At 36.9% G+C, this 72,089-nt stretch overlaps 1 protein-coding gene and 1 long non-coding RNA gene across 4 annotated transcripts in view; both read left to right on the forward strand.

The window, feature by feature from the left end:
• Positions 1 to 9,532: 9,532 nt before the first annotated feature.
• Positions 9,533 to 34,660, forward strand: LOC124248826 (uncharacterized). 2 transcript variants are annotated; one of them, XR_006891151.1, is made up of 3 exons: positions 9,533 to 12,236; positions 20,650 to 20,772; positions 30,384 to 34,660. It is a non-coding gene; the product is annotated as an uncharacterized LOC124248826 (long non-coding RNA). The 2 variants fall into 2 exon arrangements; XR_006891150.1 differs by lacking the exon at positions 30,384 to 34,660 and adding an exon at positions 22,120 to 22,892.
• A 17,427-nt stretch (positions 34,661 to 52,087) lies between these two features.
• Positions 52,088 to 72,089, forward strand: part of EPC1 (enhancer of polycomb homolog 1) — a 91,542-nt gene continuing 71,540 nt past the window's right edge. Inside the window, exon 1 of one of the 2 annotated variants that reach the window (XM_046679117.1) lies at positions 52,088 to 52,356. In XM_046679117.1, coding sequence (XP_046535073.1) covers positions 52,354 to 52,356 — 3 coding nt within the window. In that variant the 5' untranslated portion in view covers positions 52,088 to 52,353. The remainder of the gene's footprint in view (positions 52,357 to 72,089) is intronic. The other variant, XM_046679118.1, reaches the window with a different exon arrangement.

A 72,089-nucleotide genomic window follows, 5' to 3' on the forward strand; every position in this document is an offset into this window, starting at 1 on the left:
ATTGGTGTAAGTGGAGTGTTAAAGTCCCCTACTATTATTGTGTTACTGACTATTTCTCCTTTTGTGTCTGTTAATAATTGCTTTGTGTATTTATGTGCTCCTATGTTGAGTGCATAGATATTTACATGTTGTATCTTCTTGTTGGGTTGTTCCCTTTATCATTATGTAGTGCCCTTCTTTGTCTCTTGTTATAGTTGTTGTTTTAAAGTCTCTTTTGTCTGATAGAAGTATTGCTACTCCCACTTTCTTTTCTTTGCCATTTGCCTGGGATATCTTTTTCCATCCTTTAACCTTCAGTTTGTAAGTGTGTTTAGATCTGAGGTGTGTCTCTTGTATCCGGCACATTATATGGGTCTTGTTTTTTTATCCAAGTGTCCACCCTGTTGCATTTGATTGGAGCATTTAGTCCATTGACATACAAAGTAGCTATTGATAATTTTTTTATCTCTATTTATGGTCATCACTTTCCCACTTAAATAAGTCCCTTCAGCATTTCTTGTAGAACTGGTTTCTTGCTGATAAACTCCTTTCATTTTTGCTTCTCTGGGAAGCTCTTTATCTCTCCTTCCATTCTGAATGACAACCTTGGTAGATAGAGTATTCTTGGCTGTAGTTTTTTTCCTTTTAGCACTTTAAATACGTCATGCCATTCTCTTTTCGCCTGTAGGGTTTCGGCTGAGAAGTCCACTGATAGCCTTATGGGCTTTCCTTTGTATGTCACTTGCTGTCTTTCTCTTGCTGCTTTTAGGATTCTCTCTTTATCTTTAATTTTGGACATTTTAATTATAATGTGTCTTGGTGTGGGCCTCTAAGGGCTTATCTTGTTTGGAGCTCTCTGTGCTCCCTGTACTTGAATGTCTGTTTCCTCCCTCAGATTAGGAAAATTTTCAGCTATTATTTCTTCAAATAAATTTTCTGCCCCTTTGTCTCTCTCTTCTCATTCTGGGACACTTATCATATGAATGTTAGTGCACTTGATATTGTCCCAGAGTTCCCTTAGACTGTTCTCATTCTGTCTAATTCTTTTTTCTTTTTTATGTTCTGCCTGGATGATTTCCTCTAGTCTTTCATCTAGCTCACTAATCCATTCTCCTGTATCCTCTACTCTGCTACCAAATCCTTCTAGTGAATTTTTCATTTCCTGTATTGTATTCTTCATTTCTGATTGCTTCTTTTTTATAGTTTCCAGTTCTTTGTTGATGAGCTCACTGTGTTCCTCCAATCTTCTCTTGATATCTGTGAGCAGCCTTATGAGATTTCGTTTGAACTCCCTTGGGTAGGTCACTTACTTCTGCTTCATTTAGTCCTTTTTCTAGCGTTTTGTCCTGTTCCCTTGCTTGGAATGTATTCCTCATTAACCCTCTTTCTCTATGCTTATTTCTATGTGCTAGGTGAGCTGGCTATGTCTCCTGACCTTGAAGAAGTGGCCTTATGTAAGAATGCCTTTTGAGGCCCAGCAGTGTGCTTTCTTCTCATCACCAGTCCAAAAGGTCTAGGACTGACCCCTTTGTGGGCTACTTGTGTCCTTCTGCTGTGGCAGGGTTGCTCTTAATGCAGGTACCCAAGGAGTCTCATCTTTCCTTTCCTGGCCAGCTGTTTGTAAATTCGGTTTGGGGAGCATCAGCACACTAACAGCACACTCCTTTTGCAGTTTTCCTTTTAATTAGGTGCCCAGTGTAGCTGGTTGCTAGGCTCAGGGGCTTACAGTTGCTGTAGGCCTCAGAGCTACAAGGCTGTTGTCAGTTCTCTTAGGAGTGTACTGAGTGGGGTTGGCCCTAGGCATGGGAACACTCAATTGTTTCAGGCTTTGGAAGGTGGGGCTGATCCTTTTTATGGCTATTTGTGAAGCACAGGTCTTCTGCTGCTAATAAGCCTCACCCCCCCACAGGACCACACACACATCAACACAGTTTCCCAACAACCTAGAGCATACCCCGACACCCCACTGCAGAGGCCCCACCTCTCCACTAATGCCCCCACAGGTCACCTGGCCCTCACACAGGCCCTGCCCCACAGAGGCAGACAGCTTTGCCTGCCTGTAGAGGATCAAGGCACCCAGTCAGTGCAGGCCAACAAGTAGCCTGAGGGCTTGCTGTTGGGTGGGGCAGGTCCCTAGGGCAGGCTGCATGCCCTGGCTGAACTGGATTAAGTCTGTGCTCTAGTGGGTGTGACAGACCCCTGGGCTAACAGGCCATGGGAAGAACTTGAATGGCGTCTACCAGGGTCTGTGTCAGCATGCCCAGACCAGGTCAGAACAGTGGCCCCCACCAATGTCTCAGTCTCTGGAGAACTCCCTCCTCTCACTGAGATGCCCCCAAAGCCCTCCAGGTGAGTCTCTTTTCACCAAAGGACTGTCAGCCTTCTCTCTGGTGATTTTAGGTTGCTGAGACTGGTGAGTTTGTGCATGGGCCCTTTAATACCAGGTCGTTTCAGCTTTCATCCAGTAACTTTTCTGGGGGTATCCCTGCTGCAGTTAATAGCCAGCAAAGCCAGATAGTAAGACCCTCATCTCAGTTGTGCTGAGTCTGAAGGATGCTTATAGTAGTTTCAGCCCCTGCCCCAGACCTCACTCTTCCAGGGAGGGCTGTGTACCTTAGGGTGGCTCCTCCCTTGCTGGCTGAGAAACTCTGCTGCTCCTGAAGGTGACTTTTTTCTCTCCAGGAGGAATTTCTGCCTTAAGCCAAAGCCTAATCCACAGAAAGGCCATAACTCTCTTCAATTCTGTGGAGGCTGAGAGAAGTGAAGAAGCTACATAAGAAAAGTTTGGAGTCAGCAGAGGTTGTTTCATGAGATTTAAGGAAAGAAGCCATCTTTATAACATAGAAGTGCAAAGTAAAGCAGCAGTTGCTGATGTAGACGCTGCAGTAAGTTACCCAGATCTAGCCAAGATAATTAATGAAGGTGGCTACACTAAACAACATATTTTCAATGTAAATAAAATAGCTTTATATTGGAAGAAGATGCCATCTAAGACTTTCATAGCTAGAGAGTAAAAGCCAATGTCTGGCTTCAAAGCTTCAAAGGACAGGATGACCCTCTCATTAGGGGCTAATGCAGCTGGTGACTTTAGGTTGAATCCAATGCTCATTTACCATTCCAAAAATTCTAGGGCCCTTAAGAATTATGCTAAATCTACTCTGCCTGTGCTCCATAAATGGAATAACAAAGCTTGGATGACAGCGCATCTGTTTACAACATGGCTTACTGATTACTTTAAGCCCACTGTTGAGATCTTGGTTCAGAAAAGAAAATCCTTTCCAAATATTGCTGCTCATTGACAATGCATCTGGTCACCCAACAGCTTTGATGGAGATGTACAGCAAGACTAATGTAATTTTCATGCCTGCAAACATTCTGCAGCCCATGGTCAAGAAGTAATTTTGACTTTCAAGTCTTATCATTTAAGAAATACACTTCATGAGACTATAGCTCTCACAGATAGTGATTGCTCTGATGGATTTGTGCAAAGTACACTGAAAACCTTCTGGAAAGAATTCACCATTTAAATGTCATTGAGAACATTCGTGATTCATTGGAAGATGTTAAAATGTCAACATTAACAGAAGTTTGCAAGAAGTTGACTCATGAATGACTCTGAGGGGCTCAAGACTTCCATGGAGAAAGTAACTGCAGATGTGGTGAAAATAGCAAGACAACTAAAACTGGAAGTGGAGACTGAAGATGTGACTGAATTGCTTCAATCTCACAATAAAACTGTAACACATGAGGAGTTGCTGCTTGTGGATGAGCAAAGAAAGTGATTTCTTAAGTTGGAATAGATTCTTAGTGAAGTTGCTGTGAAGATTGTTGAAATTACCACAAAGGATTTAAAATATTGCATAAATTTAGTTGATAAAGCAGTGACAGGGTTTGAGAGGATTAACTCCAATTTTGAAAGAAGTTCTACTGTGGCTAAAATGCTATCAAACAGCATCACGTGCTGCAAAGAAGTTTCTTGTGAAAAGAAGAGTCAATTGATGTGGCAAACTTTCTTGTCTTGTTTTAAGAAATTGCCACAGCCACCCCAACCTTCAGCAACTATCACCCTGATTAGTTAGCAGCCATTAACATTGAGGTAAAACCCCCACCAGCAAAAAGATTATGACTTGCTGAAGGCTTCAATGATGATTAGCGTTTTTAGCAATAAGCTATTTTTTAATTAATGTACATACATTTTTTTGGACAAATGCTATTGCACACTTAATAGAGTAGAGCATCGTGTAAACATAACTTCTACATGCACTGGGAAAGCAAAAAACTGTGTGACTTGCTTTATTGAAATATTCACTTTATGATAGTATCTGGAACTGAACCTGCACTATCTCCAAGGTATGCCTGTATAGAAAATCCTAAAGACTGCATCAAAAGCTGTTAAAACTGATTTAAAAAATCAGTAAAGTTGCAGAATACAAAATCAAAATACAAAAATCAATTGTGTTTCTGTACACTAACGATGAAATATCTGAAAAAAAGGAAAGAATCTCATTTACAATAGCATCAAAGCCAATAAAGTACTTAAGAATAAATTTAACCAAAAAAATTAATGATCTGTACACTCAAAACTACAAGATTCTGATGAAAGAAATTTGAAAAGACACAAATGGAAAGATATCTGTGTTCATGGGTTGTAAGAATTAATATTGTTAAAATGTACATACTACCCAAAGCCATCTACAGATTCAATGTAATCCCTATCAAAATTCCAGTGGTATTTTTTACAGGAATGAAAAAACTATCCTAAATTTTCTATGGAACCACAAAAGACCCAGAATAGCCAAAGCAATCCTGAAAAAGAAAAACAAAGCTGGAAGCATCACACTTCCTGATTTCAAACTATGCTACAAAGCTATAGCAATTAAAACAGTATTGTACGGATGTAAAAACACACACACATACACCAAGGGAACAGAATTGAGAGCCCAGAAATAAACCCACACAAATGCAGTCAACTAATATTTGACAAAAAAGCCGAGTTTACTCAATGAGAAGGACAGACTCTTTGATAAATGTTATTGGGGAAACTGGATAATCACAACAAAAATATGAAATTGGGCCCATATCTTAAACCACTCACAAAAATTAACTTGAAATGGATTAAAGACTTAAATGTAAGACCTGAAGCCATAAAATTCCAAGGGAAAACATTGGAAAGAAGCTTTTGACATCAGTCATGGCAACAATTTTTAGATATGACACCAAAAGCACAAACAACAAAGGCAAAAATAAACAAGTGGGACTACATCAAACTAAAAAGCTTCTGCAGAGCAAAAGAAATAAGCAACAAAATGAAAAAGCAACCTACAGAATGGGAGAAAATATTTGCAAACCACACATCTGACAAGGGGTTAGTATCCAAAATATATATAAGAACTCCTACAAATCCATAGCAAAAAACTAAATAATCTGATTTAAAATGGGCAAAGACCTAGACATTTTTCCAAGGAGACATACAAATGGCCAACAGGTACACGAAAAGATGCTCAACATCAGTAATCATCAGGGAAGTGCAAATGCAAACCCCAATAAGATATCATCTCACACCTTGTAGAATGGATATCATCAAAAACACAAGAGATGACAAGTGTTGGTGTCAGTAACACCAATTCCACCAACAACAAAGAGGTGGAGTAAAGGAACTCTTTTATGCTGTTGGTAAGAATGTAAATTGGCACAATCACTATGGAAAACAATATGAAGGTTTCTCAAAAAATTAAAAATAGAACTACCATATGATCCAACAACCCCGCTTCTGGTTACATACCCAAAAGAAATGAAATCACTATCTCAAAGAGATACATGCACCTGAGTGTTCATTGAAACATTGTTTACAATGGTCAAGACATGGAAACAACCTCAACATCCTTAAACAGATGAATGGATAAAGAAAATATGGTGTGTTTATACAGTGGAATATCATTCAACCATAAAAAAGGAGAAAAATCTTGCAATGTGCAACGACATGGATGAACTTGGAGGGCATTATATGAAGTGAAATAAATCAGGCAGAGAAAGACAAACAGTATGATCTCACTTACATGTGGAATTTTTAAAAACTGAACTCAATAAAACAGAGAGCAGGTTGGTGGTTGCAGGGATGGTGTGGGGGGCGGGGAAAATGGGTGAAAGTGTTCAAAGTCAAAGGGTATGAACTTCCAGTAGTAAGATGAATAAGTTTGGGGGATATAGTTTATAGCATGGTGATTATAGTTAACAATACTGTATTGTATATTTGATAAATGATAAAGGTGCTAAAAGAGTCCATCTTAAAAGTACTCACTACAAAAAAAATTTAAAAATTGTACTATGTGAGATGATGGATGTGTTAACTAACCTTATTGTGGCAATCATTTCACAGTGTATACATATATCAAAGGATCACGTTGTACATTTTAATCTTACACAATGTTATATGTCAATTTTATTTCAATAAAGCTAGAAAAACAAAAGAAATTTTCATGCATAGGGAACTGAAAGAATTAATCATCAACACACTTGCTCTGCCTGAAATGTTGAAAGAACTCCTTCAAGAAGAAGGAAAACAAGTCCAGATGGAAAGCTCAATCTATGCAAAAGAATGAAGAGCACGAGGAATAGTAATTATGTAAAAAAGTATAAAGACATTTTGCATATTATTTAAATCATTTTCAAAGGAGATCAACTATTTAAAGCAAAAATAACAATGTATGATGGGACTTGAAACATATATAGAAGCTAAATTCTTGACAATAATAGCACAGAGACTAAGAAAGAAAAAATAAAAATATACTGTGGTAAGGTTCTTTTACTATGCATGTAGTGGTATAATATCACATGACAGTAGACTTGTTACATTGAAGATGTATAATATAAATGCTAAAGCAACCACCAAAATAATACCACAAAGAGTTATAGCTTATAAGTCAACAGGAGAGATAAAATGGAATAATTTTTTTAAAACACTCAATTGTAAATGTCAGGAAAAGAAGAAGAGGGAACAAAGAAAAGATTGGGTAAGTAGAAAATGAATAACAAGATGGTAGATTATCACTGTAAATATAAATGGTCTAAACACTTCCAATAGAAAGTGAAAATTGACAGATTAGATACAAACACAATATCCAATTATATGCTGCCTAAAAGAAACTCACTTTAAACATAAAGGCACAAATAGATTAAAGGTAAAAGAATGGAAGAGTAGTGCTGTACTAACACTAAATCAAAAAAAGGTGCAGTGGCTATATTAATATTAAAAAAGAATGTAAACCAAAGAATATTACCATAGATAAAGAGGATTATTTTGTAATGATAAAGGTATCAATTTATCAAGAGAACATAATAATCATAAATGTTTATGTATCTAATACAGAGCTTTGAAGTATATGAAGCAAAAACTGATAGAACTGCAAATTATGGTCAGAGATTTCAACATCTCTCACAATAATTGCTAGAGGAAATAGATAGAAGATCAATAAGGATATAGAAGATTTGAACAACATTGTGAACCAACTTGATCTGCTTGACATTTGTTGAAGAAGAATTCACATCTCTGTCAAGTTTACATGGACCACTAAGCAGGACAGACCATATTCTGTGCACATTTATGAGGACTTAAGTCATAAACAATTGCTCTCAGTCCTCAATATAATAACACTGGAAATCAACACCAAATAGATTCAGAAGGTCCCCAAATATCTGGAAAAAAGTAATGCAGATCTAGAAAAGAAAATCAAAGGGAAAGTATAAAGTATTTTGAGTTGATAGAAAATGCACATATAAAAATTTCTGAGCTGCCAATGAAGCAGGAAAAAATAGCACTAATTGCAAATATTAGAAAAGAATATATGCCAAATCATTGTTCTCAGTTTCCACCTTAAAAAAAAAAATGAAAACAAAAATTAAAAATTAACAAAAGAAAGAAAGTAATAGCAAACAAATCAATAACTAACAAACCAACGTACAGGGAATATTAATAAAATGAAAAACTGGTTCTCTGAGAGACTAATCTGATAAATATTTAACCACACTGATCAGTAAGAAAAGAGAGGAGACACAAATTACTAATGTCAGGAATGAGAGAAAAGACACCACTACAAATTGTAGGGAGAAAAAAGGAATTGTAAGAGAATAGTATAATCACCTTTGTACCCATAAATTCAACAATTTGGATGAATAGATAAATTCCTTGAAAGCACAAACACACCAAAGTCATTCACATTTAAGGAAGAAATAGCACCAGTTCTTCACAAACTCATCTAGAAAATCTGGCAGAGAATATACCTTAACCCATTCTTTCAGCCAGCATTACTCTTTTACCAGAACTAGATAAAGATATTGTAATGAAAGAAACATACAGACCAGTATCCCTCGTGAATATATGTGCAAAAATTCTGAACAAAATTTTAGCAAAATTAAATTTAACAGTATAGTAAAAGGACAATTCATCATGAACAAGTAAGGTTTATTCCAGGAATGCAGGGTTGATTTAACATTAAAAAAATAATAATCAATGTAATTCACTATATTAAAAAAAGGAAAAGACAAGCCATATCATAATATCAATTAAAATAGAAAAAGAATTGCCAAATCCAACATCCATTCCTGATTTTTTTTAGAAAAAGGACTCTTGGCAAACCAGGAATAGAATGGAATGGGACTTTCTTAACCTGATAAAAGTTTCTGATGTGAAAACAATGCTTAATTTTAAGAATAACATTTGCAATAGCATCAAAAATATGAAATACTTAAGGGTAAATCTGGCAAAATGTGTGCAATACTTGCACATTGAAAACTATAAGCCACTGCTAACATAAATTAGAGAAGACTATCTTAGTCCATTTGGACTGCTATAACAAAATACCACAGATTGGGTTGCTTATAAACAACAGAAATTTATTTCTTCACAGTTATGGAGGCTGGGAAATTCAACATCAAGTTGCTGACAGATTCAGTGTCTGGTGAGTTCTCATTTCCTAGATGATTGGTTTGTTGCCATTACTTTACATGGTGGAAGAGGCAAGGGACCTCTCTCTGTGGTCTGTTTTATAAGGGAACTAATCCCATCCACGACGGCTCCACTCTCATGACCTAATTACCTCGAAAAGGCCCCACCTTCTAGTAGCATCACCTTGAGGGTGTGGGGGATTAGAATTTGCCACCCCAAAATGTGTCTCTTTGGCTTGATTATTTTTAACAAAAGACTCAAAAAGAAACTTTGACCTTTACCCCAACTGCCTAAAAGAATTTAAGATAGAAGACATGTTCAAGGAAGCAGCTAATATAAGACAACTATAGTATAATATAAACTGGGTGTGATAGACAGGGAGGAACCTAACAAGGGCCTTTTAATCAAAGGCCTCTCCATCTTTCATTGTCTTTGGAAGGCATGGTCAACATTTGTTTATCATACATTTGTTTTCCATCTTCTCCTCCCCTTTGAAGTCCCAAACTACTACCCCCAACATCCTCTTTTGTCCTTAGCTGAATATGGTATTTAAGGTAGTGACTTCTGCCATTTTGGTGAATTATTCAGATTTCCTGGGTTTCTCCCATGTACACATATTATTAAACTTTGTTTGATTTTCTCCTGTTATTCTGAGTCATGTCAGTTTAATTCTTAAATGAACCAGAAGAACCTAGAGGGTAGAGGAATAGTTCTTCCTCCCCTATAGGGGTAAGGTTTCAACACAATAATTTTAGGGGGACACAAACATTCAGACCATAACAAAGATTCAAATAAATGGAGAGATATACTATGTTCATGGATGGGAGGTTTAATATGATTAAGAATCCATCATCTGAAAATTAATGTATTGCTTCAATGCAATCCCAATCAAAATTCCAGCAGGATCTTTTGTAGGATTCAATGACCTGATGCTAAAATTCATATGGAAATACAATAACTTGGAATAGCCAGAAGAATTTAGAAGATGAACAAAGTTGAAGAACTTTCACTACCTGATTTAAAGACTGATTATAAAGCTATAATAATCATGACAGTGTGTTATTGGTACAAAAATAGACAACTCAATGAAACCGAATACAGAGTCTAAAAATGAACTGCTGTGGTTTGAATGTTTGTGCCTCCCCGAAATTGATATGTTGAAACCTAACCCCCAAGGTGATAGTATTAGGAAGTAGGGTCTCTGGGAGGTGACTAGGTCATGAAGCCAGAGCCATCCTGAATAGAATTAGTGCCCTTATAAAAGAGGCCTGAGAAAATTCTCTTGCCCTTTGCAACCATGTAAGGACCGAGTGAAAAGACAACCATCTGGCCCTCTCCAGGTGTCAAATATGCCAGTACCTTGATCTTGGACTTCCCAGCCTCCAGAACTGTGAGAAATAAGTGTTTGTCATTTATAAGCCTGCCAGTCTATTGCAATCTGTTACAGTAGCCTGAGTGGACTAAGACAGAAAGTGGGACTGCTGTACCAAAAACAGAAAGTGGAATGCTGCTGTAACAAATATCTAAAAATGTGGAAGATGCTTTGGAATTGGGCAATGGGTAGAGGCTTGAGAAGTTTGGAGGTGCATGCTAGAAAAAGCCTAGGTTGCCATGAATGGACTGTTAAGGGAGATTATGGTGAGAAGTCAGAAAGAGAGAAGGAGACTGTAGAGAAAGCCTCAATCTTCTTAGAGAATACCTAAATAATCCTGAACAGAATTTTGGTAGAAATATGGACGGTAAAGGCCGTTCTGATGAGGCTTGTCAAATGACAAAACTGAAACAATTTAGTGGCAAGTTTGATGTCCTTTATCCAACATAAAACAGTCCATGGATTGGGGAAGTCCAGTGTCTCACAAGCAGTGGGACACTGTTCCCAGGGATTTGAGGTAGATGGAGTTTTATAGAATGTTAGAAGAGGCAACTGAGAAATGGCATAATTGGCTAGTAGGTCAGGGATTTCCTTATAAAACTAGCAGGTCTTATTTTCTAGGGTCAGGTAAGCTAACTAAACATGATTTCGTGAATGATGGTTGGTGTATGTTAGGTTTCCTTGACTGGTGTTTCCTGTAAGTGCAGGCTGACTTAGTTTTAGATTTGTGATATGGGCAGGGTCACTGGGAAAGCCTCCATTTTGTGGGTCCTGATATATAAATTAAGTTTATCAGGTCGCAGATGAAAGTAAAGAATATGTTATTGGACAATGGAGAAAAGGTGATCCTTGTTATAAAGTGGCAAAGAACTTGGCTCAATTGTATTCATGTCCCAGTCTTTTGTGGAAGTGGGAATTTGTGAGTGATGAAACTGTCACTAAGGGAAATCCCTAAAACATTTTCCATGTCTAATTCTTTGTTTTTAAGTTTTGCTTGCTTATAGGAACCAAGGCAGAACATTGCCAGATGGCCAAACTACAGAACCGTTCCAAACCAGAAAGGTCCAAGATGGCAGTGTAATGCCATGCACAAAAGGAAATGTGTGCAAAAGGTGCCGTGTACAAGAAGGGAAGACCTTTACATGCCCCAGGTGACAATGCGGAGACTCCTCCCACTTCACATCCCATAAGAACCCTGCTTACCTTCCCTTTGGGGAGAAGGTGTCTTAGAGCAGGAGCTCTGCCTCCTCCTTTTATTGATCAATGAGTAACGTTTCTGCTCTGCTATTCTGAACCTAGCCTTGTTCTATTGGCTCAGGCGGCTCCAGGCAAAAGGACCCACTCGTAGGTCACCGGTCCCTCAAGGCTTGGTAACAAAACATGCAACTCCACCAGGACTGGAATCGTTGCTGGCTTCTCTCGTTGATCCCAGCCTCCCCACTCCCAAAAGTTGAAGCAATGGGCTGTGGAAGCATGTCAGGCTGACTCACCTATGTTTTTCGAGGCTTGTGAACCTAAGGGAAACCAGGACTGTCCTGCCTGGTGCTTGGTCACCAGACCCTCCCCACTGACGCTTGGAACCAGAAATAGCAGCTGCACTTAGACTTTTGTCTTCTGCTGCTTCATTGGAGTCAAGGGGGATCTCCTACAAGCCAACAAAGTCTACCTTCAGTTTAGCAGCAGAACAGAGTGTGTGTGCACACACGGGACTGAGGGAGAAGAGGGGCTTCTCCCCAGGAATGGACTGAGGGAGCCCCTCTCCCCAGGAATGGTCTTATCAGTCCTTTAAGAGAGTCCCTCTCCCAAGGACGGGTACCCAGTGCATGAGAGATGGACTGGGTGAGGGATCAGGGATACCTGATCTCTCCAGGTTACAATTGGGGGCGCCCAACCCTTGCAGCCAGAATGCCTCCGTGGGAGGTTTTGAGGTGGCAACAGAAGGAGGTAAGAACAGCTGTTCAGGGTTTTTGTTTTGCTTTTGTCTTTTCACTAATCTTCTTCTAGCAGGACCAGCCAGAAATGAAGGGCTTTGTATAAAATTATTACATCTCCTATGCCTGATTGTATATTGAATTATATTGTGGGGATAAATATTGTGTCTCACTGGGAAACATTTCCTTTGCCTGATATTGTGAGAGCATATAAATCCACCATTTAGGCATTGTTAATTAAGCATGGTAAAGGAGATCTCACTTTAAGATGGTCAAATTGACTTCAAAAACAGCTATAAAAAGGATCCTTACCACAAAAATAAAAGAATCTTTAGATCAAGATAACCCAGGATAATTTAATATTACAGTGGCCACTTTGGGACTCCTTTGAGCCTCCAAACTTGTACACTGGCAGTTAGAAGAAATGTTCCAACTAGGTGAGATCATTTAAGCAGTGCACTTATTGTCATGGCTTTTACAGACACCACCACAACCTACCTTCGAAGGAGGACCCAATATGAGCCCTTCCCAGGGCTAACAAGACTCTGAGAGATTTTCTGGGAGACTGCTACCCTTAAACAGTCAACAGGAAGCTAAAACTTAAAGAAAAAATTAATGGAGTTGTTTAGTGCTGTGAGGAATAATTACTGTTTGTCCCAGCTGAAACTTGACAAAATATTTGAAAGGATTTAGTAGCTTATGATCAGAAATTTGGCCAAATCAGAAGCTGATATTTAAAACCTGATAGGAATTTTTGGTTTTTTTTGGCCTTCCGTAAATTAAGATAAAACTACATACCCAGAGAGAAAGGATCAAATTAAAGACAATGTAATTGGATGGGTGTGTCAGTCCTTTGAAAAGTAATTAACCACCCCTGTTAATCTCAGAAACTAGCAATGTGTGTGGGAGCTATGATCTAGATCAACCCAGATTCCTAAGACTGAAGGAAAGAAAAAAAAAAAACAGGAAAAAAACCATTTGGAGATACGGATTGCTATGAAAGAAGCCTTGCCCAAAAATCTAAGGAAAAAATTTAAAGCAGAGGCTATAAAGTCTTTGTTGCATTTGTCTGTTGTTTATGTGTGTCTATATATATATGTTATAAATGTGAGATATTTTTCTACCTCCGGATGGTATGGTGAAAATTAAGAGCTCTGTTTAATTGGCTTAAAATAAGTGATTACATAAGTTATTTCTAAATGTAACAGAAACTAACCCAAATGTCTTTCAAGTTAACATGATATGAAATAATCTTTGGTAAATAAAAACATTTAACTTCGTTGGTTTGATTAAAATAGGCCTGTCTCCACAGTTATCAGCATTGGATATGATGCAGACATGCAGCCTGGGTTTACTGGTCAAATAAGCTCATGGTGTCCCTGTTACAAATTTGCCAGCAAGATAATAGCTTAGAATGATAACTGATTTTGTCTGATGTCTCAAAGTCTTTATAGGCAACCTAAATAATTATTGGAAATAAGTAAACTAAATAAATGTTAAAAAGGTAGAAGTTTTGGGGGAAACTTTTTAACAAAGATTATATGTTACAATGTATGTACTTAAAACAACTTTAGATGATGACTAACTGCTTTAGTATCACATAAAGTTCTTGGGAGTAATCTAAATATGATTGTTACAAACAAAAAGTCTAGATATAAGTAAGATAAGAGTTTATAGATAAACTTTTAGCAATAATTATAGTTTATGACATGAGTACCTAAAAGAGCTTCCAAAATCTCTTTTGTAACTTGAAACTTTGAAATTTTGCTAGGTTAAATTAAATGATAAAAACTCATTGAGTATCTAGATCATTTCCAAATAAGATAAAATATTAGACATTAATTCTTAAGTATAGGTTTATCTACTCTTGGCTTCTTATTACAGAGAAACTACAAGATGTTCGGGTCTATTAGTAAACATGTTCTGTATTTTATAAAAAAAAAAAAAAATTGTATGGGGGGCCAGCCCGGTGGCTTAGTGGTTAGGCTCACATTCTCCACTTCAGTGGCCTGGAGTTCACCAGTTTGGATCTCAGGCATGGACCTGTGCACCACTTATCAGGCCAAGCCATGGCAGGCATCCCACATATACAATAGAGAAAGATTGGCACAGATGTTAGCTCAAGGCCACTCTTCCTCCTCAAAAAGAGGAGGTTTGGTGGTGGATTTTAGTTCAGGGCTAATCTTCCTCAAAAAAAAGAAAATTCTACCATAAGGTGACAAGACATTTTCGCATATTGAGGTATATGGGCTAACTATTCAGGTTCAAAACTGATTCAGCTTGAACTAAAGAAGCCTAACTTATAGCCTATCAAACATACATTGTACATCTGCTTTAACCATTAAAGTAAGAATGCACTCTCTGAAGATAAAAATGCATACTTCCCCTCCTACGCCCTACTGTTAATGCCCTATTGGTAACACCCAGATTAGTCTCTTTCCTGACATCAGGGTCATGTTAACCTGCTAATTTGCAACTAAATACCTCTTTGAAACTTTAATGAAAATATATCCTGAGTGTGTTTAATGTATGTTCTCTGTTCTAAAAATATATAAGACTGTATTGAAAAGCATGCTTCTCTGGACTGCTATCTAAGGCCTTCCCCACTTATAATCCTCACTCTGGCTCAAGTAGAAGTCACCTTATTTCTCTTATCTGCAGAATGGTTATTGGTTATTTTACGTCAACAAAGGTAACGTGTTCTAGACATTATAAAAGGTATAGTTTGCCAAGTCACAGAATGCTCATGTAAAGGACAGTTCATGATTGCTTGCTTTTTAGTTTCCACTAAAAATTAAGGACTTTAAGGGGCTGGCCCCGTGGCCGAGTGGTTAAGTCCGCGCGCTCTGCCGCAGGCAGCCCAGTGTTTCGTTGGTTCGAATCCTGGGCGCGGACATGGCACTGCTCATCAGGCCACGCTGAGGTGGCGTCCCACATGCCACAACTAGAAGGACCCACAACGAAGAATATACAACTATGTACCAGGGGGCTTTGGGGAGAAAAAGGAAAAAAATAAAATCTTTAAAAAAGAAAAAATTGAGGACTTTAAGGTTTAGGAATTCTAATTATGTATGTAATTAAAACTACTAACAATTTAATATGGAAAACATCTTTGTATTCAAGGAAAGTAAGATACATTTTCAGTAAAGAAGGTATAAAGAATGGAAATAGTTTTGTTTTGTTAAGAAAGATAAATTTGTCCTAAAGTACTAGGAGGAGAAAAAAAAAGGCATGGGACAAATTCTGAGGGTAAAAAATAAGTTACAGAAGGTGGATGGGAGCAAAACCCTGAGGAGCTTTGTGCATCGTCGAGTTGGCTAAGATTGAGATGAGTTTAAGTAAATGAGTTTTAATATAGAAAGTATACTGGGGCAAAAATTAGAATTTGGCTTTCTCTCTTAGATAATTTTCTTGAACTTTTGGTCTACTCTTTAAAAGGGGTTATAAGATATTTTTCTTTATTTTTAAGTAAGTCTACCTAAAAGACAGAAAATCTATATTTTGCTAAAATAATTTCCTATGTTCAAAAGACTGAGGTCTTTCTATTAAGGTTTGTTTTGGTTTGTTTTTAACTGTTTCTGTTGTCACTTTGATTAAATGGATAACTAAGCAGTGTTTCCTATTTGATCAAGTGTTTTAAAAGTTTTTGGTATTTTTTGATGAACCTCCCCTGAAATTAAAGTCTTTCTTTTGACTTAAAAAAAAAAAAACCTTTGAGAATTTCCAATCAGCCCTGGGACTTCTCAAAGACTTTGTTCCCTCTTTCCATAAAGAGGAAGATGTTAAACGACTTATTCAGTGTGTTAAATTACAGGGGAACATTATGAAATAAATGATGATAGGCTTTCCCGGGTTATACTGTGTTGGTAAATGTTATTAATATAACTGTTTTAAAAAATTATATAACATTCCAAAAATTCTGATCTGTCCTGGTTGTCAATCATAATTCTAGTTATTATCTCAAAGTGTTGTATGTCACGGAAATAGCCAAGTGTCTTTGTCAGTTCCCATTTTTGAGTGTTTTGTATTTTGCAGACCGTTGTTTTACTCTGAAATTTTTGCAATATGTCTCATCTTCAGAGATTCATGAAAAGGACTCTGACATTTGCTCTAGAATACAAGTTTCTGATAAACTTTCAGATTGTAAGACTCAGTTGGGTAAGAAATTACAGAACTCTAATGGAGAAACTGATGACTTCATGAAACTGCTAACAAAAGGTCAAATCTCCAAACTTACTAGCCAGAGATATAATATAGTAGATATCAGGAGCCCCAGAGAACAAGCAGTTAATCAAACCTTTAAGCTGCAAGTTAGGTGGAAAACATTAACCTGTTCCTTTCTGTATGTGCCAGAAGGCCCTATTCCATTTCTGGGTGAGGACCTACTGCATAAATTAGGAGCTTCCATTTATGTAAAAGGAGACCAGTTGGAGGTAAACATCTGCTCAGCTGACGTCACCAGCTGATTATGCTCCTGACAAAAGGGCCTGAGTTAAAAGATTTAAAGAGAAACTTAGTAGAATTACCAGGGGTAAATCCCTGAGTTTGTGTCCAAGGAAAAGTGGGGTGTGCCTCAAAGTGAACCTCGTGATTTTCAAACTAAAACGTGGGCACAAGTGCCCACGTTAAACAATATCCTTTCAGACAGGATGCCCTCAACAGCATGGCCCCTGTCATAAAGAACTTGATTCATCAAGGCTTCAGCAGGCTATGCCAATCAGCATGCAGTACTCCAATACTTCAAGTGAAAAAGCCAACTGGGGAATACCAGAGGTACAGAACGAGAGTACGCCCTTCAGGTAGGGGAAACAGTGAAGGCACTGGCATATAGCAACCAGGCCCTGCCTAGCCCCGCAGCCCTAGCCCTCCGTCCCTTCCAGCCCAGTGATTGGGTATACCTGAAAACATAGAAAACCAGGAGCCCACAGGACCAGCTCACTCCTAAGTGGGATGGCCTTATCTGGTGATTCTAACCACTCACTCTGCCCTAAAATTACCGGGGTCACCCCTTGCGTACACCATACCTGAGTCAAGAGAGCTCCTGACCCAGAAGCCTTGGAAACTCCAGAGCCTTGGGGGCCCAACCCCCAGGCCAGTGTGCCAGAAAGTAGGACCTCTGCCCCAGTGGGCCTAGAAGGTAGTGCTTCTAGCTAAAGACTATTCTTGAGCCTTAAGGTTTTGGACTTGTTTGGGATCTGTTACCTTTTTCTTCTTTTCTGTTCCTTTTAGAATGGGAATATCTATCCTATGCCTGTCCCACCCTTGTATTTTGAAAGCACAGAACATGTTTGATTTCACAGGTTCACAGCTGAAGGGGAATTTGCCTCAAGGTGAATTTACCTTGAGTTTCACACCTACCTGATTTAGATGATATTTTGATGAGACTTTGGACTTAGATTTTTAAGTTGATGCTGGAACAAGTTAAGACCCTTGGGGCTATTAAGATGGACTTAGTGTATTTTGCATGTGAGAAAGACATGAACTGGTGTGGGGGCAGGGGGCTAAAGGAAGGATGGTATGGTCTGAACGGTTGTCTCCCCCTAAAATTCATATATTAAAACCTAACTCCCAAGGTGATGGTATTAGGAGGTACCATCCTCCTAATGTCTTTGGGAGAGGATTAGATCTAAAGAGTAGACCCTCATGATTGCAATTAGTGTCCTTATAAAAGAGACTTGAGAGAGCTCACTCACACTTTTCTGCCATGTAAGGACACAGTGAAAAGACAACCATCTATGAGGAAGTGGGTCCCCACCAGATACCAGATCTGCCAGTGCCTTCATTTTGGACTTCCCAGCCTACAGAACTATAAGAAATAAATGTTTGTTGTTTGTACGTCACCAAGTCTATGATATTCTGTTATAGTAGCTTGAATATGGACCTACATATATAAGGTCAACTGATTTTCAACAAAGTTTGTAAAGCAAGTCAATGAAGAAAGGGTAGTCTTTTCAACAAATTGTGCTATAAAATTGGATAGTCACATTTAAAAAAAAAAACAATAAAAAGAACTTTGGTCCAACCCCCATCATATAAAAACACTTAAAGGGGATCATAGAGATAAACGTAAAGCTTAAAAATATAAAACTTCTAGAACAAAATATGGAAGAAAAATCTATGTAACCTTGGGTTAGGCAAAGATTTCTAAGACACCACCCCCCAAAGTGATACTGGCTCAACACAAGGTTGACATAAGAGAAGCCATATTATAGAAAAGAAAACATATTGTAACTTTAAATGACCTCTGACTAACTAACCCAGACATGCTCTGTAGATTTTTTGGCCCCTCTCAGCTGCTTTAAGATGATAACTTTGTTCTTTTGAGTTCCTTAGGAATGTGATGACTCCTGGGCAGAGAACCTATGCTGATAGCCATCATCAATGACGACTGAAAGATCAGGGTATAGGGCATTGCTCCATTCTCTGATGCATATCCAGTAAAACAAAGGACTATTAGGAACTGGGACCAGATATCTGCCCACGGAGAGACCAGTCACCTCCCCCACCTGGAGAATAATCCCAAATATAACTGGCCTGTAGTCTTTGTTCTGTGAGATGGTTCTTTCAGACATGAGTCAGCCATCTTCCGTCTTGCTAGCAAGCTGTAGTAAAGTCCTTTCTCTCCTACCACCTTGCCTCCTGTCTATTGGCCTGACTTGTGGTGAGCAGACGACCCACCTTGGGCGGTAACAAAAGCATGGTCTATAAAACAAAAAATTGGTAAATCGGACTTCATCAAAATTTAGACCCTCTGCTCTCAGAAAAATACTATCCAAAAAACGAAAAGATAAGCTACAGACCAGGAAAAAATATTTGAAAATCACATCTCTGATAAAGAACTTGTATCCTGAATATATAAAACTCACAACTCACTAATAAGAAACAGGCATTCCACCAAAAAGTGAGCAAAAGGTTTGAACAGACACTTCACCTAAGAAGATAATATGGATGGCAAGTAAGCACTTGTCATGTGTCATTAAGAAAACACAAATTAAAACCATTACATTTAGAATATCTAAAACTAAAAAGACTGTCTATACCAAGTGTGGGTATGGATGCAGAATGACTGTAACATTCATATAATGCTTTTAGGAAAGTATATCCAGTTTTGGACTGTTTCTTAAAAAGTTAAACATATGTACCATACAGTCCAGCCGTTCCATTCCTAGGTATATACCCAAGAGAAATGGAAGTTTATACATAAATATTTGTAGTAACTTTATTTCTAAATGCTGTGTGAAACAAGGTAGTCTAAAAGTAGCAATAGTGTATGATTCCATTTATTCAAGATTCTAGAAAATGCAAAATCTGCAGTTCCAGAAAGCAGATAAGTAGTGGCCTTGGGTGGGGGAAGGGCAGGGAGGAGAGGAAGGAACTATTCCAAAGGGGCACAGAAAACTTTAAAGTCGTGGTTATATTCCTTACCTTAATTGTGGTGATAGTTTCCTGGATATATAACTGATATGTATGTATATCCATACCTGTGTGAAAATATCAAATTATGTGCTTTATGGCAGCTTATTGTCTATCAGTTATATGTCAATAAAGATGTTAAAAATACAAGTAAAAAATAAATCTCTAGTCCTCCATCATAATTAGAAATCCAAATAAAAAACAATTATTATCAAAAGATTTATAGAATTAGATATCGACTGTAGACTGAGCACTCTGCCAGTTGCTTTTGAGGAACACAAAAAAAGTAATAGGGTCCTTGTACTTAGTCACATATCACAACCAAAATATTTACAAGGCAGCACATATAAAGAGTATTGAACACAAGTACTACTAATTAATTTGCATTATAATTAATTTTAAGATATATATACAAATACATATCTATATTTAAGATATATACATATATCTACTTTCCTACACAACAAAGAAATTAAAAGGGTAATTATTCCCATTATAGAGTAATATATCAGAGTTCTTTTAGGTAGAGAGCTTGGCTGTGCATTAAAATATTATATCTATTAAGAAAGTAATTTGCAAGCATTTCTGGAATCAATCTCTTGCATAAATTATAATGCACCTCCTTGTGAATAGATTACTACAGAGAGCAGTGCCTGTTAATCAGGGAAAGATCCCTGAAGTAGGTGAGTTTTAGATGAATTTTAAAGAACGTGAAGGCTATGGAATGGCAGAGGGAGACTTGGGTAATTATTCAGATAAGGAAAATATCTTTTGTGGAAAGACTAAAAGACAAATGAATTAAAAGAAAATGGAAAGTGGGGATACGGTAGAGAGCCAGGTCATTAATAAAAAATACTCATTAATAAAAAATGTTTTTAAAAATAAATTAACTTTTAAAACTTGCAAACATTACTTGGTGAAGCTATGTGTTTTCTTAATGACACATGACAAGTGCTTACTTGCCATCCATATTATCTTCTTATCTATATTATATTCTATCTATATTCCCACAGGTAATGTTGACTCCATTTGTAGGATTCTCCACAGCTGGATCATGCTTTCTCCAAAACTCAAAATGGGTAAAAGACTTAAATATAAGACCTGAAACCATAAAACTCCTAGAAGAAAACATGAGGGTAAGTTGCTTGACATCAGTCTTGCCAATGATCTGACACCAAAAGCACAGGCAACAAAAGCATAAGTCAACAATTGGGACTACATCAAACTAAAAAGATTCTGCACAGCAGAGGAAACTATCAACAAAATGATAAGGCAATCTACAGAATGGGAGAAAACATTTGCAAGTCATAGATCTGATAAGGGGTTAATATCCAAAATATATATGAGGAACTCATACAACTCCATAGCAAAAAAAAAACAAGCAATCTGATTAAAAACTCCATAGACATTCCTCCAAAGAGAACATACAAATGGCCAACAGGTACATGAAAAGTGCTCAACCTCACTAATCATCAGGGAAATGCAAATCAAAACCACAATGAGATATCACTTCACATCTGTCAGAATGGCTATCATCAAAAAGATAATAGATAACAAGCATCAGTGAGGATGTGGAGAAAATGGAACCCTTGCCCACTGTCGGTGGGAATGTAAATTGGTGTAGCAACTATCAAAAACAGTACAAAAGTTCCTCAAAAAATCAAAACTAGAACTACCATATGATCCAGCAAGTCCACTTCTAGGTATACATCTGAAAGAAACGAAATCACTGTCTCAAAGAGATATATGCACTCCCATGTTCATTGCAGCATAATTCACAATAGCCAAGACATGGTATATATACCATAAGTCATGGTATAGATACAAGTATATATATGTATGTATATATAGATAGATACAATGACTATACAATGTGTATATATATACACAGTGAAATATTATTCATCCCTAAAAAAGAAGGAAATCCTGCCATTCGTGACAACATAAATGGATCTTGAGGGCATTATGCTAAGTAAAATAAGTCAGACAGAAAGACAAATACTGTATGATCTCACTTATATGTGGAAACTAAAGAAAAAGAACTCAGAGAAACAGAGAACAGATTGGTGGTTAGAGGTATGGGTGGAGGCGGGGGAGAGGGAGAAGTGAGTGGGTGAAGGTGGTCAAAAGATACAAACTTACATCTATAAAATAAATAAGTCCTGGGGGGTGTAATGCGCAGCATGGTAACTATAGTTAACACTTCTGTTGCATATTTTAAAGTTACTAAGAGAGTAGATCTTAAAAGTTCTCATTCCAAGTGAAAAAAATTTATAAGTATATGAGATGAGGAATGTTAACTAAATTAATTGCGGTAATCATTTCACAATATATACATATTTCAAATCATGACATTGAAAATCTTGAACTAATACAATGTTATGTCAATTATATCTCAATAAAACTGGGTGGGGCGAGGAAATGTTGACCCCATTTGGGGAATTCTCTACAACACAAACCTCCTTCACTTCCTCATGAAACAGGGAGAAAAGAAATAGTTCCAACAGCTACAAAGGGTGAATCGGAGCTGCACTAGGTTGAAACTGAGAGAGGATTTCTGCTAACCACCAAGACTGCCTTCTGCCTGTTTCTGAGGGGCCAGCGCTGGGGAAGTTAGCAGTGCATCTGCACTCAGTGAAGGTTCTGGAGGAGACCCAAGTCACCACATTCGAAAGCGTTCCAGGAACTCTGGGATGCTGTACGTTCCAGAGAGAAGGAACACAGAAAGCAAGGCTTGAAGTGGAGCCCAGAAAGGAATCTAGTAACAGGAGGCGTGAGTGTGGAAAATGAGCATTTTAAAGTTGCTCAGGAATTCTCAGAATCAATAGATAGTCTACATGCTTAATGTTTGAAATATGCTTTTTTGTAGCATTTCTTTTTGTTCATTAAACCTGTTAGCACAGTTCTGAACAAGCATGCTGATGGAGAATCGCCTATGGAGGACAAGACTGGCTGATCCGGGGTGATAACTATTCCCATGTGCGCATACACCAAAAAAGTGGGATGTTCGTAAGCAGTATGTTAGTGACTAGAGGATGCTTTCAAAGAACATATTCCATTTTTTACAGTTTCACAATAAAGATATGCAGTGTTAAGGGCATCATTATCTTTCAACACATGGAGAAATGTAATATTAAACAAAATCCAGGAATTTGGGCAAGCACATTTTAGAAAATTCATTTTTAAAAATAAGTCCATCAAAAGAAATTTTGACACATGCTACAATATGGATGAGCCTTGAGGACCTTATGCTAAGTGAAACAAGCCAGTGACAAAAGACAAAGACTCTATGATTCCACTTATATAAGGTATCTAGAATAGTCAAATTTCTAGAAACAGAAAGAAGAATGGTGGTTGCTGGGAGCTGGGGAAGAGGGCTATGGGAAATTGTTGTTTAATGGGTATAGAGTTTCAGTCTTGCAAGATGAAAAAGTTCTGGAGATTGATTACCCAAAACTGTGAATATACTTTACAATACTGAACCATACACTTAAAAATGTTTAAAATGGTAAATTTTATGTCATGAGTATTTTACCACTATTTAAACATTTTTTAAAGTAAGAAAAATAAGTAAGTCCACTAAGTACCCAGGCTTTCTGAAAAGCAGTTGCAGAAGGACTAAATAAACCTTAAAAGTACATGAAACATAGTATTTTTAAGTATGCAGTAGGAAAAAAGAAGAAAGTAAGTGGGCGCTTACTGAGTCCCAATACAGCTCGTCACCATTAGATCCTTTTACATATGTTGTGTTAAGTTCTCACAGTAAACCTGAAAGTAGATATTCTAGTCCTGGTTTTGAGATGCAAGTCCTGAAATAAACTGGGTATAGAAAGGATAAATACGTCGCCTACTGTCTCACAGCTGATAAGCAGCCTAGGGGCTGAGGATTGCTATTAATGGAAAATGAGTCATTACAATGAAAATTTACAGAATTAAGGGAAAAACTCTTCTTTTCTTTTCCCATTCTATTTTCACTTTTCTTTCTCATTTACTGAATCCAGAGAAGAAATTTAAAAACCAAGTTAGTCTAGCATTTATGGAGGAACTCGCCAGGAAAAGCTTTGAGAGTTTCTTAACTTAATTCACATACAATTTTGGTGCTGAAAGTAATATCAAGTGACCTGACAGAAAACAGTGCCCTGAAAAAGGTCTCAGGAGCCTGAACATGTACAACATGAGCCTCTAGGGGGAGAAAAAATAAGGCTGGGAGCCAGGCACACTTTTCATATGTCTATGTGTAAGTTTTCTTTTGGTATAAAAGTGTATCGATCAGAATACCAGATTATAAATTGAACTTCTGCCACTTAATAAATACTTTTCATAAAATTTAACCAAAGAATGTGTATCAGTCAAGGTCACAGCAGGAAACAGATGGCACACTCAAACTGGGCAATTTGAAGAAAGTTTAATAAGGGGCCATTTATGAAGGTGTGGGCAGGGTGTAAGGAAACCCCGAGGGATAGTGCAGTACTTTGGAGCTAGTGACCTCAGGACCTAACCACTCCAAAACTCGCATGGACAAAGAGAGTGAGCCATTACTGAGACGCAGAGAGAGAGGGCTGCCTGGCTGAGGCCTTGTCCTTTGGCCACAGATGCAGCCGGCTCACAGGGACCCGTCAGGGAGAAAGTCCAGAAATTAAATATTTCAAGTCCCACACTCCTCTATCACTCCCTATGCTTTCCTGCCCATTCCCCTAGGAAATGTGCGTGTCCTGCTCCCCATTGTCCAAACCTTGCTTTAAAGCCTCTTAAGGCACAGAGCCAGGTGGAAAAGGAGGGAGAGTGCATTTGGAGGGGCAAACAGAAGGTATCCAGCCTAGAGACTGAGTAATATTTTATAGGTCATGTGTGAATATAAGTTTAAGGAAGAACTAACGACTACAGCAAGTCTTCTGTTTTTTTCTTTTTAAATAAAAATGTATTAGAAAAGATACTATTAAGTTTTGGGCAATGTTTTATTAGACAGGTTTTGCTGAAATAATGCAGCAATACAATCAACCCCCAAAATCTCAGTGACTTCCAAAAATAAACATTGATTTTTCACTCTCAGGTCTACAGGCCAGTTCTGCTTCAGATATATTTGACTAAGCTGGACGTGGCTCCAGGCTGAAGGTTGGGATCAGATATGTTTCACATATCTTCTCATTCTAGAACTCAGGCTAAATGATCAATGATTACCTAGAGCATGGCAGATGGTAGGAGCACAAGGGGAAAAACAGAAACCATAACATCTCTTAAACTTGTACTTGAAACTGACATGCTGTCACAGCTACCATATTGAATCTGCCAATGGAAGACTTCTGATCAAGCCCAATGTCAATGGAATGGGAAAGTCACTAGATGGAGGGGGTAGAGTAAATATTTTCTAACAATGTTAATCTATCATACTTAGTAAAACTGCCTCTGAAAATATACTTTGCATAGAAGCACCCAGGCATTGTGACTATAAACAGATTTTACCTCATTAACTGTTTTTATGTATATACTTTTTTCCCTATCTAAAGTATCCTTTGACTGTGATTATACATTCCCTGCCAATCACATTTACATTCTATGTTACTAAAAGGAACTATAAAGGTAAACACTATTAACAGAGAGATTAGCGTGAAAGCATATTAGACGTACCTTCCTGAACAGGTATAGGCCTCTAGCTAAACCACCTAGAGAAGATGAAAAGCACTAAAGTCTGTGCATCATACCTGGTAACTTAGTATTTCAAAGCTACTACATAGCCCTGTCTAATCATCAGCAGAATAGATCAATTTTTAAAATACATTAAGGATGATTTTCGTGTTCAATATTTCCTTGTTGCACATCTACAGTTACCATGGGGTTTCCCACGTTTATTGAGATATAATTGACATTCAACATTGTGTAAGTTTAAGGTGTACCAACTGTTGAGTTGATACACGTATAAATTCCAATATGACCACCACCACAGCCTTAGTTGACAGCTCCATCACGCCACATAGTTACCATTTCTTTTTTGTGGTGAAAACACTTAAGACTACTCTCTTAAAAACTTTCAAGTATATAATACAGTATTATTAGCTATAATCACAATGCTGTGCATTAGATCCTCAGAACTTATTCTTATTTTAACTGGAAGTTTGTAGTCTTTGTCCAACATCTCCCTATTTCTCCCACCACCAGCCCCTGGTAACTACCCCTCTACTCTCTATTTCTATGAATTTGATTTTTTTAGATTCTACATATAAGTAATATCATACAGTATTTGTCTTTCTCTGTCTGACTTATTTCACTTAGGATAATGCCCTTAAGGCCTATTCATATTGTCACAAATGGCAGAATTTTCTTCTTTCTCAAGGCTGAATAATATTCTGTTATATATACATATGAAATATGTATATATATGTATACATGTGTGTATATATGTATATATAAACACATTTTCTTTATCCATTCATCTTTTGACAGACACATGGGAGCACAGAGATATGATCAATATCCTGTTTTCTTTTCGTTTGGATATATACCCAGAAGTAAGATTGCTAAATCATATGGTAGTTCCATTTTTAATTTTTTGAGGCTGTAACCAATTTACATTCCTACCAACAGTGCACAAGGCTTTCCTCTTCTCTATGTTCTCACCAACAGTTGTCATCTTTTGTCTTTTTGGTGATAGCCATTCTAACAGGTGTGAGGTAATATCCCATGGTTGTTTTGATGTGCATTTCCTTGATGACTAGTGATGTTGAGCATCTTTTCATGTACCTGTTGCCCATTTGTATGTCTTAGGAAAGAACTATTCAGTTCCTCAGCCCATTTTTTAATCAGATTGGTTTTTTTCTATTGAGTTGTATAACTTCCTTACATATATTTTAGATATTAACCCCTGAGTAGATATAGAGCTTGTAAACATTTTCTCTCATTCTGTAGGTTGTCTTTTCATTTTGTTGATTGTTTCTTTTGCTGTGTAGAAACTTTTTAGTTTGATGTAGTCCTAATTACTTATTTTTGCCTTTGTTGTTTGAGTTTTTGGTGTCATATCACAAGCAACTTTTCCCGTATGTTTTCTTCTAGGCGTTTTACCGTTTCAGGTCTTATGTTTAAGTCTTTAATTCAAGTTAATTTTTGTTAGTGATGTAAGATAAGGGTCCAATTTTGGTTTTTTGCAATGATTATCCAGTTTTTCCCGCACCATTTTTTGAAGAGACTATCCTTTTCCATTGAATATTCTTGGCTCCCTTGTCAAATATTGGTTGAGTGTATGTGCACAAGTTCATTTCGGAGCTTTCAGTTGTGTTCCACTGGTGTATGTGTCTATAGGCACACCTGGTTTTATTGTGCTTCATTTCATTGCACTTCACAGATATTGTGTTTTTTACAAGCTCCTTCACTAGTAAAAAGATTATGACTCACTGAAGGTTCAGATGATGGTTAGCATTTTTTAGCAATAAAGTATTTTTTAATTAAGGTATGTAGATTTTTTTAGACATAATGCTGTTGCATGCTAAATAGGCTACAGTATAGTGTAAACATAAATTTTGTATGCACTGGGAAACAAAAAAACTTGCATGGCTCACTTTATTGCAATATTTGCTTTGTTTTGGTGGTTTGAGTTTGAACCCACAGTATCTCTGAGGTATGCCTGTATTTTTATGCCAGTACCATACTGTTTTGATTACTATAGCTTTGTAGTATAGTTTGAAATCAGGAAGTGTGAGGCCTCCAGCTTTGTTCTTCTGGCTCAGGATTGCTTTGGGTATTCAAGGTCTTTTGTGGTTCCATATGAATTTTAGGACTGTTTTTTATATTTCTATGAAAAATGTCATTGCAATTTTGATAGGGATTGCATTGAATCTGTAGATGGCCCTGGGTAGTATGGACATTTTAACAACATTAATTCTTCTGATCCACGAACACCAGATAGCTTTCCACTTGTTTGTGTTTTCTTCAAGTTCATTCATCTGGGTCTTGGAGTTTTCAGTGTACAGATCTTTCACCTCCTTGGTTAAATATATTCCTAAATATTTTATTGGTTTTGATGTTATTATAAGTGGGATTGTTTTCTTTATTTTTTTTCAGATATTTCATTGTTAGTATATAGAAACACAACTGATTTCTGTATGTTGATTTTGTTTCCTGCAACTTTACTGAATTTGTTTATTAGTTCTAACAGTTTCTGGTAGAAACTTTCGGATTTTCTATACATGGCATCATATCATCTGTAAACAAAGACAGCTTCATTTCTTCCTTTCCAATTTGAGCGCCTTTTATTTCTTTCTTTCCAGTACTATGTCAAAAAAGAGTGGTTAGAGGGGCACAACCAAAAGGACCCACAACTAAAATATACAACTATGTACTGGGGGGCTTTAGGGAAAAGAAGGAAAAATTAAAAAATTTTTAAAAAAGAGTGGTTAGAGGGGGCATCTTTGTCACATTTTTTATCTTGGAGGAAAAGCTTTCAACCTTCCACCATTGAGTATGATGTTAGCTGTGGGCTTGTTGTATATGGCCTTTATTGTGTTGGGGTATATTCCTTCTATACGTAATTTGTTGAGAGCTTCTATCATGAAAGAATCTTGTATTCTATTGTATGTTGTCAAATGCATTCTCTGCATCTATTGAGATGATCATATGATTTTTATCTTTGTATTAATGTGATGTATCACATTGTTCGATTTATGTATGCCGAACTTTCCATGCATCCCAGGATAAATCCTGCTTGATTATGGTATATGATCCTTTCAGTGTGCTATTGAATTCACTTTGCTAGTATTTTGTTGAGAACTTTTGCATCCATCTTCATTAGAGATATTAGTCTGTAGTTTTCTTTTATTGTAGAGTCCTTATCTGGCTTTGGTATCACAGTAATGCTGGCCTTGTCAAATAATTTTGGAAATGTTCCCTCCTTTTCAATATTTTGGAAGAGTTTGAAAAAGATTAGTGTTAATTCTTCTTTAAACATTTGGTAGAACTCACCAAAACCATCCAGTCCTGGGCTTTTGTTTGTTGAGAGGTTTTTGATTACTGATCAATGTTCCTACTCATTACTGGTCTATTCAGATGATTCAGTCTTGATAAGTTAAATGTTTGTAGGAATTTATCCATTTCTTCTAGGTTATCCAATTTTCTGGCATATAATTATTCATAGTAGTCCCTTATGATGCTATGTATTTCATAGTAGTCCCTTATGATTTCTATGTATTTCAGTTGTAATATCTCCTTTCATTTCTGATTTTGAGTCTTCTCTCTTTTTTTCTCAGTTAGTCTAGCTAAAGGTTTTCAACTTTGTTTATCTTTTTTAAAAAATAACTCTTAGTTTTGTTGATCTTTTCTATTGTTTTTCTGGTCTCTATTTCATTTATTTCTGTTCTAATCTTTGTTATTTCTTCCCATCTGCTAACTTTGGGCTTGGTTTATTCTTCTTTTTCTAGCTCCTTGAGGTGTAAAGTTAGGTTGTTTCCAAAAGATAAAGAGAAGTGACTCAGAGCATGCTACCACAAAAAAATCACCAATTCACAAAGGAAGGCAGCAAGAAAGGAAAAAATAAACAAGGAAACTACAAAAAAAGTCAGGAAAAAATAAGATAGGATTAGCAAGTCCTTACATATCAATAATTACTCTAAATGTAACAAGATCAAGTTATATTTTGCCTACAAAAGACTCACTTCAGCTTGAGGGAAATACATAGGCTTAAAGTGGAAGGATGGAAAAAATATTCCATGCAAGTGAAAGCCAAAAGAGAGAAGGGGTAGCTATACTTATATCAAATAAAGTAGACTTTAATTCAAAAAATGATAGCAAGAGACAAAGAAGGTCATTATATAATGATAAATGGTCAACTCATCAAGAAGATGTAACAATCATAAATATATATGCACCCAACATTGGACCGCCTAAATATGTTAAGCAAATACTAACAGATCTGAAGGTGAAAATACGCAACAATACAATAATAGTAGGGTACTTCAATACCCCACTTTCAGCAATGGATAGATCATCCCGATAGAAAATTAACAAAGAAATGTTGGACTTGAACCATACTTTAGACCAAATGGATCTAACAGACTTATATAAGACATTCCATCCAACAGCCTTGAATGCACATTTTTCTCAACCACACATGAAACATTTTCTAAGAAAGACCATATGGTAGGTCTCATAACAAGTCTTATCAAATTAAAGAAGATCAAAATCACACCAAGTATCTTTTCTGACCACAATGGTATGAAACTAGAAATCAACAATAGGAAAGCTGGAAAATTCACAAACATGGCAATTAAACAACATGCTCTTGAACAACCAATGGGTATAGAAGAAATCAAAAGAGAAATCCAAAAATATCTCAAAACAAATAAAAATGGAAACATAACATACCAAAACTTATAAGATGCAGCAAAAGCAGTTCTAAGAGAGAAGTTTATAGCAATAAATGCCTATATTGATAAAAAAAAAGAGGAAGATCTCAAATAAGCAACCTAACTTTACACCTCAAGGATCTACAATGTTTTTACTTACTAATTGATGTACTACGCAGGAAAGAAGGAAAATCACAGAAATCTTAGAAAGGATTTAGGCAGTTGTATAGGTAAACTTGCAATCCTGTTTAGGAGTTTTCCCCCAGTATGCCTGACAAAGGGCCATGCCCTTTCTGATTAAATAGCTCTGGTGACAGACAACCACCATCTAATGAGGTAGTCGCTTAAACACTCTATTTGATGGAATGTTATAGTTTGCTCCTTTTGTTTTTTTAATTAATCCAAGAACTTTCTTTCTTCAGCTTCCTCTAATTGTTCGTGGTTTTGTCCTGGGGAGTGAAGCAAATGTAATCCGTCATCTGTGGGGGCAGCTGCCCAGTATTTGGAAATAGCTGTAACACGTGCTGCTCTCCCTCCCTGATGCTGTCGCCTACTCCACCAGCACTATAGTCTCTTCTCAAGACAAGGGCTCTTCCGAGAAGTCCTCCTATGTCAGCATCTCCAGAACTCTTCTCATCCTGGGTACAATCTTCGGGATTCAGTTGAGAAAAAGAGATTCAAGGGAAATTTAATTCCAGATTTTAAATATTAAGTTGATTCACATTCACTGTGCCTTTCCCAAACATCCAATCTAGAAGAGAACTTTCATTATATTCTTTCAGGTTACCTTGTTCTATTCCTTCATAGCATTTATCATACAACATTTATATTAATACATTTAATCAAATTGTACTTATTTATTTAATTTAATTCATGTTACATTTTTAAACAATTAAATGTTTATTTAATAACAATTATACCTGTAATAATATCTCTCTCTCCCACTGGTCTGTAAATTCTATGAGGCAGAAACTATGTCTATTTTGTTCACCACCTTATTTCTTGCCCTCAGCATAGTGCCCAACAGGTAGATGTTAATAAGTTTTTATTTTGATTTTCAGCTGGTGAATAAAATGAAATTCACATTATGAACTTAATTAAAGAAAGCATAGTGGAATTGTCTTCTTATGTAGAAAAAGTTTCCTAGGAGAAATGAGGTTTAAGATGAATTTTAAAGACAAGGTTTCCCGGATTGATAGAGAAAAACACTCCAGCACGTAGCACATTATCTAATGTGGTGGAAATGGATAGCTGTCCACTAAGGTCCTCCTCCCCTTCTTCTTGGACACATGGTTAAGCTACATTTCCAAGCCTCCCTTCCTGTCAGTTAACTCCCTTGCTGCTATCTAAGTTCTCACCAATAAAATATGAAGGTAAGTGATGGCTACCATTCTGAGTTTCTGTCTTAGAAGTGGTTGTGTTTCCTCCTTCCCTTTTCTCTCTTCCTACTGACTGGAACCCAGACAGGGCTGTGACCCACTCTCAACAATACAGATAACAGCAAGGCCACAAGTGGCCTATGCTCTACTTATGGTGCTACACGTTAAAAGGAGCCTGGGTCCCTTTCTGACTGCCCAGAGCAGAGCTGTCCCACTCAATTGGACTGTACATCTTGCATTATTATGTGGAAGAGAAATAAACCTTTTTTCTCTTTAGGCCACATTATCATTGGGTCTCTTCTTATAACAAGTTACCCTGTGCTCTAACTAAGACATCTGTCATTTAGAAAATGCTCAATCAATATTTATTAAATTCACAGTATAGAGAATGGCATATGTGGCATAGCTGAAAGAATCTAGTCACAAAGAGAGGAGACAAGTGTGCTCAAAACAAGAAGCTAATGAAAAGAGCGGTGAGAAATTGACAAGGGTAATAAATTTTGGACAGTAGTTGAGACTAGTATAAAGTATAAATTATAGTATATTATTACACCTGCATGTACCTGCCCCTCAAAATGAATAAATGTTAGCATTTTGGGAATTTACTTCAGATTTTTTTCCTTTTTTTAAAGAAATAACACCTTATAAGTGAAATTACAATTCCCTATAGTTACCCTCCCTGCAGAAGGCTTTTCGACATGCCTCTTGAAATATGGCACCTACAGCTAAAATCCAAATAAGGCCTTATTGTGAGAGTAAGTATAGAGAGTCTGCTTCTCACTGCGATCTGAACAGTAGAGTTCTATTAACAGAGCCCAAGATTGAATTCTGTGTTTAATAACTGCTTAAACACTGTTGCTTATATTAAACTTGAGATTGACTAAAACTGTCTAGCCCTCTTTCACAGCAACCTCTACCACCAGTTGTCCCCTTTCTGTGCTGACAAACTTTGTGAAATTGAATACTAACACAAGTGCACCACCCAACATTTACCACTTGTAATCGTTACCCTACTGATTTTGCTCTATTGACGACAGAGCGTGACTTTCCTTCTTGTGAATTTTTGGCATCTAATGGCTGACATTGCTCACTTATGAGCACTGAAAAATTCCAGATGGATCCTAGAACTTCCAATATCCTGCATTAGGATGATCACTGGGTCCTTTCCCAAAACCAGTCATTATATCAGGCGGGGACAGGGTGCTTGGTGAAAGCAAGGTCCTGTTTTAGATTTTTTGTTTTGTTTTGTTTTCTATCTGAACAAGTTTCATTTAAAAGTTGCTAGACATTTTCTGCCACAACCAGTAGCAACATCAATTATCCCTCGGAACAGATTTCCTTTGTTTTGGAAAAATTACATGAAGGAACCCTTTAGTTATGTTTCCCCCAATTGTTCTGTGGATTGTTCTGGGGCAGCATGGAACAAGAGCTCTGTTTTGTTTTGCTTTTGTTTGCTTACAGGAGCAGAATCAGTGAAATTAGTGCTGAGAGATTTCCAGGTGGTGTTATTGGATGAGAAAAGTGAGATATGCAGAGGTGTGTATACTGTGATTCTGTTTACGCAAAACAAATGAAACGAAAACATGTATGTGTATAAATATGCTTATAAATGATTGTGAATACAGAAAAAGTACATTAGGCTTTACACCAGACTGAACACAGGGCGGTCTTGTGGTATAAGAGAAAAGTAAGAACAGCGAAGGCAGGTAAAAATGGAAAAAGACATTTTTTAAAAAGAAGAAGAACACTAAAAAGCAACACTACCCATGTGATATGAGTGAAAGATTGGACTTTACTAAACCAGTTGTGTGGGGGCTCAAAGACGTTATATTTTGAGTACAAAAGGAATGAGATCTCATTTTGTAGTCAAGACTTGTGAGTTTGGGGAACATCTATGTTGTACCATGAATATCAAAATACAAAAAATAAAACCACGTAAACTAGAAGAAAGGCGAAGGAAAAACCCTTATGAAAAAAGCAAGTGCAAATTATCTCAAGTGTTTTTGGTAAGAGATTTTAAAAATGCAGTTTGAGAGGGAACAGTTAATAGTGCTTCATCCTTAAAAACAAAGGAAAGAAATGCTAACCAAAGCAGATTGGATTCCAGACAGTGGGATAAAGTGGGTTGTGACTTGAGACTTCTCCTCCATAAGTGTTAACCGTTTTATAGATGATGAAGCCGAGTCTTGGAAAGTTTCAACAGCTTTCCTGAGATTACTGTGGTTGAATTTGAGCCTGTTTCCATAATTCCAAAACCCACGTACTTCTCACTATAGAATGACACATCTGTGCTAGATTTGGAATCCATGCAGGAATGTGACATCCATATTTGCATTTGTCCTGGCGGTCTATGTTACACTCCACAGTGTGTCACCTAGTTTCTCTCTCCTTTTGTACTAATTCAAATGTTCTTTATGTTTCCATGCTCCAATGTGTAGATCCTTACTAAGTTTTTTTTGGGCTCTACAAACCTACGCAATTTGCACGTATCTTCATCTCTCTGACCTGCTCTCCTTTCTTACTGCACTCCAGTCACTCTGGCCTCCTTGTTTTTCCTCAAGCACAATAAGCACGTTTGCACTTGCTATTTCCTCTACGTGGAACATTCTTCCATCACATATCCACTTACCTTGCTCTCTTCCTAGTGAACCCTTTCTAGACCAACTTACTTAAAATTATAATCTCTGTGGCCAATCTGACTCTTTCTAACCCTATCTCCTGTTTTATCTTTTTCTATCACACTCATAATCATTTAATAATTTTGATGCTAACTTATTTATTTTGTTTGATTCCTACTACAAGAATTTAAGCTTCATAGGTGTGTGCTGAGCATCTGAAATAGTGCCTAGAACGCAGTGTGTAGAACATATGAATAACTACATTGCTGTACTCCTTTCCAACCTTCAGGGCTGACAGTATGGTGTTCATAAGAAATGTCTTTTAATCACTACATTCTGATCATGCAGCTCATCCTACCATTTCTATGATTTCTAGAGATAAAAACAGAAGGGAAAGGTTACAGGTGAGAAAAGAGAATTAATAACATTGTTGAAGAAATTGCAATTGTATAACTTGAAAATATAATTTTTATCTATTCTCATACTTCACACAAAAATTAATCTAGGTAGATTATATACATAACACTTTTAAATGGGGCAAAGCCACAGAAAATAGACCTTGTCCATAAAGGGGCAATAAACAATATCTAGCCTGCAAAAATAAATCAAGCATATTTATGATAAAAAAGTTAAGATTTTAGTAGATGAATAGACAGATGTGAATAGACAATGTACATAATGGATACACAACTTGTAAACAAACATGGGAAAATTCTTCAATGAGTTAATAAAAAATGCAAATGAAAACAATAATATGGTGTCATTGTCTTGACAATTATATAGCAATATAGTAAAATGGTTATGACACTGTTAAATGAAAAAGGCAGAATTCAAAATTATATCTGCCATGTTTATAGCCATACATATGGACATGGACAGGAAGGGAGGCAAAAGCTTGAATGTAATTTGGTTTACTGAGTTTATGAGCATATTAAAATGTAAAGTGCACTCTGCTATTATTTCTACTCTATCTTTAGGTATTTTGACATCTGAGGTCAATCTTCGCTTGGCCAATTTTCGTTTTTGCTGTTATTGCTATTTTAAACCGAGAAATAATAGTTTTTCTGTTTCTGTCACGCAATATTTTTCTCCAGAGCATTAAGCTTTGCAGTTTTGAAAAATAGGATGGCACAGAGGGTGCACACACAGACTCTAGAGCCAGACCACCCCAGTTTGAATCCCAGGTCAGTATCTTACTTGACCTTGGACAAGTTGCTCGCACAGTTCAGTTTCTTCATCTTTAAAATGGGCATCATAATAATCCCTAACTCGTGCGCTTATCGCAGGATTGAATGAGTTAAAGCATTTAGAGCACCTAGGACAGTACCTAGCTCTGGATATAGTGGCTATTACTATTAATTATTGTCTCTCTGTCCCTCACTACTCAGTTTAAAATCCTCTTGATCAGATTAAATCTCTTGCCAAACGTCCTTTTCAACCTTAATAAGAATCACAGGGTTTCTTGCCAGGAGTCCATTGTTTTGAAACTATAGTAAGGGTTCAGGTAATCAAAATCTGATCTCTGACGCCAACTTTGTAGCTATCCAACCACAAACACAGCCAGACAAGTCAGTTTCTCCAGGTGGCAGAACAGACTGGAAGGGGTTGAAATCTGGAGCGAAACAGACACTGGAAGAACAGACCCCTTCCTAGGTGCCAGGAAATCCAGTCAAATCATTTATTGAACAACTGTCGTGTTCCAGGTATTATGCTAAGCCTAAAAGCAGAGCAGTAAACAAGACAGAGAGAGTCATTGCTGTCACAGACACTGTGGACTGGCCCTGTGGCCAAGTGGTTGAGTTGGCGCACTCTGCCTCAGTGTCCCAGGGTTTCGCTGGTTTGGATCCTGGGCACAGACTTGGCACCGCTCATCAGGCCATGCTGAGGTGGTGTCCCACATAGCAGAGCTAGAAGGACCTACAGAATATACAGTTATGTACTGGGGGGGTTTGGGGAGAAGAAGAAAAAAAAAGATTGGCAACAGATGTTAGCTCAGGGCCAATAAAAAAAAAAAAAAGACAGATACTAAATAATCACAGTTGTGATATACACTCCCAAGAGGTCCAGGGTTCCATGGGAGCTCATATTCTGGCAAGCAGATGTTCTAATTACATGATGACTGTCAACAGAGCACAGGTCTATTCAGTATAGGCTGTCAAGATGGGAGGCAGCACCTGGCAATGAGGAAAGTAGGGCGGCATTACTCAAAAATGCACTGAGGCATGCAGGGACTCTTTATTCAGGAAGGCCCTGCCACCGGGCAGGTTCCACGAGAGAATTTTAGATAATGAAAAAGGTAAGACAGAATGCGACATCCTGAAGCAAGGTGAAAAGAATACACCACATTCTAGAAGTGCAAATGACTCATATGGCTGGAGCCTGGAGTGGGGAGAGTGCTGAGAAGTGAGGCTAGGGCAGTAAGCAGGAAGTAGATCTTGAGAGCATTTGCATGCCATGTGGTTGACATCTGCCACATAATGTGCAGCTTACTGGCAGTGGAGCACTGTCAGGCTCAGTTCTCCTCTTGCCCCCTTCTCCCTAGTCAAGGCACCCAACTGAGCCTCAGCTGGTGGGAAGAGAGCAGTTTTCCAGCTACCACGTTAACCCACGTCGTCCAAACCCACACTCGGAAGGGCTTGTAACTAATGTGACGTGTATGTTTGTACCTCAGAGCACAAACGGGCTTTCTCTCTCCCCCTCTCTCTCCTGCTTTTTTTTTGCTCAAAGTCAAACAACTTCTCCTTTTCTAATGAATAAGTAGCTCAATGTTTATTTTACCTTCTCCCTCATTTGTCTAAAGGGAATGACAATATAATACATCCCTGATTTTTCTTGCTGTGGATGGTGTTTGTTGAAGTGGGGTATTAATGTTAGTGGGTGGCAGCATAGAAGAAACCTCGCTGGGAACTCTCAGTCCGAAGGGATGAAAGACCCCCATTCCTACTAAAAGAGTAAACTGTGCCCTTTTATCTCATCCATGAGTTGTTTCTCTGCAACTGTGTTTCTTGTAGTCGTGATGATATTTACTTTGTTGTCTTTTTAAAACTATACAATTTTGGAATTATATTTGTCTTATGAACACTACGTGCTTGTACTGCATAGATTACGTTTTGTGAAATAATTTCAAATTTATGGAAAATTTGGCATTCTACTGTTTAAAAAGAAGCTTCCCTTTCTCTCTATTTATTTATTTACATCTGTATAGATTTGTGCATTCCTAATTTATTTAATGTGTTGTAATCTGTTACTATCATTACTGCAGTGCTCAAAACGATCCAGATTTGGCCAGTGGAGATCCTTGCAAGGTGGCTTCTACATCCTTTAATAAGTGTCTGTAATGCTTTGAGCATTTCCTGACTTTCTTGAACAACAGTTGATCCCCAATCACCTTGGACTTTCTCTGCCTCCATCCTGAAACCAACCATTTCCGACATGTACTCGTTCCTTTTAGTGGATATCAAGCACTCCGTATGCTTATTTCTACTGGGCTGTCATTGTTTCTAAGCCCTCTCAGAGAACAGAGCTAGGAAATGTATGTATGTGTACACATAGACACACAAACATACATACACACATCTATAGCTACTTCTGTATCTATCAGTGTATATATATTTTAAGCTTATTAATTTACATACCAATACCTTCAATTCCAAATCAGCACCTCATGGTTCTCTCCAGCCTCCCTCCTTCCATATTTGTAAAGCCCTTCTCCGGCAGTGAGAAACCTGACTCCCAGCATCCTCAATTTGTTTATTTATTTGCTCAACCTCCTGGATGTAATTGATCTATCTACCATGTCGGTTGCCTCCTCAACCCTCAGGGACTGCCACATCTAGAGAGCCTGCCTCTTTCAAGGGAGGAGAATGGATAGAAAGAGTGGCCTAATGGGAAAGAAGAAAAGAAGGAGGGAAGGAAGGAAGGGAGGGAGGGATTGATTCCATCTTAAGGCTTCTCATGTACAGACTGCTCAAAAAACCAAGTGCTTACACAAAGGGGAGGCTTCAATACTGTTTCCAAATACCAAATAGAAAACTAAATGGAGAAGCTGATCAGTATTCAGCTGTCTGTGCTTCTTGCAGTAACTCAAAGCTTCTGTTCAATAAGAGTCTCCTACAGAGGCTTTTCTACAGACGCTGTGATTACGGTTGAGAGTATTGCTGCCAGTGCTACAGTAGTGTCTCAATTTGGGATCCACAGTTATACCTGTCCTAATTCACACTCACATGCTCGTCCATGATCAACCACCACATCACAACGGCTGCGTCGAAAGAGCCTACACACAGTGCAAAAACCAGCTTTCCTCATGGATGTTTTTATACTGAAAGCTCAGGCTCTTGGGGTCTAAATATAAAGAGAAGAACATCTTTATAAGGAGTTATCAGGCCTTTATCCCTTCTAGAAAAGCTCTTGGTATTCTTTTTAGAGAAAAATAGTGATCATTTTTGACTTTTTCAGGATAGTGATGACATGCAATAGGCTCTGCAATTTATAAAATTCTAGTGCACACATAACTTCATTTAAGGAATGGTAGTAAATTACCTTATAGACAAGTGTGGAGCATGAATATTTGATTATGCTTGGAAGACCTCAGCAGAATTCCAATATATAAATAATATTCTTCACTTTCTCATAGATAGAGGTCTTAGCAAACCCTGATGATAATCTGAATCCCTTCTTAGGTAACCACTTATGCTTCATATAGGCCTCTTGTCTAGGTATTACCAAGCCTTGCTCAACTACATTACATTCAAGCTAACAACCTTTAGAAATGCTCCTTTAAAGACCAGAAGTCAAATTTCTGGCCTAATTCTGTCCAGTAAGGAATCAAGGAACTGTCCACCAACAGTAGAATCGATGAGTAAATTTCAATATATTCAAAAGTGGAATATTATACAGCAATGAGTGAACTACAGCTATGCAACAACACAAATGAATTTCACAAAAAAAACAGACGTGAAAGTACACATCGTAAGATTCCATTTATATGAGGTTCAAACATAGACAAAACCAGTCAATGGTGTTAGAAGTCAGGATAGTAGTTACTCGTTGGGGAGTAACTGAAAGAGGGCATAAAGGGGTTTTCCAGAATTCTAATACTATTCCATTTCTTAGTCTGGGTCCTATTCATTTTGTGAAATACTATCAAGCTATACACTTACAATTTGCTTATTTTTTTACTATGTACATTAAATTCAAAAAAAAAAGTATGCCCAAAAGACTCCCTTGAGTGAAACACCATTGATCCTCAAGGATATCCAGAAGTTTTCAAGGACAAAAGACCATGCATAGGTTACTGTCTAACATATCTAGGAAAGGTCAGAATTCTTTATGTCCCCTGGCTATGGCGGTAGATTTCTCCTCTGTACCAATGCAAGCTTACTCTGAATAGCCATTGCCCTATATATTCTGATCAGATACCTCTGGCACCACATGGGTACCATTCTGTGGCTAGAGGACTTCTAGAGGTGAGGGAGTCTCAATGCTCATACCTATACTTTTGAGAAAATTGACTCTTCCCCAGTCAAACTTGCTAATAAGTGATTGAGAGCCTACTCAGCATCAAGACACGGTCAAGGCCTGGAGACTGCTCACCTGAGGAGGTGGCAAAATCCAATCATGACAGGTGAACACCTCCAGAAGGCAGTAAAATTCAACTATCTTCTTTGAAACGTTGAATTTAAGGTTAAATTCAATCATACAGAAATCCTGAGCTCATATCCCATCTTTTAGTCTTAAGTAGCAGACATTTTTGAAAGCCACTCATAACCCAAGAAATTCTTTGTCCCTTCAAAATGATGTGAGCCTACAAGCACAATTATAGCTATGGGACCTAAGTTGGTGGAGAAAATTGGATTTTTGTTGTTTTGAAGAAAAGAAAGAAGAGAAATTAAATTTATTTATCTCTTACTCTTCCATGAGATTCAAAAAATGTTAATCACATAAAAGTTTTTGAACTCCCACTTGGCTTTCTAGGGAGCAATTTAATCCCAAGGTAACATATACTTACCTGTTCTCTGGATCCACACTTACTGGAGGTATGCAGCTACTGAATATATTTGCAGCAGCATTTCTCTGTAATAATGAGTTCAAGGTTGACGGCTCATTCCACTTATTCTTACCATTATCATCATCATACCTATTTACACCCCAAATCTTGCCCAACTGATCTAAAGAAACTTTCTTTTTTATTGCTACTATGCCATCTTTGCAGCTTTTTTCTTTTTGTAATTATTTATAAATATTCTCAGCCCAATTCATAGAATTGCTACAATATCTAACCAGCAATTTTCATTTTTTCTTCATATATTTTTTCCAACATAAATCATAACTTGCCTCACCCAAGGCAAGCTATCCAAGGCTTAGCCAAGTTATATTCTTTCATTCTTGGCAGCTGAATCTTTGAAAGAATGTCTGATAATCATTCCCAATGGTATTTTAATCAGAGCTCTCATAAAATAATCTCTATTTGGGGCAATAAATTGTTTATGTGAATTTTCTTGAATAACAAATTATATTTAGACTGGTTCCATAATCTGTGTACTTTTCCTAAGAGACTATTTCCAGGCCTTTATTTGCTCATCCAGTGACCAATAATATCCAAAAGTGTAGCTACCACCCAAGCAATATGTGTAGTATTTTATAAGCCCATAAAAAAAAGTAAAGGAATCCTTCAGGATGTGTATATATTTCCAAAGTTAATAGATTAATCTGGAATGATCATAAGAAGCAGATTTTTGCTGAAGAATCAGGACTTGTAATTTATACCACTGAGAACATTTATTCTTTTTTCTTCCACTCATAATGTATCCACTACTGTGATTTTTCCCCTCATTGAACAGCTTCTAAGCCCTTTATTCTAAGATCTTATCCTGTTTCTACTTTGCTTTACCCATCTTACTTCCCAAAATCTGAAAGTACGCTTCACCAAATTTTCTAGGTGTGACCAAGGGGGAAAATTTTGTCAAACATCGTCCCATCTGGTTTCAACTCTGTATTGTGCTGCTGATTCTTTATTTGTAGTTTCAAACCTCTCTTAGCTCCTTCAGTCCATAACCTAAATCCCCAGGCACTTCCTACAATCGGCACAGGAAATCTCTCCTCTTTTCCTCACAGGTAGTTGCCTATGATGAACGCAGTAGTTTTGAAGTTTTTTCAGATGGGGAAAATGATGGCCCAGAAAGTTATATTACTGGCACGCTGTTCTATAGTTTATGGAATAGTTCATGTGATTCTAGAAATAAACAACAGAACTTTTAATTCCCAATCCCTGTTTCTGGAAAGAATTTAATAGTATTGTCTTAACATTGTCATTATATTTACTTTTGAGATTATTTTCTATTAAGAGTAAGTGAAACTTTTCTCTCATTAATGGTAGCAATATAAGTCTCCCTTTAAAATAATATATTTAAGTAAAAATGTCATTAAAGAAAATTTAAATAATAGTGAGAGTAATATGAAGATATGGCAAAAATTGTGATAATCAAATGACGGAAGTTTGGGAAACACCACTATTTGGGGACCACTATGAAGACTGGTATATAATGATGGCAGAGCAATTGAGATCCAAGTGTCATTGACTCTATTCTCTGGATAGTACTTAATGATACATCCTGTCCCTCCTTATGACATCAGTCGAGGTCATAACAGCAAGAGCCAGTCCCAGACTTTCTGCTCTGCCTTAGTCCAGCCAATAGCTGACCTCACCACCCTCCTTGCTGGCTAGCAATTAGAGGAGCTGTCCTACCACAAGTTTAGAATATGTTGACAGTGGCCAGTCTGAGTGACCATCTTCAAGTCTTGTAAAAATCATAACTTGACTCAAATAAAGAAACACGCAAGTCAGCCAGGCTCAGGAAGCAAAGATTTGCATGCCACCTCACCCTTGGAGCACCAGTCTCTGAGTTTTCTTTTTTTGGTTCTTTCTAGAAGGCAGATGTGGACCCTGGGTAACAGATGTGGACAACAGTGACAGAAAGGTCACTGTGCTCTGGGAAACTCTGAAAGTCTGCTAAGGACACTATAAGTTGGGAACCATCTTTGCTTGATATTTATGGTATTTCTGTTATAACAAGTTTTTTTAAGCTAAAAAATGATACATATCTTAAGTGGCAGATAGTTGGAATGGTAATTTTGTTCTTGGCAAATTCATAAGAGGAAAAGCCACAAAGGGATGTGGGGGAGGAGGGAGAGGAAGGGGTAGGGAGACAGATACAAAGATCTGGTGCTAAACCCTCAAGAACAGGGCAAAATTTAGAAGAGGAAACTCATGCTTTTGTTTAAGAACAATTTATAGGACCAGAAATTAGAACAACATTTATTAACCTTGGGAAAGTCTTAAAACTTTTAAAAGCTTCAATTTCTTTACCTGAAAATAAAGACAGCAATAACTGACCTAGCTCACACCAGTTAAGGTGTGGATTGCGTGAGATAATGACTACAAAGCACCAGGTCACACTAGATGTTCAGTAAACGTGACTTCCTCATGAAGCCAAAGAACTCAGGTCAAGACCTGAATCTTACCGGTTATGTAACCATGGGACAGTTTATTTATTTATGGCTCAAACTTTTCCAAAGTGTATTAGAGGAAGATTATAAGACTTCCGAGTATACACAAAACTTCAGAATCAGGGAAAATACAAATAGAACAGAAAATCAAGACGAGGAAAGACTATATAACATAGACCTTCCAGACCAATAAGTCCTACGCAAGTGCTAATGTGTACTAAAGTACAAAATTACCTCTGGGCTTCCTAGCAACCCAAAAGAAAAGGGGAAGATGTTCAGTTACAAAGTATTCCTTCATTCTTCATGAGGGAAAAATGTATCAAATGCTCCTGGCAAACATATGTTTTTCAGAGCATATCATTTCAACTGCCCAAGCTTTAGTTTCCTCATTTTTATAGCAAGAAAAATATTGTCTAGTTTTCAGGGTAGATATTGAAGACTAAGTGGAATAATATATATGAGAAAGTATTTTATAAACATGATGTGCTATGTAAATGTTACTTATTATTTTACATCCCTTAATTTATACAAAAGAGCAGCCTTCTCACGCTTTTGGATCTTCACTTAAATTACTGAGCTAAATTGTTTTCACCATAGGAATATCTGGCATCTCCAGGCACTATTCCAATAATTTACATGTATTCAATTACCCCTCACAATAAGTAGTTACTGTTATTATCCCCATTCAGATGAAGAAATTGGGGCACCAAGAGGTTAAGTTCCATTCCGAAGGCTACTCAGCTAGTAGGTAGCAGTGCTAAGCTTGATATCCACGGAATCTGCCCCGAGCCCATGCTCTTTAACCTTCCTTATACACATATGGAACTAGGTATAAACTCTTTATGCCCACAGAGCTTATGTAACCATAAAAATACCAATCTATAAAGTGAATAATAAACAAGCGATAAAACCAATGTTTTAAATTAAATGTCTTAATTTTCTGTGACAGTTGATATTGTTTCCCTCATCACCAGTTGTAGCATGAATTACTGTCAGGTTAGTACAACGTCCTATGAGATGACAATCCCCCATTACTGTCAGCCATTTGTTCATACAGCCTGTTGTGAAATTATGTGGCCTTCACTTGGCATAAATGCATCATTTACATATTAAGTCTGCTTTGGTTCTTTTCTCGTTAGCTCCCTGATTAAAGTAGAATTGCTTGGTGCTAATTCAATTAAAAACATAAACACAGGACTAAACTCGCAGAGTAGCACTTGGCTCTAGGGAAGTCATTCAGATGATCCAGAATATGCTTATATTATTTTTAAAATTATTCTTTAAATGAAAACACAAAATTTTTCAATTCTCACCAAGAGCTCACAGACACCAGAGTCTTTAGTTGGAGAAATCCCAATAGAGAATACTCCTACAGGAGCAGGTACCAGATGACATCTCTGCAATTTGATGTGCAACCCTATCCCAGTCTGTTGCCAGAGAGGAAGCACTGGGGCACCCTTCCTGCTAGTAAGAGCAGAAAGTCTCCAAGAACCATCCACACTCCTTCAAGGTTGCACCCCTTTCTATCACGTACTCATGGCTCTTTGGGGCATCTCGAGGTGGGGAGTCCAGTTAGTCCGAGTCCTATTTTGACATAGACCACTTGGGAAAGAGAGGAACAGGAGGGAGAGATTTGGCTACAAAATGTGTTCTGATGGTGCTGAATGCCACATGCTGGCCCAAGGGGCCTCAGAGTGACGGACGGCTCTTTTGGGGGTAGTTTTGGCAACAGCAAATTCCCAGCATGGTGCTTGGCTCAGACTTTCAAGCCTAAAGGGTTGCAGCTCTCAATGAACCGTTAGTTCAGGCCCTGTTCATCAACTTCCCAGAGCGAAAGCTGGTCCAGAAGCACTGCTTCAGGATCGGTTCAAAAGAGAAAAGATTGAGCCTTGTTTCCTATTGTAAGCACCCCTCAAATCATGGTTTGCAAACTGAGGTTTGGTGTGCTGATTTCCAAATATGTACGGTGGACACAGCAAACATTTGAAAATCTAAATAGTTTAAGATATCCGTTAGTGAAAATTACATTTTAAGACTTCTGTGATGACATTAAATGTATTGCAACAGTCACTACAAGAGAGGCCAAGATGGAGTCCAGCAGGCCAGCTTCTGGCTTAAAATTCCCATAAAATAAAGAGCCAATAGCACAGGTCTTTACCAACAGTTCTGAGAGTGAAGTCTGGACCCTAAAATAGAGTGACTCAAACTCACTCTCACGATGCCTGAAACCTGATCTTGGCCTCAACATTTTACACCAACTCCTAGATAAGCAATCTCTTTAGAGAACCCTCAGCGAGGATAAATAGTACCCACCTGGCATTTCCTTTTGCTAGTGAAAATAGGTAAGAGGTGAATAATGGTGAGTCAAAAATTAAGAATGGTAATATAAAAACTTATCACGTATACGGTAAAGGTTGCAAACAATTGACAGCCACCAGGGCAGTAGGTTTGTTTTTTAAAAGTTTATTTTAAATGACCATGTTTCCTGATTTTTCCTATATAATCCAGCCTGTTGTCACAGTACAATTATTAATTTTGCCATTTTCACTTTTGAAAATATTCTGGATTTTACGATAAATTATCACCCTCTCTATGGTACCATTCCATGTTACTTTATGCTCCACCTCCCCACTTCTCTTCTTCCTCATCCCCTAGGAATCCTAAATCTTCCTTTTTGCCCATTGGCTATCTTTGCCTTTTTTCGAAGTGTTTCATGCTCCAAAGTTACCCCTCTATTCAATATTCGCTCCTATGTAACTCCATTCATTCAACTCAGATGGTGTTGGTAAATGATTAGAAAGCAAGGGAGCAGCCTGATTATTTCATTTAAAGCAGTCTGTACTTGCGATTTTACAAATAACCCAGAACTATCAAGGGGACAGTTTGCTAATGCCTCTTGCAAAGTCTCTGCTCTTTATCAAAGCAGGGTGCAGTTGTGTTAATTATGTAATCACTTCTGAGTTATTTTTGTGACTGCTATTATGTATACTTGTTCAGTTATATAATAAGGATCGCTGACTTGGCACCCTTTATTCTGAAAGTTTGCCAACACAAAAAGAAGTACAAAGAAAGACAGGAAAGAGAGCCAGAGAAGTAGGACTACAAATGGTTAGTATATTCTTTGTTACGCTTTCCATATTTTCCAAAGGGTTGCTAATGAGTTTATATGACTTTTACCATCTGGGAAAAAAATGAACACGATAGAAGAGAATAATATGCAAGAAAAGAGTAAAGATCATGTGATTATTATTTCTATCACTAATAAAACGTGAAAGCTAGATTTGACATTGGATAATAGTCTGCTGATTACAAATGCATATATGTTTATATCACATATATATCAAATAATGCTTCTTTCAACGGTCAGAAGTTGAAATGAGTCATCACACTAGCAATCCCGCTTTGCAAGAATTGCCTCTCTTTTACTAGTTACCCTTACTAGCAAAATAAAGCCTCCTGCCTCCCAGTGTGTGGCCCTGTAAAGGGTTACCCCAGCTGGGACAGGAGCAAGCCTCGTAAGACCACATTTCTATAAGGTGCCCTGCTTCTCTGCACCATCTGCTCCGAGCACCAGAATTTTGATTGCAGTTGTCGGTTGAGGACGATTTAGCCCAAAATCTAACTCATAACAAGGGCAAAAGTGTTCTTTCAATGCAACACAATATAAAGACAATAGGATTCATTGAGAATAACTGACTAAATATTCAAGTACAATAAACCTCCTGTGTAGATTCTGTCATTAACATCAACCCATGTTGCCCCACACTAAGGAATGATAAGAATCCTTAGCTGGATAAAGTTAGGGAAATTATTTACAATTTGATCCTATTAAACTCCCCTTCCTTTGTCATCCTAGGCCTAAATTATTTGCTGACTTTTTGTTCCAGTAATGATTCATGTTCCATAACAGTAACGGTCTTTCTTGTATGGAAGCTTTATTGATCTCTTACAGAAAATTCTCATCTCGCTTTCTATGATTAGTCAAGGTTCTTACTTTAAGCAAGAGTCTTTATCAACTGTGTTTCTATTACTATAGCTATTCCATTTCCTCTTTTACCTCATAAATCCATGCAATGATGAAATTTTAAGCAGTATGGCCTCTGTCAACGCATGAGTTTTTTCATCACTACCCTTCAAGGGGAGGGGGTGTGTCATAAAGGGGAGGAAGTTCTATATAGTTCTGTTTTTTTAATAGAAAAAGAATAACTTCCGTATTGAAAACTAGACGAAAATTCCACTTTATTTTGCTTTTACTCTGATACTTCCTATGTCACGCTACAAGGAAACTCCAACCTAGGGTTTTGCTGTTTAACCACTTCACTCCCAATAGGTCCACAATAAGTCAACTACTCCAGAGCCTAGAATTCTGAGAAGCCATATAGGAATGAGAAGCTTGAGAGACAGCTGAGGTCACCTAAGACTTAGGGTTCATAAAATGAAGATGATTGCTGCTGCTGAAAGCATGCATATAGCTGTCAAATAAGAATATGAGAAAAGGCATATTGAGAGAGTGAATAGTGATGGAATACGCAGTTCTAGAACACTATGTCAGCAACATGATTACAGGGAAATGTACCAAGATAGGAGCACCATTTTTTAACAAGAGAAACGGGTAGTTGTCTTAGGCACTTAGAACAAAGGGATTCTTGAATATTTTTTAAAGCAATTAAATCTGTCCAGCTCTTTTACAATGTCTATATTCGAATTATCAGATCTCATCACTGTGATATATTAAAATAGATTTTTTAAATTAAGGGTATAACATACATACAATCAAATACATTCAGTACACATATACAGGTGTATATATGTGACACATGCATATAAATACATACATACATATCTCAGATACATGTAACCACATGTAATCACAACCAGCTCAAGGCCAAAGATTTCTTGCATTCCATAAAGTTTCCCCGTTCCTCTTCTCAGCCTACTATTACGAAGCAATTAAAAAGTAGCTGATTTTAACAGAGAAAAATACTTTGAAGATTACTCACACTAATTGTACTAAGAATTGCATCTAGCTATGAGGAAGAGATCCACATAAAACCGTGCTTTAAACAAACTAGCGGGGTTTTTTTCCTCTCACATAAAAAAGGTCTAGACCGTATGGAGGCCTCCCAGAACCTAGCTAGCTTTCCTCTCTCTGTTCAGCTGCCCTGAGCCATGAGTGCTCCTTTTGGTTGTCACAATGTACCTCCTGACTCCACCCAGGTGTGGTGCCCACACTCCAAGCAGGAAGGGCAAAGGTGAGGAGCCAAGGGCACTCCCTCTGAGTCAGCCCCCTGTAAATGCTTTCTCGGAAGCTCGACCAGATGACTTCTGCTTAAATCTCACTGGTTAAAACTGTGTGGTAAACACAGTTTGGGGTGGCAAACTCAAAATAAAATCATATTTTATTAGTAAGAAAGAAAGGGAGGAAGGATGGGTTAGTCAGCGAGCAGTCTTAGCCACATCAATGGTCACAGAATGCTCCATGAGTGACCTGTCTTGCAAACCTCACTTCACTTGTAATGGATAAATGCAGTCTAAAATCGTCCCACAATGGGAAAGGAGTTCTGAAATAAACACACATAATCTTTGCTAAAGACATATATTTAAACCTTTGGAAAAGAAAAAGTCCGGTGAGTTACTGCTCTAAATACTTTTGCCAGAAAAGCATAATTTCTTACTATTCTTAAGAGGGAAAATATGGGGAAAAGCATAAAGGACAAAATTAAAAGGATTTGTTTAAGACCACACAAGTAACAAAAGAAATTTGATAATATGGTGTACATTAATTCATTAGGGCCCACAAATGGAAATCTGCCATTTCCAAACTGTAGCTGTTCAGAATCATTAGGATTACGAATTTTGATTGAAGCTAAGAATAATTTTTCTACACAACCTGAATGGGAGAACAGTCTACAGATCCCCAACCGCCTCTCTACAGTTGTGAAGTCCCCAAATCTCGGAAAACTGAAAGCCTTTTTGCAAGTTGTAGTATCTGTTTGGTGACAAAAGCTGACCTGAACTGATACGGAGCTAGTTAGAGCCTGGCTTTACCCCATGTAATGTGCCTGGTCATATATTTCACTGCAAAAATATTATGGTATTTGATTACGGGGTGCTGCATCATATTACCACTTTAAAATTATTTTAAAAACTGAATTCCAACACACATTTTCCTTCACCCCGCAGTTCTGAGAGGCAAAGATCTTAAGCACTGCATTATCTAATTGGTTCACAGTTTGATTTGTTTCGAGATTCCTATAACTATCAAAGCTCATTCAGTGATTATACATCATTGATTTGGCCTGCTTTTTAAACTTTTCTAAGTCTTAGAATCTAAGAAATTGAACACATGATTTCTGCCCATGTGTACACAGGATTTTGGTTTGCTAACAACGAGTTAGTAAATTAAAAAAGAATAAATTCTTTTATTCCAATTATATTAGCTAAATTCTAGCTTTGATAACGCTTTGCCTCATTTGTTTTAAAAAATATATACTCATTAAGCTTTGTTCAACTGATGTAAAATTTAAGTTTTTTTTTTTAATAAAAAGTCCCAAAATCAACACTGCTAAAGAGAAGCAGAAAACTACGGCAAGTAGTTGCCTGAAGTCTTCCTTTTCATTTTAGACATTTGAAATGAATTTAATATTCTTTTCATCTTAGATATTTTTTCTTGTTCATACTTATTTATGATCATGACTCATAATCAATGGCTATACCAATGCAGATGAAATGTGGGTTTTTAAAAATATAAATCTCAAAGCACTGTGATGCAGCTATGTAAATTCAAAATTAGAGTGGAGTTTTCCTCTCACTTCACCACAGCTTCTCTGGATCCTATCATCACTAAAACTCCCCAGATCCCAAACTCCAACATTTTACTCTGAATACAATTCACTTGTTGAGATATGGAACTCCTTTCTGCAGCTTACAAACCTCTGCAAGATGTCACTAACTTTCTGACCTCATCACATGTCACCTTTCCTTCCTCTCAATGTGCTGCCCACACATTGACCTCATTTTACTTCCGGGAGTACGCCAAGCTCCATTCTGCCTTAGGACCTTAGCACATATTGTGACTTCTTCCTGATCTGCTATTTCTTACGTATTTTTCAAGTTTGGCTCCTTCTCATCCTTCAAGTCTGGTATCAATGTCACCTGTTTAGAAACAACTTTCCTTACCACCTTGTCTATGCGTTCCTCTCCCTGTATAGACTCCACTCTGTTTATTTCTTTAAGAGCACTCATCATAATTTGCAGTTACACATTTGTTGGCTTGCTTATTTCTCTGTCTCCTCACTAGATTGTGAACTCCATGAAGGAGGAGATGAACTGTCTGTTTGTTCATTAGTATAGATGTAGCATCGAGCATCACGCCTGGCACATTCTAAGCTCTCAAGAACTATTTGAATAAACAACATGAGAATTATTTGTCCTATGTCTTACAGTGATAATTTTTCCAAAACATTTTACTCTACATTTTACCTTTACCAAAACAAAAGATGTTCAAATCAGGAATATTGTCTCGAAAATTCTCCCATAGGAAAGTATATAATTAGAAATATACATATTGTGGAAAGTGCACAGAAGATTCTAATCTACAGATAATAAAGTATATGTACATATATAGGTGTATAATTGTATGTATGTACATATGAATATATGGGTGTGCGTGTGTATGGGGGCAAGAGATGGGAGAGAACAGGGCAGGGCGGGAGAGATGGAAACACGAGAGTATATAGCGAAAACGGTCCCTAGTAAATTTCTTCTATTGGAGGGAAAACTGCTTAAAAATTTCTCAAGAATCTAATCTACTCTCTTCATTTGATGACTTGTTAAGGATGTTTCCTTGATTACAATCAAATAAATGTCATTGAAATTTACTTTCATCAGGTCACTATTGGTGACATTACAAAATAAAATGGATATATAGATATTTTCCTTACCATGGTTGTTCATTACATATGTCTGAATCCGAGTCTTGCCTGGTCTACTTCAGTTGACGATAGAACATATGCAGTGGATACAGCCCAGAGACCAGGTCTAGCTGCGGTTCTGTCTAAATTGGCCTAGGACCCACACCTGTAGGTGACCTGTCTGGCAAAAGTTCAAGGAGGTCTTTCTAAACACGCAGTGAGCTCTACCTCCTGGTCTGCCGTCTGTCCCTGTTTATTCCAGTCATCTTCTAATTAGTATGCCCCTTTCATTATCAAAGGTGTCCTGCTTTAGATGACAAAATTACATAGTCTCTCTAAGAATCTTACCTATTAAACGCCAGGCAGGGACAGAGGTACCAGACCAACAAGTGTGTGCGTGTGTGTGTGTGTGTGTGTGTGTGTACAAGGGAAGTGGTCCAGAAGAATGTAGGCAATTCTCCACCCCTTTCCTCATCCAATTCCTTTAAACTCTGTTCTATCCTTGGCTCATTAGAAATTTAGCTGGCAAAGAATTTTATACGGGATGTGTTCAATTAACACATATATACAGTATTTGACAAATTTTGATATTTGCTGACTTTTCAACTTTACATTTGCAATCAATCATGGTGTAGCATTCGTTTAACTTTTTTTTTTTTAAGTTTTAGACTTCGTTTTTATTTAAAAGCCCAGTTGCAACCACCGAATGCCTGACTCAGCTCACAACTGGAGATGGAGCATCAAATTTCCCAACCCACTTCGTTTGAAAGCCTGCCAAGATAGGTGAAAGGCCTTATAAATATGTAAAGCAGGAAGTTCAAATTACAGTCAAGTAAATCTCTAGTGATTGATGTTCTTTTCAAAACAATTTTTTAAGAAAACTAATAAAAGCAGCACATTTCTAAGACCCCCTTCCCCAACGTTTCGCCCAACTTCAGACTGGACAATGTACTTTTAGTACTGTATTTATTTTGGATTTTTACCACTTCCTGGAGGCCAGGAGGAGGCACAGTGGGAGGATCCAAAAACACTCAATACCACAGCCATTTTGTTTGTAAGGCTGAACGGCAGAATTCTGTCAGCCAGTAAAGGTCTTTGAAACAGAATTTTTAAGGAGGAAAAAAAATATGCCGATTGTTTTTAATCTAACCACCAAAGTCATTATTTTATTTTTATTCTTTGAACAAATGGTAGTTATTATGGCTCACAAATTCTATTTTTACGAGGAATTAAAGCTCTCGGAGCTAAGGGAGTTGCGAATTTTGTTGGAGGATGACTGGCTTCTTTAGGTACCTAATGATGTCAAATCAAAAATATTTTGTTGGAAATAGTTTCTAATTGGCCATCTTTGTATCCAAATTCTATATCGACGTTTGTGAAGTGATCAACAATTTGCTTAAGAAAAGCATTATATTCCGTAAAAACCCACACACAAGAAATGAGTGTTCCTTAAGACGTTGAAAGGGCATTTTCCTGAGCTAACAGGCAGTCGTGGGTGCCATTGTTTTGCAGTGTCACTTAATAGAGAGCTTAGACTCTTGTCGTTTGGGTGGCTGTGCTTTTAAAAGCCCAGTGTAAAATGGCACACACACTGCATTTTTTTCCGAGCTGCAGGAGGCGGGGGCCGCGGGGGATAGAGCAGACTGTAGGGACACTGCCCTCCCAGCCAATCGGAGCGCGCCTGCTCGCCATCGCAAAGTTGTTAACCCCAGAGTCTTCTGGCTGCCGCTGCCTCCTCTGCCTTAATCTTCCGTGGATATTTCTCCGATTTTTCCCAAAAGCCCACAGATCTTGGGGGAAGCCACCCCATTTAGCCACCGATCATGGAAGAAAGTATTACTTTTTATTTACCAAATATTTTAAAGATGTTTGAAGATCCATATGCTGCCTGGAGGCTGTTGTTTCTAGGGACACAAGTATCCAGTCTATATTGTTACAATTATTTTTCAAGAACTGGCTTCTCCTTTGCCTACGCTAATGGTAAGTTTGTAATTTTAAACATTTATGTCATTAAATCTTTGAATGAGCCACCAGATAAAAAGGATTTGCATTGTGTTTCTTCTAACAAAACCAATCTTTGTATTTTTCTTTAGCTTTGATCTCTGCACATTCCACCTAATCTTATCTGGTTAATTTTTACCAAAAGAAAAAAATTAGGATTTCTTTTTATTATTAAAGCTAAATATTTATAATATAAATTATACTTTAATTACTGTGAACTACAGGGGAACTCAGCTATTTCAAGATGGACTTGTTTTGTGCCAGCAATGTTGGTAATGCCAAATATGTGCATATCCTCTTTATAAAAATTATGTATTACCTAATTTGTCCAGGACTAAATTATCAGAGCAGGCAAACCATGGATGTAGTTGTTTTTGTTTTTGTTTTAAAGGCCTATTGTGGTTTTCTTGATGGATTACTTGGGTACAAACTACAGAAAAGCTGCCCTTGGTATAATGAAGGTGGAGATTGACATAACCGGGTTTATATTAAGTTATGGCTGTTACTAAATAGTGGATCTTTTATTTGCTGATCAGATCTGAACTTGTCTTCCATGATATTAATTCTTTGAAGCTCTTCCTTAGATAATCTTTGCAGATCTATCTTGTTTTTCTCCAAAACGGTACATTTGGGAGACATTTTGTAATTTTGGGCATTTTTCTATTTTTTTTTTCTTTTTGCACACGGTGGGAGATCTTTTTTGTTTTGCATTGATCTGTGTTGGTGGCGCTGTAGTCCTCCTCAACAATTTATGTCAGTTTCACTAAAAGAAAAAAGGAGGAAAAGAAGAGGTGGGGCAAGATTTGATCTATTATCTTTTCCCTTTATTTCCTTAAAGAAAGTTTAATTTGGTCAGAGGAAATTCTTCGGTTGTATTATTTAAATGTTTTCTGTGAACTGTGAACTGTGGGTGAGAACAGACATGTCGTCACAACCAGTCCAGGGAGCATCAGGGACAAGCGTGCACTTTGCAGTTGTGTTTTATCTGATCTGATTATCTCTAGATCAGAATTCTTCAATAATAAACTGTCAGCTTACCCTCTCTTTCCTCTGTGGCATTTTGCGTTTTTCTTACATTACAATATCATACAGATTAATGTCTTTTCAGTTTAACAAAACGTTTGAGTTTTAGTTCACTGAACATTGTAAAAGTTGAATTTCATTTTGAACCTAGGGATTTCTTAAGTTTACTATTCTAAGTTTCTCCTGGGAATTTTCTAGTAGTATGACATATAATAATGCCTATGTTATTGTTTTTTTTTTTTTTTGAAGTGATACCTCAGTCGAATTTATATATACTCTTGTTTTAAAAAGCAAATATTTTGGAATAAGATAATTTTTTAAGAATATGTATACACTGCTTTTAACTTTAAAAATATTGGTACTCACATGCAGGGTAAATCTTTTCCATCTTTGTTCTTATTGAGAGTTATCTGATAAGAGAATATGAGATTTAGGCCCAAAGCCTCCCAAGAACAAAAATGTACATTATGATATGACATGGGATTGACTGGGCTCTGTGAACATTTGAGTTGTTTATGAATATAGTAAGTGTGTCCTTCATTCAAAAAAGGAAGTGAGAGGAATCAGTAATTGTACCTAAAAGCATATTATTTTGCCAACTAAAATAAAAACAACAGAAACAGTGTCCTAGAGCACATTTCCATGTGACTGAATAGATTATTTCTTGAGAGAGTGAAAATTTCTGGAGTTATTATTAAATGGCTTTGTCCACTTTGATATATGTAAATGCTCATTTCACTGATCATTTAAAATTTTGAAGTAAAAGAATGTGTGAAAAAGACAAGGATTGGTATTTTTGATTTTTGTGCCCCTATAATTTATCTGTATAGCACTCTTTCCTTGAACTTCAAAAATAACTATGTATTATGCCTATATTTTGTTTTATTGTGCTATAAAAATTTGAAAATGTTCACTGTAACATTTTATCTCTGTAAAATTTAAATGCCCCGTCAAGACTTGTTCTGACGTTATAGATGATCTATAGAATGAGACGCTGCAGGTGTAAATAGATTATCTAACCCTCTGGCGATGCTGGACAGTTTAGTTCTCGGAAGTTGATCTACTGTATAAAATATACTTCCCAGTATGTTTATTGCTAAAATATTCTGTTATTCAGCTGGTGATATTTTTCACCTTTATTTGTGAAAACTAAAAATGTTTATTTAATGTAGCCCCCCTTTTAAAAACAAACTGATGCTACGAAGTCCATATGTAGCTATGCAATGCTCTTTGTTCTCCTACATCATTGACTATTACATCATTGACTATGAAGTAACCATTATAGTTCAAGCTTCACTTTTTAAAATCATCCATAGACATTTCTATAAAAGATATGCTTCTTTATGTGACTCTTTCATCACCATGTAAGTAAAGAGGTTTAAATTTGTGAGGCAAAAACAATTCAATATTTTATCTTATTCTCCATTTTTAAATCCACCTTAGGCTTCATTTTAGCTCTTGATTCTTTGACTGTTAATTCTTTTTTTAATTGGCAACATTTTTGTAGGCATTTCGTTCACCAGTTTGGTGTGATTTTGATTAGAATTATTATAATAAACTATATTTTCATCATGAAAAAATCTTTATTAAATATAGTACATAGGATCTAACTCATTTTCCACAGTAACAGTTTCTAGATCACGAACAATAAAAAATCATTTTTTAAAAATCCTGAAATGTCATTTTAGTCAACAATTGCACACTTCTTTCTTTCTTGCACACCGTTTTATCCTAGATAGTAGCAAGTAGCAAAATTGAGTATATTAAAATATCATATCATTTTTTTCACCCTGCCCATCCCTCTGATGGAGGGAGGGGTTAATGAGTACTGAAATGGCCAAAAAATAGGCTGCAGAAAGAAGAAATAGATGATGCCAAAGACATGGAGAATTGTAAATCAAATTCTAAACAATAAACCTCAGAAAAATGAACTTGAAATTGTAGAATTTGGTCAATAACAGAAATAAACTGAAAATTTTATTAAAACAATGTAATGAACCAATATAATTTACTAATCTATTAATTTGTATTCATTAGTGTCTTTCGATTGAGGAAACTTTTGAGGGTAGCCAAACCTATTAGGAAAGATGAGATAACAAAGAGGAGAAACATTTACAGAGATATTAAGATGAACTAACACTAAATGCTGAAAATATTAGCCAGGACCAAACTAATATACCTTGGAATGAACTTTTCTAGAGGAAGAAAAATAGCTAAAAATTTTGCCCTCTGAAAACCACATTCAACACAAACCTGAAATTGTATATGTTTCTAATTCCACCACTTCTTGTGCATCCTTACCTCTGCTATCTTGGGTATTTCTTGGGTATTTCTGTCCTTTCCATTAGAATATACAGATTCACTACTTTTCTCAGCATGGTTTTGCAACGGAAAAAAAGGGGGAAATAAGATACAAAATAGGTGTTTGTGTTATGGCTTTGTTTTCTATCTTTCGAAAAAGATTCTCAAATGGAGAATTAAAAGAGAAAGTAAAGCCAAGATAATGATTTGTTTATGAAAAATAAGAAAGGGTGTACTTTATACTTGATTTGTTCAACATTTATTTTTATTTGGGGGTTGGTTTGTTCTAGATTTTCTACCTCCCTATTATGTACTATTACGCTAACAGGCTGGAATAGAATATTAAGAAAAAAGGCAAGGATCCCTGTTCTCATGGAAATTATAGTCCAACATGGTTCAAAGTTCTAAAGATACTTTACATCTAATGACTTAGGTTAGGAGGTTCCCATTTGGGAATGAAGGCCAAATAAGATTTCCGGAATAAAATTTTTTTTAATTTAAATCTATTTATATAGGATTTAACAAATGTCCTTCTATTGTAGGACTATTGTTTGGGCACCAGATATTCACACAGTGAGGGAAAAGTAGCTCTCAGATTTTAGATATAGCCCAAAGAGATGCTACATAAGTAAATGGTTACCTACTACAAATTCCTGTTGCAAACTGAGAAATAAAACATTAATTTGCTTGAGAAGAGAGGTGAAGAGGATCACTCTGGCAGTAGGAATTTTGGGTGTGTCCTTGTGAGGTCTATTTAATGAAAAAAAAATTTTTAATGTGGTAGAGCCTTGTTTTGTACATTTTGCATACATTGTCATGAAGTAAATGTCAATGTAAATATAAATTGGGAAATACAGTGTTAAAGGATTATGTCAGAATTACAAGACTTATTTTTATTTTAAAATCTTCTGTAATAATTTTGATGATATATATCACAAAATTTTAAAATAGAATCAAACATTTTAATTTATGAATATAATATAATTATGTATTTAGCTAATGGTTAATTAAAACACATCAGTTGTGGAATAGGAAAGTAAGGCTTCTGTTAGCCACAGATGGATTGGAGGAGAAGGAATTGTTCATTAAGGATTCTCTATATGTGGTTTAAAATGACATCAAGAATAAAATCACCAAAGTATTTTGTCATAGAGCCAATTAACCTATACTAGCTAGAAGTGTTATGTCATTTAGTTTGCTTTTTAATACTGATAGTGGCATAAAAAAATAAGGACATTTATTATTTCAACTGAATTAGTAATCAGGAGGCAAGCCAGTTTGGTTCAATGGCTCAACAATGTTATCAAGCTCCTTGGTAGGTCCCATTCTCTTACGTTGCCCTAATGTCAGTAACATCTTTCCTCATAGCCACAAGATGTCTGCTGTAGCTCCAAGCATCATATCCTGATGTTGCAATTTCCAAAGGGAGGAGAGTTTCTCTTTTGCACTTTTTTATAAGGGAAGAGATTCTTTCCCAGAGGCCCACAGCACATTACTTCTTACCACTCATTGGCCAGGTTTGTAGGACTTGCTCATCCCTAAACCAGTCTCTGAGCAGGAGACTGAAATCCCCATGATTGGTTTGGCAGGGAGGAGCTCTTGGAAGGGTGAGCACCTGCTCAGTGTCCAGCACTCGATATAGTTAGCTCCTACTTGCTTTGTATAAACTTTAACTGCTTTGTATAAACATTCTTGAGTGATAAAACATGAATATCTGTTTTCATAGAGACAAGACTTGTCATGGATGCAGCTAATTAAAAAAAAAACAAAGGGGCTGGCCTCATGGCCTAGTGGTTAAGTTTAGTGTGCTCTGCTTCAGCGGCCCAGGTGCCGACTTATACCACTCGCCGTGGCCATGCAAGGGTGGAGACCCACACACAAAATAGAGGAAGATTGGCACAAATGTTAGCTCAGGTCGAATTTTCCTCAGGGAAAAAAAAAAAACCATTTTATTAACACTTACTACATTCCAGCCTCTAGGCTAAATGCTAGCTTTATTATCTCCTTAAATCCTCACACAAACTTTGGAGATAGGACAATTATTATACCCATTTTACAGACAATGAAACTGAGAGAGATTTGTCCCAGGTTAGACAGTAAATGAAACAGTTGGAGTTTGAACCTAGGAAGTCTGAAATCAGAGCCTGTGTACTTACCTACCCTTCTATACTGTCACATCAGATATTTGTAAATATATATTCCATAAATTGACATATTTTAAATGCCCTGTATATCACTGCTTGAATGAACCCTCCAGTGAATTATTTTATAAATCTAGTAGTCTTTTCATAAAATAAGTAATTGCCCGCCTAATTTATCAATTGTATATGCGTGAATTTTTGTATGTTGAATTTGCTGAGGGTGCACTTATACTGCATCTCTTCAGGAACATCTTATGAAATTCTTTCAGACATTGAATTTTTCTAGGGGAAAGAAAAGATCAAAGACTAGAGATTCAGTGAGGCCTTGTTGAAGTGGGAAAGTTCAGGATTCGTAACACTAGGTCCACATAGAATATTGACTTCTGTTTCACAACTTACAAGGTCAATTTTACGTCCAAAATGTTTTGATCATTACCAACTTTGGGATGTATGATGTTTAGTCCCCTGAGACATTTTTGGGGGCTTCAATGTATTCTAGATCAATGGATCTCAAACTTGAATGTGGACCAGAATCACCTAAAATGCAGATTGAATGTGGACCAGAATCACCTAAAACCCACATGTAGGGTTCCTGGTTCAGTTGGTCTGAGGTGGGGCCTGAGAAGTTGCATTTCTAGCAAGCTCCCAGGTGATGTCCTTGCTGCTGGTCCAGGGACTCCCCTTTGAGACACTGCTCTAAAGAATCAGATAGTACCTGCCATGATAAATATTTCAGCTTTGAAATATGCCCAGCTTTAAAGGACATCATTTAAGATGTGGCGAATATATGAATAAACATATACTGAACCGCTAAATAAGGTGGTCCGGATAGCCTCATCGAAAAGGTGAGAGTTGAGCAATGATTTGAAGGAAGAGTCTTCTTATGCTTCAACATAAATATACATTTGAGATTTATTTGCCTTTATTTATTTATTTGCATGAATATACATATTCATATGTATGTGCATTTTTAAACTTTTTTAAAATAGTGATCCATAATTTACAAATTATTTTTAAAAGCAGGTAAAAATAGAGCTTAGTTGTGCTCAACAGCAAGTTGCATCTGAAAAAGACTCCTGTATCTATGGCATTTTGCTTGTTTTTCTCGAGATTTCTCCCACCAACCACCAATGCCCCACATTCATTAGTAGGACGTGATTTTGATGAGACTGAGAAAGAGAGGCTGCCATGCCAGTGACCTATATTTAGCTCTGAAACTCGGGCCACTGCCCCAATCCACTGGAAACTCTCCATCCTGCAAGACGGGTCACAACCTCCTGTTGAAAAACAATATAGTGTGCCAAGGAGCAAAGAGGACCTTTTCCAAGAGCTTAATTGCTTCACTGCTTTGAGATTTAAGAATTTTTCAGTTCTGAAGGCCTTTGCTCATTTTCCATTGAAGTATAAAGTCCAAGAAACAAACTGCCAACATAAATGCATAAAAGAAAATCAGCAAATTCAATTTCCTTGACATTCCCAGGAGCCTCCATAGGCTTTGAGCTATCGTTGCACACCACTAGAGGCCTCGTCAGGAAGCCAGTATGAAGTACCCCAAAGAGGCAAGAGTAAGTTTGGACTGGCGTGGTCCAGTATCAAAAAGAGTCTTTCAGCACTTATATAATAATATATAATAATAGACTCAGATCATTACCAATGGCCTAAAACTTCCAGAATTGTGCTGTCCAGTACAGTAGTCACTAATCACATATGGCTATGTAAATTTAAATTTGAATTAATTAAAATTAAAAATTCAGTAGCTGTATCTGGCTGGTGGCTACCCTATTGAACAGCAGATTTCTATCTTAGTCTGTTCAGGCTGCCATAAGGGAATACGGTACACTGGGTAGCTTATAAACAACAGAAATTTATTTCTCACACTTACGGAGGCTAGAAGTCCACGATCAAGGTGCTGGCAGATTTCTTATGTGGTGAGAGGCTACTTCCTGGTTCATGCTGTGTCCTCACATGGTGGAAGGGGTGAGGAAGCCTCCTGGGGTCTCTTTGACAAGGGCATTCATCCTATTTACAAGAGCTCTACCTTCATGACCTAATCACCTCCCAAAGACCCCACCTCCAAATACCATCACATTAGGGGTTAGGATTTCAATATGTGAATTTGGGACATTGGTGGTTGGTGGGATTCAACATATGAATGAACATTCAGTCTATAGCAATTTCCATGATTGCAGGAAGTCCTATTGGTCAGGACTGGTCCTTCAGACTGTGGCAGGCTCACACTGTTTCACCAGTGGTTCTCAACTCAGCCTATACTTAGAATTACCCAGAAACTTAAAAACAAAATGCCTGCACCACACCCCCAGAGATTCTACTTGGTCTGGGATGGGATCTGGGCATAAGCACTTTCCAAAAGCTGTCCATGGGATTCTAATACGCAGCTGGGTTGAGAATTGCTGAGTTACGCTACTGAGGTAAGCCACTAAACCAAAAATTTGAGATGTCAGTATATTAAGTGCTGCTACTTATCACCTCAATGTTTCAAAAGCTGTAATCCGTCTCCTAGGAAAGTTCAAACCAAAATAAAGAATAACTGTACAGTCAAACCAGTTCTGTGGGGGTAAAACATTAAATTGACTGCCTAGTGAAAACTAACTTTAGCTGGAGAAAAACAGCCCAATAGCCACTCTTAAGTTATGTTACTTGATGTCCTCAAGGGTGAGTCTTGTATATTGAAAGACTATTATGAAGTTAATTTGAGTTTTTAAAGAATAGTATGAAATTTTTTAAAGTTACATATCCAAAGGTAGTTCTTCCTTATGTTTTTAAACTTTTCTACAAATCTTATCATATTATAAAGCTTGCAAATTTTAGAAATCATGGTCTTTTAAAATTTGGTATCATTTATAGCATTACCTCATTAAACACCTCCCAACTTTTTTACTCCATTTATAAATTTACTACAGGTGATTGCCTCCTTTGGTACTTAGTAAGCATTTTCAAGAAATTAAGAAAGTCTTACATATTTCCTAAAATTTAACTTCTAAACAGTCTGGTAATTCTTAAGTTCTCTTTAATGTTTCAACACTACATATAACTTTGTAGGAGTTGTACTTAAAAGTCTAATAGGCTGACCTCTTACCCCACTAGGTCAAATGTTCTTAAACAGAACAATTACCTACACTAAAGGAACATTTCTGTATTTACTCTAAATCCTTCTGGAGTTACAAGATTCTTACCTACTAAGAAAACAGTTATGTCCTACCAACAATTTTAGGTGTTGCCTTCTTAAGTGAATTTTTTGGTCTGCCTTCTCAACTTATTGAGGTTTCTCGATAAGCAAAGGTTTTGATTGGAGCACACTAGATCCTTGTCTGAGCCACTGATGTGACATGCCGAGCCTTATTTATATTCACTATATCGGGGGAAGAAAAGTATTCTCAAAGCCTACTTGCCTAAGATATTGATCACATCTTTACTTTTTTTCAAGTCAGGTCAGAATCTTTGGTCCCCACACAGGCAGCTACATCAAATGACAAATACTTAGATTTTGCATTGCTTAATCTTTTAGAATATAAAACTGTCTTTTATATCTAAATTTAGAGACCTTTGAACTTGGCACAATCCTACATTCCTTCACATTCTGTCTTGCAAACTCTTGCAGATATTAACAGACACTTAATCGACACTGAATCTCTCTCGTGGCTTTGTCTGACTACATGATCAGAATTTCCAAGCTTATTCTATTGAGGTTTTTTAACTTCCAAAATAGTTGACTAGAACCTCTCCATACACATTTCTATTGAAGACATTATGAGAACACTTTAAGTACACAACTTTGACTGCTCTGACTTCCTTAGTTCTGCCTTTTACTGTGTGTATAACTCTGGGTCAATTACGTAACTGTCCAGACCCTTCGTTTCCTCTTCTATGAAACAAGGTAATGTTACCTACCTCACTTGCTGTTGTGAGACTACAATGAGTTACTGCATTTAAAGCACTCAGAACAGTGCCTGACATGTCATAAGCACTCAATATATCTTCTAGGTTCATTCTTTTCATAGACACCCCTGATTTCAGGGATCAAAATAGGCCTTACACAGTGTAACGGGAATTAAAAAGATCACCTCATTCAGGTGTGTGGATGTTGCACCATTAGAGAGGATCCCATTATCCTCTCCAGGTACTTTATTAAAAGTCAATACATCAGGTAACCTTTCTAAGAATTAAAGTTTCTTTGTTATCTGCTCTTCACTCACTAAATAAATCTTTATTGAACTTCTACTACATTAAAAAAAAACAGCAACATTGTGCTGAGTCTTAAAGGATTAAAGAGAGAACGGGAAAAGAGAAGCATTTAGGAATTGGGGTAAACTTCATGAAGAAGGTAATTTTGACAGGAGCCTTGAAAGACGCGTAGGTTTTCAACATGCAGAAACTGACAGAAGACATTCCAGGTAAAGAAAGCAGCATGAGCACAGGTGAGGAGGAGAAAAACACACAGCATTTGGAAATATCAGCTAGAAGGCCAGCGTGAGTGGACAGTAAGCTGTAACATGCAGGGTTAGAGCCTAGGACAGCGAGACCCATAATGTGAGTCTCATAGAACCGGCACAGGAAGGTCTGGAATCCCACCCTAAGGAATCTGGATGTCTGCCGGTGCCAGAAAATGGTGTGGGATATAAAGGAGGGAACTGCCTCTTTCTTCTATTAATCTGTTTACCCCTTAGCCTGGTAGAGGAAAACTCCAATAGTCTGGATCTCTGGCCAGGTAAGTTTTGACGGGAAGAGAATAGAAAAGGTTGAAAGTTTGGGACAATTTTCAGTTAGTGTGGACACCGGACAGCAGGGGGCAGCATAAGGGCACTCAAAAGTTGAAAGAATGCATAAGGGATTTGCTTCTGTGATATTTCTTGACAATTATAAATTTACATCTCTAAGGCTACTTATGTTAATAATAATTTAGTATTCTTTTCCCAAAAATGATTAGAAATTAAAAGAGAAAAGAAGAAAACAGGCTGGCTAATGACAATGAAATTGCTGTTTCTTTGAGAGCATAAAAAAAGACAGTTGTATATGTATTATTTCTTTTCAAATGAGGAGGAATTTAGAGTTCATGTAAATCTGAAAATGTATACATTTCAATTGGAAAACCTTTATATTACTCTTTAAGATTTTGCATTTTTTTAAATTATGCTTGTTCAGCCACACTATGTCAAAGGAACGAGTGAAAAACTGGGAATTGTCTTAAAATAAAATTTTAGTTAAATAATGAATAGAAATTTTAATATACAGTCTATTTTACATACCAAATATGTGGAATTTTAAATTTTGATTATTTTATGATTATGAAATTTTTGGACTTCTAAATGAAATTTTTTTCTTCATATCAAAATTTAAGACTATCTAGACTAAATTTCCTGGGATTTTTCTCATGAAATCCACCTCTTACTAACCTTTTTAAAAGTTTGGATGGTAAGCGATGTTAAGAGTGGAAAATTGGAAGTTCCATGTAGATTTTTTTAGCTCTAGAATTTGCCATTTCAAATGCTACTTCACACCCACCAGAAAAACTCTCTCAAGTGTGTGAGGAAGATGGTATCATACTGCTTCATACACAGCACACTTAGAAACTTTCTCTTTCTCTTTCTCTTTGTTTCTTCCTGATTCTCTCAGTGTCCACCATACAGGCTTAGGAGGCTGTGATCCCTGTGTGGGTGGTCCTTTCCTTCACTCATTTCACTTTATTGTATATGCTTCTTTCCATGTATTGACATAATAGCTTATGCTTGTCACTTTAAATGGCCACATAAATTGATGGCTGGCTATTCCATAATTGTTGAATATTGATTTCCAACTTTATTAAGGAAACTCTGAAATGATGAATAAACTTTTAGATAGTTTACATGAAAATTACTTCTTAAATATCATGAAAAGAGATGAAAATAAACTTCTTTGTAAATTTATGAAACATTTCCTATTTATTTTATTTCGATCATTGTAAATCTGAAAATATAAAAATATCAAATTATTTACAATGTTACCTTTCAAACCAGGATATGCTAGGATACACACACAGGACATACCCTGTTTGGTTTTACAGGAACTAAGCTCCTTAAGGGCAATAACATCTGTTCTTTTGTATCTCCCATGGTTCATAATATAATTCTTGCACAGAGGTGGGGCCCAATAAATGCAACAATGTTAGGAAAACATTAAAGTAAGCGAAACATAATCTAGTTTTTTGATGTAAGATTTAAATATACTGTTCATACTTTCATCCCACTTTTCAAATTGTTAAACTGGTTAAATTGTTACTATTGTTGTTGTTGTTACTCCTGTTGATATTTTTCTCATTGCCTAGACAATACTATTGTGTTATTTAGTTTGTTGACATAGAAATTCCCTGCATTTTTCCAGTGGGAATGTCAGACTAATTACAGACCTTTCATTACTAGACTTAATTATTTTGATCATTTCTGCTTTAGCTTTTATTTTGAAGTTTATATCTTTCTTTTCATAATCATTCTGAATTTTTATTTTCCAGTTTTAGTGATATATTCGTAAGCTACATGGATTTCACAGATCACATTTGACCATACTAATGGCAAAGCTACTGCTACTAAGCATCCTATAAGAACCTTCTGTTTAAGCATCAAGTGTTACTAATTACCAACTAACAGAGCATAACATCTTTGACCCACTCAGTGAAATTACTCTTCCTAGAGCATATGTTCCAGGACTTTATTTGCTCTTATGCCCTTCTTAAAGGCTTTCTATACTATGTAAACATATAGTCAGGAAATACTAAAGGCATATTTTCTACAGAAATCATATCAAATTTAATTTTCTCTTCTTAGCTTTTTACTTTTAAAATTTTTCGTGTATCCCCACTTTTTCCTACCAACTATAGAAAAGGAGAGACAGTCATAAAATTTGAGAGTTGGAAGAGTTGGAAGGGATCATCAAGTCTTGGTCCTTCTTTTCAAAGTTCAGGGGACTGAGGCCCAGGGGGATTAAGATCAAGGTCATACAGCTATTTGGCGGCAGAACCAGAATTGGAACCTACATATTCTAAAATAAAATGCTCATAAATCACTGTGTAATACAGGTGAGATCCCAAGCATGGAATATTTTTTAATTCACTGATGACTCAGTTATGAAAAGGTACTATGGCTTAAAAAGCCTTATGCTTTTTAAAAATAGTCTTAAGAGCCAGCCCTGATGGCCTAGTGGTTAAAGTTCGGTGCGCTCCACCTCAGTAGCCCAGGCTCAGTTCCTGGGCGCAGAACCACACCACTTGTCTGTCAGTAGCCATGCTGTGGCAGAGGCTCACACAGAAAAACTAGAAGGTCTTACAACTAGAATATACAGCTATGTACTGGGGCTTGGGAGAGGCAAAAAATAGTCTTAAAAATCCACATGATGGAGACAATACCATTATAAAATTAAACTCTTTTCTCTATACTTAAAATTATTTTGTTCTTTTATTCCCACTGAGAATTAGGAAGAGAGAATTTTAAGGAAAACCATTATACAATGTATAACTATACAACATAGCTGTATATATTGTAGAAGAAGAACCATTATTTTTCAAGTAGACCATGAAAGTTTAGTTATTTGAAAAAGCACAAATTATGGAACAACCCAAGAATATAAAGGCAAAGAGAGTTCTATGAAGATGGAAGAAGGGTAACTAGATACTGCAGAGGCACACAAGGTGTCCCTACAAGCCTGATGTAAAGAAGAATGTGTGTATGTGTGCACACTAGCATTTTTGTGAATGGAAGGAGAAAGGATAGGGTTAGAAAAATTATTCAAGAAGGAATACTTTTTCACTCAGCATTTCTTTCTTTTTAAGATCGGAGTTTTGAGTGTTTTTGTTCAAGGGGAAGAAGGACCAAACAGCTAGTGTAAATCCAGTTTAGCATTGTTGTTAAAATGAAGGTAATTAGGACCTGGTTCAGCCTACTCAGGGGCAACCAACTTTCCATCCTCCACTGGAAACTATCCCTTAGTTCTTCTTTAAGAAAAACACTCAGCTTTTTTGTGAACTAATAATGTCTAATACTTACTGAAATGTTACTATAACAACAGGCACTGAAGCTATCTTGTAAGATTTAGCAGGGATGAAATGAGATAATGCCTATAAGTTCCAAGCCCAAAGTAAGAGCTCAGTAAATTTGGTTACATGGATTATTATCTATTCCAGATAATACTTGGAGGGTATGCAGTATTGCCACGTTGCAGAGGAGGAAGCTGAAATGCATAGAAGTCAGGAATTTAAGTTTACAGAGCTAGGAAAGAGCAGAGTTGAGGTTCAAACCCAAACCGTCTGACTCTGGAGCTAGCGCTTTTAAGCACCACATTACACTCTGTCTTTTAGCAATTTGTTTTCTTAAAACTCCTGCGTATCATCTACTAGAAACCCAGAATGCTGAGTTAAAAGTGGAAGAAATTAGTGAGCAGAGAAAATTCAGGAAGAAAACATTTTTATTGATTTTTCTATTCTAAATGGAGTGATAACAAAGAGAAAATTTTGAGAAAATTACATTAAAATTATAAAAATTTATAATTGTAAAAATTATAGTACAGGTACATTTCATCTCAAAACAATTCAAACGTCATAGATTTTCTAATCTTATATATTGTGCTAGACACATTATGAGTGCTAGATACTTTCTAGAGTAATTGAAAAAATACAGCAAGATAAATTAAAGAGGTCCAACAAGACTATTGAAAAACAAGTAAAATGGGTGAATTTTGGTGTTGTCTTAAAAATTTCCTATTTAAGGAAATGTCCAAAGGGCCCTAGTCTAACAATCAAATCTGTGATCAACTGCATGATTTGAACACATCACAGATTTTCTGTTCCAATATGTTATTTTGGGGCATGTATATATATGTCCTTTCTAACCACTATGGTGAAATTGAAATAAAATATATATTCTTCCTTATATTTGTGTAGCACTTTGCAATTGTCAAAGATTTTTCACTCTATTATCTCATTTGTTCTAGACCAAGCATATGAGATACTCAAGGCTCCGAGATTAAATCATTTCCATAGGGTCATACTGCTGGTAAATGGTAGATACATATTTAGTTTAGCATCCAGATCTTCAAACATGGAAGCCAGTGTTCATTCCAGTGCGTAATGCTGTGTCTGCACTCTGTTGCTACTTTAAATGCAAAATGTTACTTATCATTTGACTGTTTTTGCACAAAGCACTCACTATGAGGGAAACAGTAGCAACCTGTGCAGAGAGGCCCTGACCCCTGGGAAGCTTGCTTGACCTGATTTGGAGCCGCAGCAGTGCCTGGGTGACCGCCTGATGAATCATTTGGCGAAAGGGGGAAGGGTGCAGCAGAGCCCCTTGTGGATTTTCACTTAGGAATGATACAATACTAAATGGAAACAAAACAAAAAGATTCTAGGAGATGAGTATAATATTTTACAGAAATTAGTTTTATATATATGTATCTTGTTGGTCTTTGGGTTCATTTGAGGATTTCTTAGTTTTGTTTTGTTTCCTTAGCTAAGAGTTTTGAAGCCTTTACAATCAATGTTATGTTTTATACCACACATAGAAAAAAAGCTCAGAAAAGCAAAATGATGTATTCAGAGGAATAGGATAAAAATATCCTTAAAAAATAGCTCATGTTTATTGAGCATGACTTTGGTGTCAAGTTCATGCTAAACTCTTTGCATTAATGATTTCATTGAATCAATGTGAAAACCTGGGTGACAGATTCTGTCGTGATTCCTGTTTTATGGATGGAGGAACTGCAGCTCCAAGAGCTTAAATTAGAGTAAAATCTCCAAATAAAAGTTCAACGCGTTCCTTTTAGTAGAGAAACTTTGGCAAAGAAATGTAGCTGAACGTTTTAGTTAATTTGGTATTAAATACTGAATCCATTGCCAAAGTATAGCAATCTGCTCAATTCTAGTGCCTGTTAGAATTCTGTCCAGTTTTATATTATTTAAATATTTTGCACTGGTTTTATTTAAATATTTGCACTGTTTTTAGCAGAATAAAAATCTTAAGAAGTTGTAGCAAAGATAGTATTTTACATTTATAAGATCTTCATACTTTTTCAAAGCTCACATGTCAGACCTCTTAAGTAATTAAAAGGATAATTTGATCGGAAAAACTTCTATTTCCTTGAGTCGCCTAGAATAGAATTTCCCAAGGTGCGCTTATATAGAACCACAAGTAATAATTGATAGTACATGGTAAGGGGTGCATGGTCAGATAAATTTGGAAAATACTGTGCTAAGCATCAGGAAATAGATCTCTTTTCTGCAGGACATCTTGGAGCCTATGTGTTGTGAGCCCATGCATATTTTAAAGAGAAAGATGTAATAGGCAGTATTTTGCTAACTTATTGGTTTTATATGTAACTCTTTATGTAACTCTCATCTCAGAACATAACATCTGGGATTAGTGTTCTCTGGAACATACTTTTGAAAAATGCTAAGCTAATATCTGGGAAGAAATATTGATATGTAGGACCTAGGACTCTGCCATCAACTCAGATTGACGGTAAAATTGCCAACTTTCTTTTCTGTAGACTTGACACTATTGTTATTCAAAGAACAGCAGACATTCATTCTGTCATTCATTCATTCATTCTTACACCGTGAAAATTTAAATGCATTTTTTATTTTAAATGCTCTATTAAGATTATACGTGTTCATTATAATAAAGTCAGTACATTCTAAATGTCCCTTAAGAGGGTAATGCTTGGGTAAATTATGGTATATACATGGGATAAGTATTTCTAAAAAATAATCTTATAAGGATGTTTAATGAGATGGGAACATTCTCAGATTATACTGAGAAGTTGGACCACAAAACAATATACAGCATTATTCTAATATTATAAAACAAGCAAGTGAAAAACAAAAACGAAACCAGAAAAGACTGGAAGAAATAAAAACACCAAAATATTAACCTTATTATGAATAAATAAATTTAAACCAAAATATATAGCCAGATATATGTGTTACCACAGCGTACTTGCATTGTTTTTTTGGCTTATGAGTCCAGTGTTTGGAAAACCTAATCTAGAAGAAATCTTAAGATCTGGATGTGGCTTGTGCCCTTGTCAGTGACTCACTTAAACAGGTCAGGTTGGTCTTTTGTTTACTAGTTTCTGCAACTGTAAAGATGGAAGACATGTTTTACTTCCTCCTGTCACCAGGATTTTGAGAAGGCTCATGAATTAATGGACCGCATTCTCTTCCAATGTCTAATGTGGGAAGTGCTGATGATGATGGCTACCCTGTGTCCCTGGCTGTGTCCTGAAGCTAAGCTGATTTTTGGCCTCAAGGTGCTTTCACTCCTGTGAGCAGCTACCTAGAAAAGTATCATAAGAGGGCACTGGGAAATCACTTCAAATTTTTACTCGGCTTTGGCTTGCCTGGTAAATGATTAATTAACATTCTTCAGGCACCACTCTGCATATGACCGCTCCGGTTCACGGCTCACCTCGCCAGAGTCGATTTCTCACCCACAGCGTCCCATAGAAATCATGCTTGCTATGATTTCCAGTGACCTCTTTATTCTTTTTGGTCCTTCTCATTGATCGCCTCCTTAAATATTGACCTCACCTGGTTTCTCTCCGTGCTTCTGCTAGATGTTGGTGTTCCCTGGGGCCCATTCTCCATGCCCTTCCCTCACTCCAGGAATCATTCCTCACACTATAAACTCATTCCTTGGGTTTGAAATCATTCACTTTCCCTTCCTTGTTCTGGACGAGAGGAGGAACTGGATTCAGAGCGCTTATCTAAGCAACTGGCACATGTTACTCAAAGTATCATAAAGAAGAATAAATATAGTGAAAGTGAAACTTTATTTCACTAATGTTAACTTATTAGATAATAAAAAAGATAATTCTGTGCCTCAAGTTCCAGAAGGAAAATAGAAATAATTTCCTTCCTTGGGTCATAGAAGCAATAGTCTCTCTCTCTTGAATGCCCTCTTCCCTGTCAATCTTTCTTTGTTGACCACCCACTAATAAATTTCACTTAAACCTTAAACATAAATTTCTACTTCATTAACAGTTTTTTCTCTTGTTTCTCTAAGTTTCATCCCTTCACATCTCATGTACAGTTTATACCATACTGATTTGTACATGTTGCTTAGTGAAACTAACGCTCAAGTAGTATGTTGTACGTGCTTAAGATTGTAAGGCACCTAAAAGTTGCTACCTTTCCTTCTCCCTCCCTTTCCCTTCCTTTTCCTCCTCCTCCCTTCCACCCTTCTCCTCTCCTCCCCTCTCTCTCTTTTATATCCTTCTGCCCCTTACATCCTTGGACTAACACCTGGACTATACACAGTAGTCTGTTGGTAAGCGCCAGTCATTGGATTAAATAAGGTAACAGTAATTTAACAAAATCCAGTTTAGATAAATACTACCAAATATTTTTGGAAAGATAAGGTTTATTTCTTCAATTTTTCTTATTTTCTAAGATGGACTTTTATTCTTCTGGCGAGTCAATTGCTGGAATGTATGACATTCCTCTCTTAAGTACTAAACATATTGTATTGTTCAAAAGTATCGAACAGGGGCCAGCCCTGTGGCCTAGTGGTTAAGTTCTCGAGCTCTGCTTCTGTGGCCCAAGGTTTCAACAGTTCAGATCCTGGGCACGGACATCGCACTGCTCATCAGGCCATGCTGAGGCGGCATCCCATATGCCACAACCAGCAGGACCCACAACTAAAAATATACAACTATGTACCAGGGGGCTTTTGGGAGAAAAAGAAAAAATAAAATCTTTTTTAAAAAAAGTATTGAGCAATAACAGTTATTTTTATTTTCATTTTAGTTATTTTAGATTCCCTATTTATACCTCCCACCACTTGTCCAACTGCATCGGGGAGTATCTTCACTAAAGTATTGCCACAGAGGCCTCATCAGCTGCCTACCAGGATGGTGAGGAAGAAATCAGTTGATTTATGGGACCTGGGAATTAAGGAAGGCAAATCCTAAAAATAGTCAAATTAACCCAATCACCTTTTTTGGGGGGTGTCTAAATTTCGGCAAAATCCTTGCTGTGCTTAGAACAGATTTTCCATAAATTTAGGATTTTACTTTACACAATAAGATATATTATATTTCACTATCTTTTTTCCTTAATCCCAATTCTGCTAGAACCATTTTGTGGATTTTTAAAAATTCTAGTTCCTTCTCAGACAGGCTCAATTTGGTTTAGTCATGTATATTGGAGATGCAGTTAAACTGAAATAACTTTGAGTCCATTCTGCTACAGGTTGCTAAGATTAACAATTTGCCCTTTTTTCTTTTAAGGTAGAGATAGACTGTTTCTGGACACATTCTGAATTATTTTATATCAAGCATAGTTCTTCAATATTATGTACAGGATTCCATGCAAGTCAACTCTGCAGAGAAATCAGTAGTTCAGATGTTGTTTCTGTGAAATTGCAATATTTACATTCCAAAATTTCCTAAGTGGAAAAAAAATGCATCATAAAGGGCTTTCAGTTTTTATTTTCCTAAATGTTATGTTGGAAGAATTGTTTGATGGCATTTCTTTATACAGCTTATTATGAAAATAAAACACAGAAAGTTAAGAAAAATGATTACTCCAAGTGAAAACGTATTAATTCAGTCTTTAGTACTTTTGCATAATGCTTTCAATTCTAGCACTATATCATTTTTTAATGTTGAGATCATTGTGCATTCACACATTTTAAAGAAATTAATTTCACATTTTCCCAATTAAATACAAAGGTAGTAGCTCACTTTATTATTAGTTCTGTGAGGCTATAGAGATCATGTCTTATCATTGTTCTCCAGCACAAACCACTTTGCCTAGCTCTCACTTTGCCTAGTCTCTCTGGACTCCTGCTACCAAAACTAGTATCAAGATTTTTAAAGTCTTATTGTCCCATCAAAGAGGATTTAACTTCTTTGGATCATTATCCATTCTTGCCCTCCTTCCTTCCTGTCTCAGAGGAAGATGTCCTAAATTAATCCATTTGCATGCTTCTTTGCTTTCAGCATACATACAAACACCCTCACATCTTTCCCACTTTCAAAAACAAACACGTGATCTGAATACCCCCTTGTCTGTCTGTCTGTTTGTCTCTCTCTCTGCCCTCCCCTCATTGCCAAACCTCTCGAAAGAGTAGGCTTCATTCAACATCTCTCCTTCCCCACTTCTAGTTCCCTCCTCACTTGACTTTACTCTCTGGTTTCTGGAGCTCCGCTCTGAAATCAGACACCAGGGATTCCACTCTTAACATTGCCTCTTGCCAGCTTGTG

This window comes from Equus quagga, chromosome 12, assembly GCF_021613505.1.
Source record: "Equus quagga isolate Etosha38 chromosome 12, UCLA_HA_Equagga_1.0, whole genome shotgun sequence".
Lineage (NCBI taxonomy): Eukaryota > Metazoa > Chordata > Mammalia > Perissodactyla > Equidae > Equus > Equus quagga.